The sequence below is a fragment of the Thalia democratica genome, chromosome 6 (genome assembly GCF_965202585.1).
Source record: "Thalia democratica chromosome 6, ktThaDemo2.hap1.1, whole genome shotgun sequence".
Taxonomy (NCBI): domain Eukaryota; kingdom Metazoa; phylum Chordata; class Thaliacea; order Salpida; family Salpidae; genus Thalia; species Thalia democratica.
The window spans coordinates 43,021,443-43,082,390 of record NC_139170.1 but is presented as its reverse complement, the minus strand read 5'-3'; the positions used below and the strand labels follow the sequence as shown (position 1 = coordinate 43,082,390).

Sequence of the window (60,948 nt, the reverse complement as noted above, 5' to 3'; positions counted from 1 at the left end):
AAAAAATTCTGAGATATGAGAAGATAAAGTCAGAAATTTAATTTGAATCATTATGGAAAGTAAATTAAAAAAGGCAAAAAAATGTATAATTAATTTAAAATTCTTTAATCTCCTACAGTTTTTAAGCAAATTTTCTCAAAGTTTTTAGTATAATAACTTTAACAAATAATTCTATTGTAGGAAACTTAAAAATTTGAATAAAAGTAATTTTTTTATGTAAAAAAAAAAGATTAATTTTATTCATTTTTATTATTATTTTTCTTTAATTTTTACATTAAGTTTATTTCATTTTCCAAGGAATATTTCCTTAAAACTAGATGTAAATAGACTAAAAAAAGGAAGAAGATATATTTTTAATAAATAGGCCATGAAAAAAATGTGTCAATATTTTCTTTTTAATAACTGTATCTCAAAAATTAAATAAAAGTTTTACATTTTATTAAAATAATTTTTAGTTTATTCTTTATGCTTTCATTTAAGATTAAAAGTCAATGTTGATTTTTGTTAAAAATTGTCCCACCCCCTATGCCTTTAACACTTTACGATCAACAATATTTAAAATAAATATGATTATCAATTGTGTTTTTAAAATCCAATTTGATGCATCATGTCATATTTAAAATAAGTTGATACGAATATTGTACAAAAGTTATAACAATAAAACTAGATCTGTAGACCTAGTGGACATAAAAAAAGTTCAACTTCAGCAATAACAGTTATATATTATAATCTAAAAAACTTTATTCATATGTAATTCTAAGTAAACATTTCTAATTGAATAAGAATTGTTTTAAATATAATATTTGTATTAATTCCCATGAACACAAGTTGAAAGTTCTTTTTTTATTAAACCAATAGTATACCTTACTTTTAAACTGATCTTACCAATTTTTAAATAGAGAGATGATTCAACAACAATGGTGTTCAGTGGCATAATAAAAAATCCAGTTCCTCACCAAGCCAAAATGCAAAGAAAATATGAGTTGTGTAAAAATAACCTGCTCATTCTGTTTAATATAAACAATAGCTTTGAAACCCATACTGAATATACTGACAATTGCATTAACTGTGCAAACGTTAGTTATTTTTAAATTTTACTGTAAAGGTTTATATTTATTAACTTGCACTGCATGAGTTTGCTTTTTTTTCTATAATGTTCAAAATAAAGTGCTTTTAAAATCTTAACATATTGAAATGTTTCAACTGTTGGAAACCATAGGTAAACTTTGTAAAATGCTTATCGTTATCTTAGACAATTTTCAAAAGTTTTAAACTACATGTAAAAATTTTCTTGGTACTAACCATGAATAAAAATTGCACGCAATTTGTATTAAGTAGTATTTATCCTAATTGAAGCAAGTAGTTAAAATGTTTTGTTAAGCTCTTGTGCAATACTTTTATTTTCAAATTTCTAAATTACAACTCAGGTGTAAAAACAAAAGTTTTATAATTATAATAATGTTTTTTTTTCTTATATTAATGTTAAAACACTATTTTAAACAACAATTTCTGGTAACTTAATATTATTTCAACGTTTGATTTACTTTGTAAATAAAAGTTGAAACACAAACATGTGTTAAACTGTATCTAAAAACTTTAAGGGCATAGGGGGGGGTAAACACCCTTTTTTGGTTTTTGATCTTATTTTATTAAGTTTTTACTAAGCTACAACATGCTTTTTACAGATTTAAAAAATTCAAAATAATTTTTGAGATATAGCCGGTCAAAGTCAGAGGCAACAATAGGATCCTTATGGAAGGCGCAAACTAAAACGTCAAATAACTAGAAATCACTAAAAATCTATCTCCTCCTACGTTTTTTAAGATAACTACATCAAATTTTCAGGATATGTTCCTTGCAGTATTTAGAAAATTCTGTCGGAACAGAATTTAAAAAAAATAAAAAATAAAAATTTTATAACAAAAAAACAAAAAAAAAACTGTTTTTTTTGTTTATTTTTTTAATAAAATTTTTATTTTTTAATTTTTTAAAAATTCCTTCCGACAGAATTTTCTAAATATATCAAGGAACATTTCCTTAAAGTTTGAGGTAGTTATCTCAAAAAACGTAGGAGAAGATAGATTTTTAGTGAAATAGTCTATTTTTGCCGTTTTAGTTTGCGCCTCCCATAAGGATTCTATTGTCGGCTTTGACTTTGACCGACTATATCTCAAAAACTATTTTGATTTTTTTAAATCTGTAAAAAGCATCTTGTAGCTTAGTAAAAACTATATAAAATAAGATCAAAAACCAAAAAAGGGTGTTTACCCCCCCCTATGCCCTTAATTGCATAAGAGTTATAAATATATACTAAAAAACATACTGTCTAATTGTATATTATGTAGAAATATATGTACCATAAATATAAAAAACAACATACTTATATTTACTAAATCACCTTTTACAGAGCCCACTTGAAAGGGCTTTTAAATAGTTTATTTCAAAATTTTGAATTTATAAAGAAAAGAACATATGTATAGTACAATATATTAAGAAAGTAAGATAAGAACGTAACACTAAACAAGAAAAGCGAAAGACAAAACATATGCATCCATTATATAAAATACTTTTTTAACAAAACTAAAACCAACTAAATATTAAAATAAAATAAAATCGAAGCGGCAAACACGAGTATTTTATAACATTTTTCCCAACAGTCTAAAAAAAATTTTCTAATAGCTTAAAACATTTTTCCAAAATAACCTTTTTAAACTTTTCTAAAAAGCATAAAATAACATTCACAGCGTATTTCAAATTCAGCTAATCGTACAATAAACTGTACCATTACTACGTCACAATTATTATAAAAATTTTAAAATCGAAATTTCTGTTCACTATTATAATAAACTGTAAAATTCTGGCGATCAAATGAAATTTTACATTTCAATGTGTGAAACAGCTGTTTAAATTATAGTTTTTATATAATTAGATAAATATAGTACAATATATGTATGTATCTATTTGATTATCTATAGCACAATAGGTTTATACAACCGTTTTGTATATGAGATATATTACCTCATATACTCATCAGTAAAGCTAAAGTTTATTAACAGTGTTAAACAAAAATTTAATTTGAAAATTTTATAATTATTATGACACAGTAATAATAAAGGTTTTTTGTACAGTAAGTTAAGTTTGAAAAAATATGCTGATCTTGTTAGTTTAAGAATTTATGCATTTTGAAAAGTTTGGAAAGGTTGTATTAGAAAAACGTTTTAAATTGTATTAGAAAAATGTTTTTCAACTATCTGTGTTCCCAGCTTAATTTTACTTTGATTTAATATTTAATTAGTTTTAATTTTTCTAAAAAAGTATTTTCGGTAATGAATGCATATATTTTGTCTTTTGCTTATTTTATTATATATTTGTTTCTATATATATTTTGTAACAAACTGACTGTATATAAAGATGCAAATGTTAAATACATAACTATAATTCTGCAAACAACAAAATGGTTTATAGCTAACTTAAATTGAAACACTTTGAGAACATGCTTAAATACTTTTGTTGCTTATTATTGGAAAATGAATCTCTTTACAATTTGATGTTATAAATCTAAAACATTTGAGTTGTTTGTTTATATTTTGCTTGTATATATTTTTATTGAAATTTAAAAAATGGTTAACAATTTTACTTAAGAAATCTAAAAAATTATTTAAAATGCTAAGAAAAATAGTTTACAACTTAGTTTGGTGTTTATTTTCTTTAAAAACTATTTTATTGAAATAAGCTAACAAAAATTGCAGTTATTTGTCAGTTTCAATTTAGTTTCCACTTTTTTAAATACTTGGTTATAGTAATTTATTATTTTCTCTAGGTTATTGTTCAAATGTTGCATAAAGAGAGGTCTAACAGAAAAGTCAGATTTATATTTGATTTATTAGAATACCTCATGGTTAAAGAAGTCATTCCATACAAGTAGAAATTGTGCTTTTATTAAAAAAAAAAAAAATTAAGTTACTTTTATTAAAAAAATTGTTTAAAAAAATAAAAACTAGTATAACTAAGATAATGCTTTGAAACATTACATTTAAAACATACAATTTTATTTTCTTAAACATTTAATAATTAACAAATGATGAAATCTTTTGATTATGTAATAATTTGGTAAGCATATACATTATTTAAAATTAATAATCATAAAGTGTTCTGTCCTAAATTGTAAATTATTAATTTTATATTCATATTAGGTAATACTTAAAATTTCAACAGAATAATTATCGATCAATTACAATGTCCAGATTTAACAATGAAAAGGAAATTCATTTGGTGCCAAACATACAAAATTATCAAAAAACACATTGACAAGCTAGACTATAAGGTTTTGAAAATATTTATATTATTAAAGCCTTTAAATAAAGATTTAGCTATATACATCGTTATTATATACAAAAAGGGCGCTCAAATTTTGTCCAAAGACCTGGTGTACAAAGGAACCTTTCGGTTATTGAGTTGTACACCATTTGGATGCAGTTTAACGTCAATGTTCAGGACTTTTTTACATTATTATGTTTTTGAACTATAAATTTATTTACTTCAACTTCCAATTGACTACTGGACTGATTTTTGTTTTGATAATAATTTAAATTAGAACAATGTTAAGCGAAAGAAAAGTGGCCACAAGAAAAAAAAGATACTAAATATTGTAAACTAGTACAAAAAGTAAAGTTATCTTGTGCTAGTTTATAAAGATTATAAAAAAATTAAGCTTGACATTTAAGTTAAGGTGGTAAACACTTTTATTTAAATTTAGTCTTATTTTTTACATATTTATGTAAGTTACTTGTTATATTTAACCACTTGATAAAATTCAAAGAAACTTTTGAGAAATAAGCAATCAATAGGTCATTTATGAGAGGCACAAACTAAAAGGGCAAGAATAGACTTTTTCACTAAAAATATATTTCCTCCTTTAGCTTTTGAGCAATTGTTTTAAAATTAATTCAGAGTAATCTTAAACAAGTTTTGAACAATTTGTACGAAACATATTTTCGAATTTTTGTAAAAAAAAGGTTTTAAAAGATAAACAAAAAAATTTTGATCATTAGTATTTTATGGCCTTTTTTGAAAATCCGTTTCCTACAACTTTTATTATATTGAGAAGTACATTAGATAAAATTTTTATTTAAATTGCTTTATAAAATGAAGTAGGAGATAGTAATGTTTTTGAAGTTTAGAGAAAATAGGCCATGGAAATTTTTGATTTCATACAGTTTTATTAGAATTTTTTTACAAAAGTTGTTATATCTCAGAAATTAATTGAATTATTTTTGTATAACAAAAAGTATCTTATATAGTTTTTACTCTAAACTATAGACGTAGCAAATCTGCAAAATAAAAAAAAACAATAGGGACGACGCATGATGATGTAATAGGGGTACAGGGAAATTTAATGTTTTTTAATAGGTATAACTTCTTTTTATCAAAAAAAACTATTATGGTCCTGCTCGAGTTGACCTTGCTTGAGTTACTCCTGCTCAAGTTGTCCTTGCTTGAGTTACTCATGCTCAAGTTGTCCTTGCTTGAGTTACTCATGCTCAAGTTGTCCTTGCTTGAGTTACTCATGCTCAAGTTGTCCTTGCTTGAGTTGTCCCTGCTTAAGTTGCTTCTGCTTGAGTTGTTCCTGCTTGAGTTATCTTTGCTCGAGTTGCCCCTGCTCAAGTGGTCCCTACTCGAGTTGCCCTTGCTCAACTTGTCTTTGGTCGAGTTGTCCCTGCTCGAGTTGATTCTGCTTGATATGCCCCTTCTATAGTTGTCTCTACTTGAGTGACCCCTACTTGAGCTCAACTTGTCACTACCTTTCATGTTGTTCTTGCGTTGTAGTGAATTTTTTACAATGCAAGATAATGATTTTTAATTCAAATTCTTTCACATTAAAAATGTAGCTTTTAAAAAGATCTGTTTACAATGCATTTTTGATAAAGAGAATCTAAGCTGAGTTAAATATATATAATTTAAATATGTTTAATTTGTTCAGTTTCTTAGACGCTAAAAGTGCTAAAGAGTGTTTATAATTCAAGATTTATCAAGAGGGTAAACTAAATTAAAAATAAAAATATTTAAAGCCAAGAAAGCAGGGTCTATTTTAAGCTAATGAATTAAAACAAAAGTGCGTTTTTTTTTTTTGGAAAGGTTAATACGTTTCTGCAGATTTGCAGAAACGTGCCTGCTTTAAATTTTAAAGTAAGAGCCAATGTTAGTTCTGTAAAAAAGAATGTTAGACCTCCTTATACCTTTAAATATTGATCTATAAAAACGTGACATAATAGTAAAGATTAATTAAGCCAGTTGAGGCATACTGTGAAGAAAAACTTATATGTATAGATTCAGGTAAACTATACATTCAAATTTAAATAAAACTATATTATTGCATCCCCAGAGATAAATTTAGCATACTTGTCCAAATTTAGGATAAAGAAAATGAACAAGTCTTTATACAAATTTACGAAAAATGTGGAGTTAATATTACTCTTTTTGATTTTGTAATATTTAAACACCTGTTTTTGAAAAAAATCTGTTTCCTGTAAAACCTGTACATTTTATTTGTATGTAATTTTGTTTTGCTGTACAGTAACTTTTATGAATTATTTTACTAAATATATTTTTATCCTACCGAATAGAATAATCAAGACATTAAACATCATACTTTCTAAACCATATGTCAACTCAAAAAATTTTTGATTTGTTTTTGTCTATGTACTTTTCACCATACTACTAAGTGCTATCACACATAACTAAAGATATTCCCCAATAAATTAACTTAATGTATCTTTTTTTGTAGTTTTGAGATAGTTGAACAAAAATGGTTATTTATCAAATGTTATGCAATGATATTTAGTTGCCTAAAATATTCTAAAAATCAATGTTTATCAATTACAAGGGTTGCAGAGACGTACTTCGCAGCATGATAGTGAAGACAGCAGAAATGCCGGCTAATGAATGGGTGCTTTACGATGAGCAGGTTTTCAAATTGTTATGTTCAATTTTTCAAAGTTTGCTCAAACTATGTAGATGTTAACGCAAACTTTGTAATAAACTTTAAACGTTATTTTAGCTTTAAAAGATCAATTCACAAAAATAAACATTGAAAAGTAAACTTGAATTAAGGCCATAGGGGGGGGGGGGTCCGACATTTTTTTTTACAAAAATTAACTTTGGCTTTTATATGAAAGCTTTAAATACAAACTACAAGCCTGTTTTTATAGAATTTAAAAATATCATTTAACTTTTGAGATATTTTATTTTATGTAAAAAGTTTCCAATACAAACGTATGGACCGCAAATTTTTTGGGGTCAATTTTCTCGGAAATTTAAAAATTCACTAAAATTCTATCTTCTCTTACATTTTTCAATCAATCTTCTTCAAACTTTCACAGTCTAATCCAGGGTTTCCCAAAGTAGGCGATATCGCCCCCCTGGGGGCGATTTCAGTAATTCGGGGGGCGATAATTAGTAAGGGGGCGAAAGGGTGGGCGATAACTAGTAAGGGGGCGAAAAGGGGGCGATTTTAAAATTTTGGGCTGTCATAAGATTTTTACTTTTTTTCTTGCTATTTTACTAATTTTAGCTTGCTATTAATTATTTGACCCTGAGGTAAAACTTAAACAAAAAAGATAATTCTATTTATGTAAAAAATAGAAAAAAAAAATCAAGTGCTTATGACTCCTACTTTCAAGTAAATACTATATTTTCATTCATATATTTCCTTATTTAAAAATCACATAGATCATAGACGATTGGAATCCCTCTCACTATTTTATAACCTGACAGATATGTTATTTGGGATCATAAATGGTAAAAATTTATGTTATTTATTTTTAACTATAACCTCATGATATTTCCAGTCATTTTTGAAAAGTCACTAAGTTAGACTGAGAAATAAAACTATACAGGGTTGCCAATTTACCTAGAAACCTGGAAAAACATGGAATTTGACAATTTAGCCAAAAACAAACCTGGAAAAAATCTGGAATTTTTAACAATTTTAACATATTAAGTAGTAAAATTTAGATTTGACACAAAAAAGCTATCATATAGATAAAAATATGGATTCCTTCGAGGCAGATACTTTTGAAGTAAACGACTAACAGGAAACCTTCTCAGACTTACAAACTGACCTTGAACTTAAAGTAAATTCTTCCAAAGAACGATATGAAAGCTTTTGGACTCAACAAAAACTAAGGCAAAAGTATCCAATCATTTGAGATGAATTTCGATTGTTGTTTATAGATTTTTCTTCTAGCTATATTGTTGAGAAAGCTTTCAGTTCAGTTATCAACATCTTGAGCAAAAGATCTTATCTAGATATTTATAAAGGAGGTGACTTAAGGCTCTATTTTACTGATTAAGAATCATATTAGAAAAACTTGCAAGCAGTCATGAACCTCATCCTTCACATTATATTAGACTTTAGTAGCAGACTTTATTTTATGAAAGTTTTTTAATTTTATTTGATCTTTTAAAATATTTCTTATTTAACATGGTTAGTATTGTATTTAAGTAGTCTTTTTATGATAACAACTGTATTACACTATTTATTCTAAAACAGGTTTGCACAATGCCTAATAAATATTAATTACGGTAAACTTCCTCTTAAGTTCGAACTTTTTACCCAAAAAAAATTGCAAATTTATATTTTCTTAAATTTAACTAAAGTAAATCCTATTACTAACTAAATATTAATAAAACAAATTATATATAATATTTAATAGCTTATATAGATCTACTTATTTTAATTAAAGTTTGTTTTATGTTTTAGTGGATTTCATGTTTTTTCATAACATTATTGCATATAACACATTGAAATTTGTCATTTTGTAAAAAAAGTGTGGTAATAATTTTTTAAGTTTGCACTTTTTGATTTTTTTTAAAGTCCGAACTCAAGCGGAAGTCTACTATATTTATTAAATAGTTTATGTTTTAAAGTTGTTAATAGTTTTATTTTGACCTGGTTAATTTTGTAGTTCGTATTCGTTGTTTTACATAACACTAAAAGTCTTTATAGCATAGTGATTAAAATACTTGTTTGAAAGACCTTTATTTGACAGGTTTTCATTATTACTTGTTTAATCTGTATATCACTTATATCACTGTATAACTATTATCTGATTGTAAAATTTTGATAACCATTAAAGTTTTTATTTCTAAAAATAATTTTTTGGTTTTAAAAGAGTATAAATTTAAGGCCTCTATTTGAAATCACTTCTACGTTTTCATTTAAAAGTTTGTAAAACTCAATTTTATTTTCTAACTTGATCTACTATTGTTAAATTTTTTTTTATCATATAAAGAGTTTTAAACTGTTAATACAACTATTTTTTTGTTTTATCTTAATTCAATATATATTAGCAATTAGAATATACTTAAATTATTTAAATATTTTAACACTAGCTTTTAGTTTTTCACTTTTTTCCTCTGTTAAACTATCATAGGCTAATAGCTAGAAAAAAAAACTTTTTAATCAGAATAAAATAAGCCATCAAAAAGACTGCTACAATTACAAAACAAAATTTTAAGCTAGTGAAATGTTTTTTTTAATTGATTACTTTCTGTTCACAGAATTAACTGTCAAACATTGGATTTTTTTTTTAATTTAAATAAAGAAAAAAAAATGTTAGAATTAAGGTTTAGTTCCCTAGAGATTATTCCAAGGCAAATACTATTTCATGGTATTCTACTACGAAACAAATAGTTTAAAAAGTTTAAAACTAAAGTTTTAACTTTACAACTAACTTGCTTACAATATATCTTAGCATTGAAATTAATAAATTTACTTCATTAACTTGATGAAACCACTTTTCATGTGAGATAATCAACCAGTCGGTCAAACTTCCTCAAACTAGATTAGAAATTATTTTTCAATTTTTATTTTATTATGTGTAAAATAAACTGTTCATTTTTTTATGGTTTTTAATCTCTGGTATAGTTATTTTAGAATATGCCTATCTATAAAGTAATTTAAGTATTTTGTGCGGCTTAAATAATTTACTTAGTATTAACTTCTAAATGTCCAAAATTCGTTATATGAGATATTATTATAATGTCAGGTTTCATTTAAGATTTCAGATAGGTAACGTACTGCTCAGATCCAGTTGAATTTCGACCCGCTAAGTAAATTGAAAACTACTTGTACAAAATAAATAAAATTTAGTTTTTTGATACTTACTATTTTGAAATACACTTTCATTTCGTTTTCAGTTCACAATAGTATTTCCTAGATCACAATAATACTAAATAATTTTATTACAATTTTGCTCGAGTTTTTTAATTTTCTTATTTGTTATTTTTTTAAATCATGCAGCCCGCAATTACATATTTTAAAGAGTTGAAACTAGAAAAGATTTTTTAGTAAACATGAGTTGCTCACTACAAAAGTTGTCCACCACTGACCTAAAAGTTTCATTAGTTTCAAAACAGTTCATATTTAAACAGGATTGATTACAGATTACACAAGGCTTTTTAATATTTAAGTATTTTAATACACTTTACTGGGCTTCTAAGAAAATAACTGTAAATTATTTTCTAAAGCCCTGTAAACTACTTTGAACACAATAGTGCGTGCATAAGAAGTACTAGACTAAATTACATTTCGAACACAAATTTTTTTTATCTCAACAGTTTGTACTAAAAAGAAAAACTACTTTGTAAAATCTTGGGGGGCGATTTTTTTTCAAATTACTGAAAAGGGGGCGATTTAGTAAATGAGTTTGGGAAACCCTGGTCTAATCTTTATACAATAACAAAAAAACGTTACTTTGGAATTAAAATTTTTTTTTTGTAAAAGTATTATTTTTTGAAAAAAAAACACTTTTTTTTTTAATTTTTGTTATAAAAGTTTTATTTTTTAAAATTACTATAATTCTAAAGTAACGTTTTTTCCTTTTAATATAAGGAAAGTTTCATAAAAATTTGAAAAAGATTGCTTGAAAAATGAAGGAGGAGATAGAATTTTAGTGAATTTTTAAATTTCCAAGAAAATTGACCCCAAAAAATTTGCGGTCCATACGTTTGTATTGGAAACTTTTTGCATAAAATAAAATATCTCAAAAGTTAAATGATATTTTTAAATTCTATAAAAACAGGCTTGTAGTTTGTATTTAAAGCTTTCATATAAAAGCCAAAGTTAATTTTTGTAAAAAAAAAATGTCGGACCCCCCTATGGCCTTAATTATATTAAATATTATACTCAAACAGATAAGAGTCTATTCGGAACTGCTGAAGCGTATTTTAGATCAGAACTCTCTGCTGATCCCAGGATATCTGGCCATCAGTGAGATTAGAAGGCAAATGACTGATGAATCTAAAGTTCCATGGGTATTTTTAACATTATTAAATTTTAAATACCGAATTTGAAAAGTAAATATTTAAATGTCTTATAACTTAAAAACACAGATTTTTATTTACTCTTAGTTTCTTTTACACATAAAATAGTTTTTTTTATCTGGTTTGAGCGTACACTAGTACTAAGATAGCACATACAAAAATATTTTTATCAACTATCTAGTTTTCCCGAGCTTTTACCTAGTAATAGTAGACCAAAAATTGTTCTCAAACCGCATCAAATTCACCAAAGCTTGTGAACAACAAGTTTGTACTCTTTAAACAAAATTAAAACAAACACCTACTACTAATTTCAACTTTTTTTTCCCATCTAACTCGTCACACCAGCGTATTACTTCAACAACCGACAATTTATTATTTGGCAAATGTTTTTTTCACTCAACACACAGGTGGTGCAGGGGGTGCTGAGCAAGTTCATCGACAGGTTCCGGGCGCTGACGGTGATCGCGCACATGGCGGAGAAGTGGCGGATCGTGCCCGTCGTCCACCACGCCTCCTCCCTGCAGACTTCCACGTGGCGCCTCGACCCCGAGCTCAAGATCGTCAACCTGAACAAGCAGCTTCCCTACTCGAAGGTCGGTTTATAAGTGTTATGTCGCCAAGTGTTCAAGTTTTTGTTTTTTGCTGGTATTTAGACTTCTTGACTAATTTGAATTTGAAGTATGGTTTAAAATGATCGTTTTGTTTGCTTCAGTTTAGTTTTTACTTTAATTTTACTTTTTACTGTCTAGTGGAATTATAATGTTTATAAGTTTGGAAGTATTTACTTATTTTTAAAATACTTAATTTTTTATAACGGGATTAAAAATATGCGTAAAGAATATACAGAACATAATAACACCAAAAAAAGTTTATTTTCTTACTGTTGAAAACCAACAAATTTTTTTGAAATATTATGTTTTAAAAAAGAATAGCTGGTTGGTATTTGAACATTTTTTTAGTGTAAAATTTGTTATAAAATATTTGTTTTTAGTTGTAGCTGTAAGAATAAATGTGTGAATTTATATAAAACTGTTTTAAAAAAGTTAGTCATAGTTCTGAGTAGTGTTTGAACTTTATTAGTGCTAAAGTTGTTTTTGAACAAAAAATATAGTAAGTTGCAAATGAAATATGTTGAAAAGATTTTATAAGTTATCATACTATTATCAAAGTAAGCCATGCAATAATTTAAAAGTATATTTTTCAATAACTATTTAAACATCTTGAAGTTTTACAATTGTTTCAATCTAGTAATGAAATTTCAAATATTATCGAGTTATGACAATTTTTAATTAATTATTACCACAGGAAATGACGGGCAGACAGTCGAAACTGTTCCAACACTTGTTGAAGCAAGGCTACTCGCAAGAATTCACCGTGAAAGTTACCAACTTGGTCCAGAACAAAGCCAAGAAAAACTTTGACACTCTGCCGATAGAACAAGTAGTAATACTTTTATTGTTATTTAGAAAATTTAAACTAACATCTCTTATTTAAGTTTTTAAAACCTTATTACAAAATCGAACTAAATAATTTTTAGCATTTAAGGTTGAAGAGGGGTCTAACATTCTTATTACAAAAAGTTACATTGCTTCTTATTTTAATACTTAAAGTTTATAAAATTAAATATTTTTAAAAAGTACAAATATTTTTGAAAAAATTGAGATATGGATAGTTTTGTGTAAAGGATTTAAATCCAAACTTATGGAAAACATTTTTTTTAGCCAGTCTTTTCAAAATTTTGAATAGTTTACTTAAAATTTATCTTCAACGTATCAAAAGTAATATATATCAAACTATTAAGAAATATTGTTTGCAATAATAACAAAACATTTTCTCGTAGCATTTTGAAAAATAATGAAAAATATTATTTTTATGACACAGAAAAATTTAGTCGGAATTTTAATAATTCCATCCTAAATTTTATTTTTTTTAAAGAGATTATACTAAAAAATTAAAATATAAGTTAAAAGGTGATAACTTTTTAATTTAATGTCAATTTTAGCCTTTTATAGACAACCTACTTAGACTTTGAAAGTTTATATAATAAATTTAATTTTAAATTTTTTAAAGCAGTAAAATACATCTTAAGCTTGTTTATTATTATAAGAAACATTGACCTTTACTGCCTTAGTTAGACTTTGAAATTTTTTATGAAAATTTATATTGGGTTTTGAAATTGCATCTTGAAAATTTGTTAAAAATTATTTAAAAATGTTGTAGATACTATGCTTACATTTTCCATTTAAATAAAAATAGATTTTTTGATACTTATTTATTTATTTATTTATTTATTTATTTATAGTATTTAATATTAAGTTTAAATTGATGTATAGCTAATAAGTTTCAAAATATAGTAATGTATCTTTACGAAGTTTTAAAACCCTAGTAATTTTTTTTTCAAATTTTTTTTTGAATATCATAATCTTATTATTTAGACCTACATACGCATTTTTAATTTTAAAAATTACAAATCACTTTAATAGTTGTGGTCCTTTAAACATTTTTGTTAGAGTTTCAGTTGTCATGTAACCTAAATAAAAAGTTTACTTTTGTATGCCTTGCGAGCTGACTTATGACTTGACACAGGAGCTGTCGGACGTTCTGGTGGACTTTCTGCTCAACAAGGACGCCTTCGACAACTGGCACCACCTTTCGGCCCAGCTCATCTACTTCATTTCCATCGAAATTTCAAGCTTCGGCTCCATCGTTCAGCTTCTGTGCGAAAAAGTTGTTTGTTCAGTAGTAGTTGATGTAATTATTGATAAAAAGTTGGTTTTCTTTAAAGTATGCGTGATTTTTTAGTTCAAATAAATTGTTGCATTAAAAAAAATGATTAATCAATTTCAGTACATTCTAAAATTTTCGCAGCAAAAGTTAATAAAACTAATAAATCTTTTTTTGTGAACTGTCTTCCAAGACACCTATACTTCTGTCTAAGACTAAACTTATGAAGTTTATAAAAAATTGGTATAATAATATAACTCATTGAAAACAAAGATACTCAAAATAATATGCACAGTTTCAACATTCAAACTGTAAATCAAACAATTTGTAATTAAAAGTTTTTGTCAAACTGCAGCATTGATAAACGAAAACTCGAAGCAAAACTAGCGTGCAAAGTTCGCCGCCAAAATTTACTGGAACCAAAAATCAATGGTTATCAAATTAACAGGTGGGCAGGGCGGATAAGAGGAGGGTGGAGGTGAACAGGGACAAGCTGGTGTGGATAATACTGCAGTACGTGAGTGCCGGCATCGAGAAAACCAACCTCGGCGAGCTTGTAAGCGTCATCAGGCTCGTACACCTGCTCTACAAAGAAAACTACGTTCGTTCAGTTTTTGTTTCGGGGATTTTATTTGAAAGCCTTTCAGTTGTTGTTCTGCTTGCTGACGAACAACTTAAAAGTACTTCAAGCAATAATAATGAGATTAGAATTAAAAGCTTTGTTAATTTTTTTGAAATATAGAAATTTTTATATATAACAAATGAAATTTTTCAGAAATTTTAGTACTCTCTTTTAAAAGTTTTATAGACAAAGAAATAATAAAAAAATGTTTAAGGTTGCATTGTTCATACCAAGTTAGTGTTTCGCTTTTTTTAAAATTTATTTTATAACAAAGATCATATAAAAGATATTGAATTGAAACAAATACAGTTTGCTTTGTGATCAAAGTTTTATATTTTTAAAACTTCAAGTTATGTGTGTAAGTGTGCAATAAATATTTAATAAATAAATTTCCTAAAGCCACTGCGAGTGCCAGAATTGAAACGTGCTTCGGATGCCGTCAAATTTTCAGCTGTGACCGTTCTGCATCACTTGAAGAAAAAACTGCAGGACTTGCAAAACAAAAACCAGGGTTTTTAAATTTGATTTTGTTTTAAATTAAAACAAAAATAGTTTAATAACTATTTAAAATTTATACGTTTATGCATACAGGAGTTTTTGTAGCTTTGAGAAAATTTGTATTGCTTTTGTAAAGTTATTGTTTTGAGTGTTTATTTAAACAATTACAGTGAAAACAAATTTTTTTAAATAACACAAACTTGAAAAAAAAGTTATATTCATAGTTATCAACAAAATAAGAAAACACCAATTCTTTTGTTAAATAAAATAAAGTAACTATTTTTAAATTGAAGTTTTGATTTTATTGTTATACAAAGTGTGCACCTATATACTCACTGTGAGATTTAATTACACGTTAATACATTGTAAAAAAAGTATTTACAATAAATGAGTAAACTTGAGAATCTAGAAAATAGTTACTAGTTCATAGGTGTAAAAATGCACAATGTTTGTAAAAAGCACGAGACAATAAATATTTTATTTAAAAAAATCTGATGATTTTGTTCAATCTTTTTATTTTTTCATTAATTCAGATTCGTTTTTTTGTAAAAATCTCTGAAATAACTAGAAAATTTAAATTATATACAAATGTTTTATATCTTTAATTTGATGTAAGCGAATAGTTAAAAAATCAAAATTATATTTTAATTACACTTCTGTTAACATTTTTTTATTTTAGTCATTTTTTACATTTTGTTTTACATTATAAAGTATATAATTTTGAAAAAAGCTGTAATTAATTTAAAAATACTCATGCAAAAGTTGACATCACATTTCTTACAGAGTATTATATTTTGAATGTAAATGAATCCGACATTTTTAATTGTAGTTTCTTATAGATATATTCCAAGATGAAATTGTACCCAAGTCGCTGAGACATCAATACCAATATTTGAACAAGCTTTTGAAAGTAATATATTTAGTTTACAATATGTTAATATTTCTAATCTTTTAAGCTGAATTTAAAGTATAAACCAGAATGTTTGAGTCGTTGTTTTGTTAATTTTTTAAAAGGTAAATTAATTTTGAAAAATTTAAATTTTTTAATAAATAACATTTTCAGTTTTCTAGTACCCTATAGTTATTTTAAAGTTTAGAAAGCTATCTTTATTTCAAGTTTTTTATTTTTATTTCTATAAAAGATACTACTTATAATATTTAACATAATCGATTTTAAGTTGTACTAGGTTTAAAAACCTTTAAAATAAAATAAATGAAAATTAGTTTGAACTTTTATATTATTTTTGTTATTTGAAAAAATAATTTAATTAGAAAATACAACTTGTTTGTGAACATAATATTTTTAAACAGACTTTCAAGAGTGGTAATTTTACTGAAAATGGAATTCAATTCATTGCTTTACTGTGCAATGCCAGCAGCAATACCCCTGGTTGGAAAAAAAAACTTAATATTTTTGTTTTATTATTGTTAATGATACATATTTTAGATTTTGTTAAAGCTTTATAAGTAAAACAAACTATTTTTAATTAGAATAATTCTTTAAATACCCTTATGTTTTAATTTCTCTTAAAAGTATTTTTTGAAACTTTTATTAGTATTCTGTGTTTACAGTTTTTATGTTATTTATCATAAAAGAGTTAACATTTTTCAGCTATACCTAAAATTTTCACAGCTCTTTTTGATATGTTGACATTTAATATGTCCAATAATTCTTTATATGTGATACACTGTAATTATATTTTCAAAAATTATTTTATACTATTTGCATCGCTTGAACCAGTTACACAGTTTGAAAATATAAATGTCTATTTTGTAGCGTCTTTGTAAATACTGTTTTTTACAAAGTTAATTATAGTAATTTTTCGTAAAAACAAAGTTTAAAGAACGATAGCTTTAATTAAGCAACTTTCTATAAAACAAGTCAGACAGCTATTTACTAATGTGACTTTTTGAAAACGGACCATACAAACCAAAAAACATTTTTACACAAAAGCCACACAACCTGCACAGATTTTTTAAATATTCATAAAATTATAGCTTTCATATTTTAATTTTTGTTTTTACGAAAAATTACAACAAATTAACTTTGTTAAAAACAGTAATTACAAAGACGCTTTAAAATAAACATTTATACTTCAATTTGTGTAACTGGTTCAAGCGATGCGAATAATATAAAATAGTTTGTGAAAACATAATTACATTTGAAAATTGCCACAGAGCTGTTCAAGTGTTCGATCGACCAGCTGATGGCGACGGTGTGCAGCAACGAGCAAGCGTCCGTCCCCCTTCCGGGCACCGGTTGCCATGCCCACGACAAGCTGCGCCCCTTCACCGTGGAACTGCTCGACTCGCTCACCGTTCACACCAAGTGCAGGTGGAAAGTTGTTTTTTTTTTTTCAAAGTTCGACCGTGTTGCTTTTTGGTTGTTGAAACATTGTTTCATGTTAAGAGTCTAAAAAACAATAAAGTGTTTAAAATACGCTTAATGATACAAGTAAAGATTTTAACCAAATCGAGCTGGAACAAAAGTTTGTTAAAGTGTTTATTTAATTGAAAATGAAATTGATTATTTAGGAGTAACATAACCTGCTGTAGCTGTTAAATTTCTAGTAATGAGTTTAGTTGGGTTTTCTTGTGCGATAAAAGTACAAATTTTTTAAGCAAAAATAAAATTTTTTGTACATTTTCAAGTATCAAATAAAGCAGTATCGTTTTGATAAGTGCAAAACTAAAAAAAAATATGTTAAAAAACATTTTAAGAGTATTGTTGAAATTTATGTTTAGTTTTTAGCTAAAACAAGCTTTAGTTCAAAAAAAAGTTGACCTTATTTTATACAACTTGAAAGCTGAGCTTTTTACTTACTGCGTCCTCATTCCGGACCAAGATGCGTTTTTCGACTCCGCACAAATATATTCACAGCATGCTGCAGTCGATAGTGTCGATCATAACGAGCGAACAGCGGGTGACGGAGATAAACTGCTCGCCGGCGCTGGTGGAAAGCTACAGCAGGCTGCTCGTCTACACCGAAATCGACAACCTGGGCATAGAGGGCCTCGTATGTGAGTTGATCGCGTTTGAGCAGTTCGTGTAAAATTTCTTCAATGTAAATAAAAATACTTTTTTGCAACAAACTCAGTACTATTTTTGCTTTTTAAACTTTGATAGTGTGCTGCATGAAAATCGGCTTAAAAGTTTTAAGTATAAATACCAATAAAAGTTTCACAGTTTGTATAAACACATAAAAAGTCGCTTAACCCGTTGAAAGCAAAATGAAGCTGAAACATGAACCTCATTCAACACAACATTACTCCCTCAAACAGGCAAAGTGATACCGAAGCTGGCGGAGACGCAGTCGTGGCAGCTGCTCCACACCACGCTGGAAGTGGTCTCGCACCGGCTGCACCACATCAGGCCCAACTACCGCCTCAACCTGCTCGCCTGCCTCCACCAGCTCTCCTCCGACACCACCCTCCGCAACAACCTCAACCAGCTGCAGCAGACGTTCGTGACGTCATAATAAATAAACTGTTTACTAACTAAAAATGTTTTCAAAGTTTATTCAACATTTATTGCTTGAAAATGGAACTAGTATAGTTTTGAAAAGCTTAGTGAAATAAAATATAAAACAAAATGATTAATCTGTTAATAACAAGTTGCAAATGGTATGTAATACGACTAAAACCCTTCATTTAATAGTGCTGACAAAATAAAAGCTTTGAGTTTTTCAAGCGAAATTTTGAACTCGTGTGAACCTGTGTTTTATGTTTAAAATAGAACAAATGTTTAGGTATTAGTTGTTTTTTATACTTTCTTAGTTAGGCAATGTTGTATTTTATTTTAATTATTTAATTTTAAAAACATTACAGTTAAAATATGTATAAATATTAACACAAAGTTGATTTTTAAGCACAGTATCGCTTATAACCTGTAAAAAGGGTTAATAATTCCTTAACCATGTGTACAATAATCCTACTTTAAATAAAAGCTTTTAGTTAAAAAGATGTGTGTACTCATACACTTATTTAAATATTATTTTTATGATAGATTATTATTTTTTGATAGATTATTATTTGAAAAAATCTAACAGAGCAAGCACAGTTTTATTTGAAAAGACTTAATTAACACTTGAACACATTTCTCTTGACCATGAACTGTAAAAAATTAACTTCTAAGAACTTTCACACTTAAAAAGTTTTAGCATTTGTTATTTGTAAAGTATCACGGGTACTCTTTAGCTAACAACTTTCACTGACAAATTTTAGCAATGAGTTAAAAAAGTATATATTTAAATAGATCAAACCCAGTTCAGTCCAGCATTTGCGTATCTAATTTAAGTAAAAGTTTTAGTTACAGAATTGCCAAAAAATCTGGAAAAATCTGCAATTTGACAATTCAGGCTAAAAAACCTGGAATTTTGAACAGAAATCATAAAAAAAACCTGGAATTTTTAACATTTTAAGTAGAGAAATTTCGATGTGACACAAAAATCTATTTAATACATAAATTTTTTCTGTCATCATCAAATTTTTTTATTATTAAAAAACATATTTAAAGTAGGTTAACAGTACCTGTTCAATATTTTTATACTATTTAACATAGTTTCTTACCTTACACTTAAGTTGAAACTAAAAATAGACCAAAAATGTATACTTTTATAAACCTGGAGGAAATTTGCCAAAAACGTTTGGCAACCCTGTAATTAATAGACATTTTTACAATAAAATAAAAATTTACCTTTTTTGAATAAAATGTGCACTACAGCATCGAGGGCACGGCGCTGAGGCTGATAAGCGGCCTGGACAGCACGGACATGAAGCCGCAGATGGAGCAGTGGATAAGCGAGAAGAGGGAGATACTGGTGTTCCAGGACAACGAGGAGCTCAACAGGGTCTTCATGCTCACCATCGCCAGGTGGATACACAGAACCGGTACGAATCGTGTTGAATGATGTTCTCGAAAACATTTTTGATTTTTATTTCCGTCCAATGGAACATTGTCTTGATTGAAAAAGACTCAAGTTGCTAATAGACTGGAAAAATATTTTGTAAAAATCATTCGATGAGTTTTTTCGGACGTTTTTGACAAACCAACAGCATCATCGTGTTTTTAATAATTTTTACTTTTAAGTGTGAAGTGAAAATAAATTTTACATGCTTATTAGGAGTCGAATCAACGACGGGGAGTTGGAGCACGCAGATGATCGGCGCCATCATGCTCGCCACCCCCCACCAGTGGCCAAAAACAACGTTGCACTGTTTTCCCGCCACCATACAGGAGTGCCTCCTCTCGCAAGAAGGTATCAAGTTATTCGAGTTGTACGCACCGTTTAGTGTGTGCAATTCTTTCTATTCTCTTTTTGTTCTTTATTTACCTTTTTGCACATGATTTTAGTTTTAAGAGAATATTTTCAGTAATGCTAAAAAAGTAAGTAAAGTACAACGTTTTACTTACAACGAGTTGTTACGAGTTTTACTTAGTCTTTTAAGGTGTATCCAAGCTACAAGGTACTTTAAAATTATTCAAGCTTTACGTGTTACCAACAATAAATTGAACAGTCAAGGTGCTGTCGAAATCGGCGTTGAAGCTGCACGTGGAGGAGCAGTTTGCGAAGTGGAGCGGGGTGCTGCTGCAGTCCGCGGAAGCGTCGAGCTGCACTCAGCAGGAAATCGAAAGCTACTTCTACGCGCCCGACTCCGACTGCTTCCTCCTCTGCTTCATATGGAAAATACTGTACGAGGGCAAGAGGCCGTCGGAAAAAGCGTTCAGGTGAATCGCCATTTGTTTTCGACGCAAATTTAGCTTTCGGTCGGCGCTTTTCAAATAAGCTGGTAATTTTAAATAGTGTTCCTTGTTTTATAAAAATCAACTGTAAATTTTGATAGGTTTATTTCATAAACAAAGTAGCTCTTCTACTATCCATTTGTTTGTATGATAGCAGTTTAAACTTTCATCGTTTAAGTAAAAACCAACTCTGCTCAAGTCTCGCACGTACTAACTTGTTTGTTTGTAGGCTGCTGTACCACTTGCAAGCGAACGTGATGAGCAAGCATGTGCGGGTGTTGTCGGATCTGCTGGTGCACGAGCTGAACGTCATCACCACCAACAACCTCGAACCCAACAACAACCAGCGCGTCGAACAGTCAGTAGAATTATTAGTTGTTTTCTCCTATATTATTTTGATTACGTTTAGAATGCATGAGTTTATTATGCATGGGATATTTTATTATCAGTTTTTATCAGTTAACGTAAAAAAATCAAAGAATAGTCTCATTTAACGTTGAATTAAGGAGAATATGTTTGTAACAGTTTTTCTGATGTTTTGCGTGACATGGTGTGGAAGTTCAACCTGATAAGCTTAGATCGATTCATTTTGTGTCTCGCACTCAGATCTTACGATCTTAAAGAAGTTCAGGTTAAAAATAATTGTAATCACGTTTTTTATGTTTAATAAGAATAAAAATAATAGTTGAAAAAAGAAAGTATAGTCATAAAAGATAATTTTTTTCAATACTGAACACTAGTTATTAAAGCTAAATAAATGTGAATCTTTAAAAAAGTAGTAAAGATAAACTTTGTTTTTGAAATTAGCTGCATAATTTTTTGTTTTATTTAGTCACAGTGTTTTGTTTCTCAGATGGCATTTTTCATAATCAACTACCTGCTTATCAAGCCGGATGATTTCCGCTGTAGAGTTGACTATTTTGTAAAACATGTCAAAGACCTGGACCATTGGAAAAAAGAAAACTGGTATAAGGACCACATAGATTTTCATAAGGTACTTTTTGCTTTGCGACTTAATTTTGAAACCAATTTCATAAGTATAACTTGTAATAACTGAGAATAATTTTGGTAATAAAGTTTATTATGCTGATACAATAGTTTAGTTCACTGTAAAATTCGACACTATCTTAAGAAATTGATAGAACCTAAATGCATCACAATCAGGTCAGGCGTGTTTTCTGTAGTAAAGATATCTCAACAACGTTTTTCAGAAATTTCCTGAAAACTTCTTTTTTGAGGGACTGCTCGAACACTGTTCTCTCCTGAAAGGTTTGATCCAAGTTGTTTTATTTTGTTGAATTACATACGGGCATTTTGTCTTAACAAATTGTCTTAACAGAAACGCAAGCGAAACCCCTCTACCTGCCCTCCTACTTCAGCAACATCTGCCTGCGCTTCCTGCCCGTCCTCGACATCGTCATCCACCGGTGCATCGAGATGTGCCCCAAGTCGCAGACCTCCCTGTTCATACTCATCGACCACCTCAGCATACTCTACAAGTTTCACGGTTCGTTGCACACGCGCGCTATTGAGTTGCTTTTAATTCGATTCGCTTAAACATGGAGTTTTGTGTAGCAAGTTTTGTAAAGTTAAATAGCTTATGGACAAGTTAGTATTAAAACAAACAAAAAGGACACAAAAGTTTGTATTAAATTTTAAAATTTTTCGAGCACAGTGCTTAAATGACGTTGTTCGTTCTTACTCGTGCTGACTTTAAACTTATTTTGAAGCGCAACCGATGACATACCTGTACACGACTCTGCACTATTACGAAGAGAAGTTCAGAGATCAACCGAAAATAAAAAAGAAGCTGGTCACGTCCATATTCAACGCAGTAAACGTGAGCGTGTTTTCCCATTTTGTTTATTTTTTTATTTTAGTACAATTGTGATAGTCACTTAAAGTTTTTTTCTATTGCAAACAAAGTAGGTAACTTTTTATTCTCACAGCAAAACAAGCCTCAGGGGTGGGCTTTTTCGCAGCCCTTCATCGACAACTTCATCGCGTCAAACTTGGATGACGTCAGCTGGAAACCGGATCACAGTTACTATTTTGACGTCATAAAAAGATTTGTGGACACGATTGAAAGTTAGTGAAAAAAGCAGCTGATCAATATATAATTATATTAATGCACAAAAATAAAATATTCATACAAAATGAAGTATACTATAAATGTCTAGGGTAAAACATTGTATTGATTTTTATATTATTAGTGTTATTATAATTATCATTATTGTTATATAACTAAGAAAATACAACTTCAATTTCAAGATGCAAACATAAATTGAAAACTTTTTATTGAACTCTTAAGTCAACTATTATACAAAAATTATATCATACAATAAAGCAGGCAGTCAATTTTACTAACAAAACGTTTATCATGCATTTTACGCACGAAACAAACTTTCACAGCAGGTGACGTCACGCCTTCAGACGAGGGGTTTCCCCTGAACAGCTCGGTAATCGATTGGCGGTTCAACGAGTTCGCCAACTTGCCCTCACACTCGCTCCACGTCACGTGCGTGGAGCTGATGTCGCTTCCGGTTGAGTGCGCGCAAGTCGGAAAGCGCTTGATCGACCAAGTTCTCAGCAGGTTGTTGTGTTTGACTGGCGTTTGGTTGAAAAATGTGTTTTCAATTTGATTTTTATTATCAATCAACTGCTTTGAAGGTTTGATTGTGAAGAAAAAATTTTAGTAAGATAAAGACTGGTTTTTTAATGCTGGTATGTTTTAAGCGAACCGCTGAGTTCCAATCTGCGATCAATTCCCAACCGCGCACAATTCCGATCAGATCCGAGAACCGCTTACCAACCAAGGGTTAGAGGTGACAATGATAGTAAAAATAAATCGAAAATAGATTAAAAAAAAAAGAAAGAAAATTACGAAAAAAAAATGGTTGGGAATTGTGTGCGGGTGGGAATTGTTAGTATACCGTTTAAAGACAAATATACGTAACAATTATGTTTTAATTTGATTAAATTTAAAATTTGTTTTCAATTTTGATATTTTGTTTTCACATAGTTTCATTGTGTTATTTAACTGAAGTTTATTTTCTTAATATTAAAAAGAGACATTTAATATACTTTTATAAGTTGTCTTTTTCGTATTAAAAACAAGTTTATTAGAAATTCGAGAATACCCGTCGAAGACTTAGTTTTGTGGTTGAATGCCGTTGGCCTCATACTGACATCTTTGCCTGTGAGTTTTTTAATTCTAATTAGTAAAATTATTTAATAACTAAAAGTGTTAACTGTTCCAATTTATTTTTTTTGTAGTAACTCAAAAGTATACAAGTAAGAAAAGGTTAGTAAAATTTGTATGTTAAGTGAAATATTTTTACACAAAAACAATTTAGAAACCGTACTGGGAGCCTCTTTATAGCATCATCGTCGAAATTTTTCATTCGCCAGAACTATGTACTGAAATAAAAGGTTTGTTTCGTGTACCTTTAACATATTAAGCAACTTAACCTGGATAATATGTAAATTGTGTTTATTTTTGATTCCATACTGTGTAATTTAAAAGTAAAGTCATCTGTATATCTTTAAAAGCTTAATATTTTTCAAGTAAACCTTTGAAACCACTATGCTGTTATAAGTGTTATTGTTTGACAAAGTAACAAGTTTTAAAAACTGACAATCAGACACGTCGGAATTCCCCGCATGGATGTTCACGACGAGCAGCAGGGTGGTGAGGAACGACTCGTACATATCGAGGGTGGTGGGACTGACGCACGTCGTTTGGAACCACATGCGCATCGGCTACATTTCCCAAGTTCCCACGTGAGCATTGTTGCGTCATACATTCATGCTTCCTCGAAACACTGAAAAATATTTGTCTACTTTAAAAATTTTTGTACTTTTTTAATGTGCTTGTATTGTTAATTTATTTAGTAGGTTGCTAAAAACTGTATATTCACTCGAGTATTTGTTTTATTTCTCAACCATTTTTAAAATCAATTTGATTTCTTTTAATAAGTAAAAACGGTTTCAGTTTAGTGAAGTTTTTGTTTCAGTTTTTTGAGGAGCCAAATGGAGGGAAAAGTGAGGTTCGAGCTGCAGTTCATTTACGTTTTGTTTTTGGTCGGACCTTCCTTCGCCAGGTTCCATCACGAAAGATCGCGGCTGCTGACCGACGTTCGGACATTTCCGATATTAATTTGAAATAATTGCTAGCATTTTGAATTTTATACTGTTCAAAGTTGTGAAAAAAAAGTGAAAAACAATGTATTTTTACAGTTTAATGAGATTATTTTTACAGGTGACATTGTTTTTGTACGACATTTTGCTAGAAGTCAGCGACAATGTTCAGAAAATTTGCTTTCCAGATGAGATAACGGATTACTTGTAAGTTTTTTTTTACTGTCGAAAATGTCAACAGGTATCTAAAAGTTTTAAGGTTGCTCTATCGAGTTGTTAATATCGAATTTAACATGGCCTAATAAAGTTTGTTAAGCCTTAATAAATTATTTGAATTTTGTTGCATGAAAATTTCGTTTAAAAAACATTTAGAACAAAACTTTTTGACAACCCGTAAGCTTATAACAACGTTGCGAAAACTAAGAAAACAATAAGTAGAACAAAACGCTTGTTTAAAATCAACCTGTTGAAAAAATCAAACCAGCGTTTTCGTTTCCAGGTACCACATCAAGTACATGCACGTTGGCAGCTCGCTAACCAATCAGATCGAAGCAAAGATCCGCATGTACCAGGTGGCGCTGAAGAGCAGGTTGCAGTTTATTCCGACGCCCCAGCAGCCCACCCACGCCAGAGCGTGATGTTTTTCAATTTTCAAATTTAATCACTTTTTGATGGAAACCACCTGATCATGTTTATTTGAAATCAAAATTATTTTTTACATCAAAATTTTTTTTCAAATTAAGTTTTAGGTAAATTATCGGTTTTAACATCAGTTTGAAATATTGTTACGTATGAGTTTCTGTATATTTTGCAATTTTAGTAACATTTTAAACAAATAACAAGTTATTACACTTAAAAATCACAATTTTAATAGCTATTTTAAATGGGGTTGAAAAGACAATTGATTTTGGAAGATAAATTTATCAACATTCAGGGTTGCCACTCGGTCAGGAAAAGTCAGGAAATCAGGAAAAGTCAGGAAAAATTTGAAAAAATTACAAAAGTCAGGAAAAGTCAGGAAAAAATGGGGGGTTTTGAAAAAAAGTCAGGAAAAGTCAGGAAATTTGATAAAAAAAAAAGTCAGATTTTGTCAGTTTAAATTTACAAAATTCCTTGTTATCCAAAGCCTTTAAGTGGTAAAAGTTAATTGAAAGTCCTTTAAAGTCAGAAAAAAATTCCAAAATTTTCCTAGAAATTTACAAAAATATTTAATTTTATTTCCAATGCTCTCAGCTGGTATAAATTAGTAAAATATCCTTTAATAAACTGCAAAATGTTCCTTATATGTCGTTTGTTTATCTAGATACATTTATGCTAGGATTTGCTAAAAAAATGTTTCTTTTTTCAGACAAGCTGTGTTTATAAGGTAATAATACAAGTATTTTGCTGATAGGGCTGTTTATTACAAACATCAATCATACACAGATGGTTGAAGTGATGTACTGGAAGTTTGATGATAGAATTCAGCAAAAAACTATTGTTTATAACCTGTATTAAAGTTAGATTGGAAGCTTTATATAGTTTAAAGTGTTAGATTATGTATTTTAGAAAAAATTTAAGAGCTTGATTTAGAAAAGTCAGGAAAATTTTGGTAAAAAGTCAGGAAAAAGTCAGGAAAAGTCAGGAAAATTTTCTTAGCTTGATGAGTGGCAACCATGAACATTTTGAATCATATATTGTTGTAATCTTTTATTTTATTGTCTGTAAATTTCTTAGTTTGTTTTATATCTTCGTGTAAAACTTTTAGGATTGAGTTTGTAAAATTAATGTAATAAAAATGATGACTTTATTCGTTTGCTAAATAGTTAAAAAAAACATGTTAGTTTTTGAATTTTTAAAAATAGTAAGTATTTATCTTTATATCCTGTTTAATTTTTTGTTCAATATAATTGTAATCACAAAAACAAGTAAATTAAAACACTGAAAAAATATTTATACTAATTATCACTAGAATCAATAATTAGCATAACACATTTAAAATCTACTAAATTAAATATACTACTTTGTTTTTCAATTAAATTATAAACACAGATGTTATTCGTTTCTGAAAACTTCCTGTACCTAAAAACTTTTTTAACAAAAATAATCTTTTTTAAATATTTAAAACAATATTCTTATGAAACTTAACCTTCAAAACGGTCATTATGTACAAAACTCTGCAGTAACAACTTACATTTGTCTCAGATTATTCATAACATTTTAAATATTTTCTTAATAGTCGTTTATTTTTACAAGGTAGTTTTAATTCTAATATTTTATTTATTTTTTAGCAAAATTTTATTTTTCAGAATAAATAAAAAAAATATTTCTATAAAAACTTTATCATCACAAATCTAAAAAGCCACATTTGATAAAAATTATAATTCTCATTTTATTATTTATTGTAACATACGTATACATTTTAATCGTCTGAATTAAAAAATTCAAATGTCGTATTTTGAATTGTCCGAATTCGAGTTGTCCTAGTTTGAATTGTTAGAATTTGAGTTGTCATAGCTTGAATTTGAATTGTCGTAGTTTGAATTGTCCGAATTTGAGTTGTCGTAGTTTGAGTAGTCCGAATTTGAGTTGTCGTTGTTTGAGTAGTCCGAATTCGAGTTGTCATAGTTTGAATTGTCTGAATTTGAGTTTTCGTCGTTCGAATTGTCCGAATTTGAGTTGTCATAGTTTGAATTGTCCGAATTTGAGTTGTCGTAATTTGAATTGTCCGAATTTGAGTTGTCCTTGTTTGAATTGTCCGAATTTGAGTTGTCGTAGTTTGAGTAGTCTGAATTTGAGTTGTCGGAATTTGAATTGTCGGAATTTGAATTGTCCGAATTTGAATTGACCGAATTTAAATAGTCGTGCACCCATTTATTATAATATAATTAAAGGTGTGTTTCATTGACAGGTAAATATTTGGATTACTATCCATAAAATGATGGTGCTTTAATAAATATAAACCTGGGTTGCGACTCTTTGAAACCAAAAACTGCCCTGAGTGACCTTAAAAAGGTCTGAGTCATCCTGGGTTTTTAGCACCTTAAAATATTTTTAATTTAACTTAAAAAAAAAGTCAGGTCTTCAACAACATATTTTTAGAATAACAAAACATTGATAGTAAATTACAGTAACCTCTCGCATCTTTACGCACTCTCGTTTAGTTACGCATTTTAGAATTCTAAAAAATTCAAAAGATTTTTTTTTAATATTACAAAAAATATATTTTAGATTTGTTGTATACTTTAAATTTAAAATATGTTTTTAAATGTTAACTCTTTGACTTTAACTTTTATAGCTTAGGTGCCTTAACACCCCTCCTTTTATACCTTTAAATAAATAAAAATTTTCTACTTCTCAAATTCTTATGTCATGAAATTTCATTCCTACACAAAAAATCCATTAATATATCTTTAATTTAATGCAAGACAAGTTTATCCTTATGTGGGCAAAGGCCAAATTAAAAAAAGTTGTAGTAAAGTAGTAATTTTTATCAAACATTTTTCTAACATTTTATATATTTTTGTTCAAAAGAAGCAATCTATTACAGCACCAAATGCATACTTTTGTAAAAGGCTTTAGAAACAAATTTCAATATAGACACCACACATTTCTTAATTGTAAACAAATGCTTGACTAAAAATTGAGTTTGCTAAGTAGAATAGAGTATAAATGTTAGGTGTCAAATAAGTTACATATAAATAAACATTAGTATATAATCTACTTATTATTAAAATAAGTAAAATTTTTCTTAAAGTATTATTATTTTATATAAGTTTAAATCTATTTTTTAATATATGTTTAGTTTTATCTTTTGTTTTCTATTTAAAAATAAACTAAACAAATTGTTAAAAGTAGAATCTGCTTCAACTTTGAGCAATATCAAAAATAATACCATTATGGTAAATATATTTAGTACCTCTCGTATCTTTACAATATCTCGTATCTTTACGCATTTTTTCTGTAGACACAATGTGCGAAAATAAGCGAGATGTTACTGTAACTGAAATTAATTCAAAAAAAAGTAGCCTGAGATTTTCAGAACTCTTACTACTATCTTGATCTTTATGAAAAACCTCAACAATCTAGCTAGAGTCATCCTGCGCTTTTTTAACTCATAATATTCTGATATTTCTATAACTTTCAAAATATCCTGAGTGTCCTGAAATATTCTGACTGTAGCAACCATGATAAACTTAATATATTTTACTGACAACTTAATAATGGAGACAACAGCTATTGTCGTTAAAATTTTTAGATTTTAATTTAGATTTGTTTGACAAAAACTTTGTTTAAGTAAAATAATGAATTTTATTTTTTTTGATGTGCACAAATAGTTTCATTATTTTTATCTAAATTTTATTAATGTATTAAGAATATTCTATTACTTGAGTCTCTTAGTATTAGGGGGTATGTTATTATGGATTTTTTAAAAACATTTCTTGGCATTTATACAAAGGTTCAATTTTGTGTTTAAAAAGTCACAAAAAATTGGTTGAGTAGGCACCCTCTAAAGCTTACCTACCAAACTTTTTAGCGAAAACAAAACAATGTTAACTGTGTGAAAACAAAAATGTGATCTTTGAATTGGTAGCTTTTTTTAGCCTTTGGAAAATTTAACAGAGCTTGAAGCAGGGTTGTGACTGGGTTTTGAGATATTTCTTCGATGTTTTCTGAAGTTCTTATAGGTTTTTGAAAGTTTCGAATTTTAGGGTCTATTTTTAGTTTTAAGTTAAGTTTATCTATGGTTAAAAACAGTGTTTAGCAGTATAATAACATTAAAAAATACTGTTAAGCAACTTTAATTGTGTTTTAATAAAAAGATTTTTGATGATGACAAACTTTTTTTATCTATACAATAGATTTTTCATGTCAAATCAAAATTTTACTACTTAAATAGATAAAAATTGTTTAAAATTTCAGGTTTGTTAGTGATTAAAGTTCGAAATTACAGATTTTTTAGTTGATAGAGTTCAAAAAATTTCAGGTTTTATTTCATAACTTCTCAAACTCAAGAATTTCAGGTTTTGTAGTAACCCTGTTGAAGAGAAAGTTTTAAAGAGTCACTTTCTTATTTCCTAAAAACAAAACTGTTATTTACAAAAAAAAAGTTACTGAAAATCAAAAAAGCCCCTGTGGAACTTTCTTCAAACATGAAAAAAAATAGCTTAGCTTTAAATGAGCTTGTTTTCAAAAGGATCTTGGAGGCAAGCTTTAAAGGTCGGCCAACTCAACGAAAACATATTTTTTATAACATACCCATCTTTATATATGTTAAGCCTTCGCCAACTTAAAGTAAGGTAAGAGTAATTAATGATGTTCACGTACATGTGTCAGCCATGGGTTTTAATCTTGCAAAATTTAACTTAAAGAGTTTTCACAGCTGTCATCTGCCACCAGGCTACACATCTTTCCACTTTTTAATAGAAAAACAAGAACAATAAGCGTTTTTTGAAAAAAAATTTACTAATGAAATATACTAAGCAGTGAGTAGTTTTTTCAATGCTATCAAGAAAAAATTCAACTTGGTTTATAAGATGTATCAACTTGGTTTTATAATTTAAATCGTAATTTTTATCATATGGGTAAATGAAGGCTATGTAATAAAAACAATAGTTTATAAATTTAACAAAATTTTGGAATTTTTAACGACTTTAATTTGAAGTTCCTATGTTAACTATCTACTTTAAGATTATTCTCTTATTTACATGGTACTTATAAAATAGTTAACACTAAAAGTCCTGGACTTGCAAGACGTTAAAAGGTATCCATGGACGCATCGATAACCGATAGTTCTTCGTGCACCAGGTTTAAAGACTATAAATTTTGATTACTTTTTGTCGTTCTATAAACAATAAATAGATAAATAAAAAATATTGTCAAATACATTTCCATTTTATTAAGTAATAAAGTTTTAAAACACATTTTTTAACTACTGTTGTGTTTAACTAAGCTATAGAATTTAATATTAACATGTAATTTAGCTTGATATTAGATACGTCATGCTCAGTTTAAATAAAAATGTGAAATAAATACTGTTTAGATAAGAATTTTGTAAAATTAATAAACAAAAATTTCAAGCATAAATAACTAAATAGAAACTTAAGATGGTTAAATCATATTTCAATATAGTAAATACATAGAAGTTTCGCAATTATACAAGCGTAAATAATAAAGATTAAAAGAATATGAATTTTAATAACTTTTTACCATCTTAAGTTTCTGTTTACTTATCTATGCTTAAAATTATTTTAGTTTAACTTGTCAGATTGTGATAACATCTTTTAATTTATATTAAAGTTATCAATGATTAAATGACAATACAACTAATCTTAATAATTTTAGTTGTTTTTTATGTACCGAATATTTTTAAAATTTAAAGGAGACCATACATTGGCTTTGTTTCAAACTGTTTATAAAAAAAAATTTGAATTCAAAGTGCAGTAAAAAAAACATATAGCAATTTTTTAATGTAATCTATAAACTTTTGTAGACTTTTTCTTTTAATAAATAACAATTATTGACTTTAAGTTGACTTTAGGGCTCATACAAGCATAACAAGTTTTTAATGCTTGATTGATTTATTGACTAAGAAGGTGCAAAAATTGTATTTTTCCTTTATACTTGCAATTAGAAAAGTGTTTAAAATAGTTTAAATTTAGTAATAAGTAAAATATAAAAACAAAGTGATCTTTTATATTGTAAAATCTCAAAATTACAATTTATTTGTACATAGGTCTTTTTAAATCAGCTGGATTTATTGGAAGAGCTTAAGTTCAAAAATTTAACTGAATTTTTATACTGCTACAATATTCTAAGTGTTATACTAATTCTGAAACATTTAGACCAGAGCGTATAAACTAATTTCGATAAAAATAATACATTGATCATAGATAAGACTTGAAATAGTAGTAGAGTATATAAAATTGCTTCAGTCAAATTTATAAGAGATGCGTTTAAGTTTCTGTTTTGTTTATATCATTTATTAAAAATCTCTTTTGTAGGTATGGTTTACTCAAACCTAAAAAAATTAGGTTTTTGAATGTTCTATAAACTATTTTTGTTTAAAATGAAATATACATGATATTTTTAAGTACTTATTACTGACCTTATTTTTTTTTTTAAAGTACTAGATACTCCTGTAAAAAAATTTTAATATGAATTAAAAAAGACTTCAAGCTGTGATAGTATACTTTCATAAATTTTTATTTACAGAACCACACTGGACGTTTCAGTGCAAAATTACTTTAGCATGTTTGGTTAGTCTGATACAATTATTCATCGTAATTTAGTCTAACTAATAAGTCCTAATGAGAAGAAATCAAAATCATGTTATTCAACAATCTAACAATTTTCGTATGGTTTATTTTATGTAATGGTGCACGTTACACTAATTTAAACGTTAATTTAAAAATGATATTACTTTTATTAAATCTAAACAGATGAATAGTAAAATTAAAATTGTGATTACGAAATATCAAATCTTTCAATAAAAAAATGTTTTTTGTTGTTTTTCTAACAACAATCATTCTAAAAAATGATAAATTTGAGTTTTTTTTACTCAAAATTTCAAAACACAATAATTTTTTTGGTTTTTTGGTTTAGAAGTACATTTTTTACAGTATTTAATAGCTGAATTATAGAGCTAAAATGGAACAGTTCTATTCGAGTTTTAGTTTATTTGGTTGGTGCTAGAGCCAATAGAATAATTGGGACATTTTGGCTTTTTTTTTTTTTTTGGGCTTCAGAATATGTTTTGTAAATACATAAATTTCTAATCAATTTTTTAAAACCATTGTTCTGTATATTAACCAAATTGCTCAGTGTCTTCTTTATTTATATAACCTTAATATTTTTTTGAGATGAAAGCCATTTTTGTAATTTTTTACAGTTTTGATCTATAATTATAGTCTTGCTGATTATTCAAAAATAGAATTATTAAAAAAATCTATATTTGTTGAGTAATGAAGATTTTTTTTTTTAAAGAAGCTTTTATTAATTTTTTTAGAAAAAAAAGTTGGTGAGAACTAAGCAGCATAAAGTAAATGTTTTTTAGTTAAACTTGAAAGATTTGTATTTTTTGCAATATATTTTTGATATATAAATTGAATATGTGTTATTTTCAACTAACTTAAACATTAAGGCTAACTCAGGCTTGCTTGTAAATTTTTGAAAAGCTTATGATAGTTTTTTTTTAATTTTACACTAGTTATTACGATTTGACAGTTTATTTAGACTGTGTATAAAGTAACTTCTTTAATTAATAATTTATTTTAAATATACTATAAGTTATTAAAATTTAGTTTGCAATTATTTACAACTTTTTATGGTCTTACTTTTTTTTTTTTATTAATTTAGTCTCGATCAGGCTATTTTGATTAAGCTTAGGCTATTCTTTGGCCACTGATCTTTGTTTTTTAACTTTAAAGATCAGAAAATAATATAACATAATTTTTATGCACATATTTGTCAAGGTTCCTCTAATCCTAAAAATCTGAAAATATCTGCTTAAGAAAAGGAAAAAAAAAAGTAAAAAGCTATTAAAATTATAGGGTAACTATACATTTAACATTTTTTTCTTTTTATGGGCGGGCTATTTTCTGTTATAGATACTACCATAGATCAAAAGACACAAAGAGACAGAAAAACTTCAAGTGCCATTTAAAACTAAGTATAATGGCACTTTTTGTGAATGGATATTCTAAAGATGAAATAAAAATAGTTGAAAAGAAGCATGTAAAAAAAACTAATTAGAAATTTTATAATCCTGTTTTAAAATGAAAAATCTTTAGTTAGAAGTAAAAATATAAAAAACCACTTGCATTGTTGATTATTTTTACCAACTACATATTTGATCTTGTTAATATTAGTAAAAATTTATGAAACAAAGATGCTTTTAAACTTAAGTTTTGGATATAAGTTTAATGTGTGTAATTTTTAGATAAAAATATGCCTGAATCATGATTTTCTTAGTCTTTTGTAAAGTTATCTGTTATCTTCATAACTTATTTTAATATTTTTTAGATATCATGGTTTTTATATTATAATGTTAGTTTTTTTAGTTGTTCAAGCTTAGATAAGAGTATTTTTTATTTATACTGCTTATATTTTAATTCTATCATAAACTCGGCTAATTGTTTTTTGTTCATTTAATTGCAACTTTTGAAACAAAAAAAAAAGTGTTATCTGATTTGTTATGCAAATTTTTATAATAGTAAAAACATAGTATTCAACGTCTTAAGTAAAACTCTAAAAAATACTAGTTTAGGTTGCGATATATTGTCTTTTCAAATTTATTTTCTAACTTTTATTCCTTGTTTAAAAACTTATCACGGAATTTCGTCTAATAAAAGTTCATATGAATTCCTCAATACTTATTTAAACTTAAAATTTAACTTCCTTTACATTTAGATATTTATATTTAATGAAGTTGTTTAGTTTAAGTTTAAGTGTTAGTTTAATTTACAAAAGTTAAAAGGTCACCATAATATAATTTATAATTTTAATGTTGCTAGTACTATAATAAGTTTAAAACATAAAGCAACATGAACTTTCATTTATTTTCTGGTCTAAAATCAATTTTGTGTCAAAACATTAATGAAAAGTAAACCTAAATAATTAATAAAGTAACCATGTTAGCTTTGAAATCTGTTTTTAATTTTTCTATACCCTTGTCTCTAACCCACCTTACCCAAACATATTTAAAATTGGTCAAAAAACTAAATTTTTAATAGTTGAAATTAAAAGTAACAACAAAAAAAAGATTTTATTTTTGCTGACTCAGCAAATATGAGTTACTATTATGGTCACGACTGAGCTTTAAGTTTAACAGCCTATATTAATAACGAAGTCGAGAAGTTAAAGTCATTTTGTAAGTTTGTGGCGAACTATGAAAATAAAGTCCTAAAATTACTGTTCATTTAAAACAAAAGTTAAATTGTAAAAAACGACTGACACAATTTTCTTTAACATAATCACTTTTAAAATGCTATACATAACAGGTGTAATTATAGCTAAACAAGTGTAATTAAAAAATATTAACGTAACGTTCAAACAAACAGACTTCTTTGTTTAGAAGTAGATTTTTATAATGTTCAAAAATATACTACCGTATTCAATTCAGAAATTTATACAAGTTTGTGAAAACTTTCCCTTATCAACTACACTTTCATTGACTGAAACTTTTTGAAGGTTTCGTTATGAATTTGTATTTAAATACTCATTACATTTGTTTTAAACGTGTTCCTACCATTCTAGTAATAATTGTTATATAAAGTTTGCCCCGTTTAAGTTTATCAATAAATATTTGAAAAATAAGTTGGAAAGCAATAGCTAACATGATACAATAGCTAACATATTTAAAGTATTTGATTGCAAACGATTTCAGCAAGTAATGTAAACTTTTTTTTTATTATGTATTTTATTTTATAGTGATTTAGCGGGTGCAGAAAATTCTTCAAGTTAAATTAAAATGAACCTGATCTCTTTCCAAATTACGGTTCGGCCAGATACGGATCTATTTTTATAACCAAGATCCAGCTTGAATTGGATCAATACTTTTTTCTTAAGTTAGTATCTAGTTATTTTAAATATTCAAAACTTTCAACATGCTAAACCAGTGGTCTTCACGGTAATTGAAATATGTGCACCCTAAGCTAGAACAAAATATCTGTAAAACCCAAACTTAAAATTACCTACAAAATTGTAGACGACTTTTTTTTTGTTCTACATCTTGAAATCTTCAATGTCTAACGTGTTAAATTCAAAATAAATTTCCCAAACTTTAAACTTTGTTCTTAGTAGTTTGCTTAGATGCTCTTTTCGTCTAAGTGTATGTTAAATATGCCATGATTTATGATCTACCGGATCCATAAAACAATCCATTAAAATTGAAGATCCGATGGATCCGGATCTAAGAGAAAAAAGGCTGGATCTATTGCAGTACGGATTCGGATCGTTAATCCGGTTAATCAATAATTTCGGGAGTAACACAGGTTCATGGAACCCAGTCTAAAGCTGCATATGATTGAAAGTATAAAGATAATTTATGGTAAAAAAACACCAATCTCAAACTCTACCCCTTGCAACGATAAACTTTTTCTTAGGAAAAGTGAATTTGTTATATCAAGTGTAGGTTTACCTGCCCCATTAATATTTAACTTTAATTATTTAAAAATAAAACGAATAATAAACTATATTTTAAACTAATAAAAAACCCTTTTTGACACGCCATTTCGAGTCTAATATACGCTCACAAGGCTGAAATCTCAACATTAAAAACCACAAAGTGTAGGAAATCATGAAGCTTAAATCCCCAAGCAAGTGTTTACCGCTACAAAAAAAATATCCCACCAACATTCCAATCATGTGATCACTGCCACCAGAGTGAACTCACAATCACATGTAGAAGAAATACATTAAACTAGTATTATAATGAATACATTAACATTAAATAACTATTTTAATCCTATTAAGAAATTATTTTACTGAATTGTTATTCAGAAAAAAAAAATCAAATAAAATGTAGTTTCTGAAACTTGTATTAGTAGAATTGTTTTTAGTCTAATAAAAGCAAGAAAAATTAATTAAGTTGTGGAAAATTGGTTAATATATACAGCTAACAAATAAAATACAACAAAACTGGAAAACAGCAAATAAACAATCATGCATACCCATAAAAATATTTTTTTCTTATCAACAGACCAAAACTAGCTAACCACAAATTAAAACAAACATACACGAAACTGACCAAACATATATTAAGATAAACAGATAACAAATACTAACTAAAACCAATTGAGCAATATCTGCATGTGATACAAATTACTTAATCAAAGCGTTCTAAACTTACTCAGTGTACTGACTCAACAATAATTTTAGTAACTGTATCTAAACTGACCCTGTTTTAGGCTTTAAAAGCTTCTGGAACACTATAACATAGTGGCAATATTCTGGTCAACAACTTATGGCCCAAATAACTGAAATAGTTTAGGCCAAGCCCTATTAATGTTGATACTGTTTGTTGAACGACAAAAAAGAAAGCGCTTAAAATATTTGGTCCAAGAACCTGGTATGCAAAAAAACCTTTCGGTTATCGGATCGCACACCACGGGTTTAAAGTCTTGTTCTACGTCTTTCAACTACAAAATTATTATTTTTGAGTGTCTTGTATTGTGTGTATGAACCATACTTACTGAACTGAAACAAGTGTGGTCAACCTCAAATCTACTCACAAACTTGCAAATTAAGCATCTAATTAGGTTTCAGAATACTAGAAACTAGTTTTAACAAACAATGAACTTGTTGGATTCAGTGCAGATACGCGATAGACAGATATTACAATTCTTTTTTACATACTAACAATTGGAATTAAATGACAACTAGCGACACCGCCCGAACGGGTAGGTGTCAAATATGCATGAAGGGGCACTTTTGCACTGGTTAAACTTTTTATTAATTAACTAATTTTTTTACTTTTATGATCACTGTTAACCCTAACCCTTAAATTTGATCGGTAAATTTTTTCTATTTTTCTTTTATTAATTTATTTTTTTTTAAACTTTTTACTGTTTTTTTTTAATAAAAGTTGTTATTACTATTACCACTATGCCCTAAATTTTACCCTCTGTCGGTAACCTTTTCTTTATTTTTTTTTCAAACTAATTCATATTTTATTCATTTTTTATTTTTAAATTTAAATAACAATAAATAGTTATTTTTCCTTTTGATTTTTACTATCATTCTTACCCTTAACCCTAACCCTCAGTCATCAATTTTTTTTGTTAATTTATCTATTTATATTATTTTGTGTTGGCTTTTTTTAAAATTTTAACTATTTTTTACTCTCTTGCAAAATGTCTTCGTGCATATTTGACGCGTTTCCATCCAGATAACTAGCGTTAACTTAGCTCGATTAGCATTTTTTTTGCAATTTAAAAACAAATGTCCAAACTTTAGATCCATTTATTTACCTTATGTTTGAAGCTAACTACGTTTTGTTTAATTCTAGAGAACTTTAATTAGAGAAATTTCATTGGATTAGGGCTTGACTTTTGAGTTGGGCCCCTTAGAAAAAATTTTTTTGAACATTTTTACTCCAACCGATGTTTTAGCCAGAAAATTTTGGTCTATTTTGTTTCTTTTACAAAGTCGCCAATTGTAAATTTCGAAAACCCTAAAATTTTCAACAAAAACTGTAGCAAATTTTCAACAAAAACAAGAACATGCAACAAAAAAAAAGTTCTTAATTTTTTAATACACTAAATTGTGACTATTTTAAATGATCAACGCTTTTTCTTTTATCTAAACTGTTTTTATGTAAGACATGACCCATTCACGTTTAACTAAAACTATCATCATTTGAACATGAAATTCCTCATATTTATTTTCCTCATCCTTCAATTCCCTCATAAGTTCCGAAAGACCTCCCAGACCATGTTAAGCATTTTAGACTGATAAAAGTAAAAGTTTTAAGACTTTGAATTTAAAGTATATGTTCATTGCGCATAAAAATTATAACGACTAAAAAGTTTGTAAAAACCTTTTACAAATTTAAAATTAAGTGAAAACTACTTAGTAATAGTCTTTTTTTCTGTTTAATGTTATTTCTTTATGTGTATATCAACTTTTTAAAAAACTGTGATACTGTTTACATAGCTTTAGCCTAAAAAAAGTCTATATATATAGCTTTAATATTTTAAAGGATATACTTGGTTATAATACTTGTGTCATAATATTAAGCTTTTAGATATTATATTTCTCAGCATATTTGTGTTGTTTACCTAATGTTCACTTTTACCAGAAATTTTTATTTAAAACTGCTCTTGACATTTTAACACTTTCCGTCTAAAAATCTTTGACAATACTTTTTAACAATAAATTTTAAACTTTATTTATATAAGTTAAATAATTTTTCAGTTAAAAATAGAAACTATAATAAACAAAATGAGTGCAAAAAAATCAGAAAATCTTTATTCTGAAAATGAAATAACGAGCTGGTTCAAGAAGAAAAGTTTTTTAGAGATAGCAAAAGACTTGAAATGTTGTCTGAAACTTATACTGGAGCAAAAAGATACGAAATCTGCTGATGTTTTCAGTTCTTTTCTTTCTTCAAAGCTGGCTGAAAGTAGAGTTGACTCTGACTTTGAAAAAATTAAATGTTATTGCAGTTTTATTATGTGCGTTTCTTTTGCTGTTTTGGATGTTTTTCCGTTCAATAAAATGATAGAAAAAAACTTAGACAACATGATAGTTTTAGCCTTCAACAAAAATTTAGGATTTGCATTTCAAGTTTTGTCTTTGAGATTACTACAAAAAGGTTCTAAAAACCTAAATGAGTTGTCAGAGGAAAATTTCAAGAAATTTTTGTTGAACGACATCGTGGAACTACATAACAAAGTAAACTTAACAAGTTTTTGGAAAAACAAAACAGAAAGTTTAGCCAGCTTTAAAACTGGACTTACTCATTTTAATGGCAGACTGAAACTTCTTTCTAAAGGAAAATGTTCTGTTGAAAAATCCAAAAGTACACAGAAGCTCATCTACTACACTTCCGACTTGTATAGAGAATTTCAGTTGAAAACTTGGATTGAGCACAAGACTGAACGTGAAGTTTTTTCACTTCTTTTAGAAGTTCTTGAGTCTTTGTTTTATCTTTTAAAGTTCCAACGATCTGAAATTGTTTCAAAGTTAATAAAATATTGGCCTACATGTTTTCAATATCAATCCCCTGTAATAAAAGTTTTCATGAAATTTTGTAAACAACTTAACACTGATGAACAAAAGTCTATTGAAAAAATATTAATTCAAAAATTTGATGAGTTATTTCTTTATTCTCAGTCTAAGGTATTTGAAAGGGCTTATGATAAATCTAAGAACTTAGGCACAAAATTTATTGGATTTACTTACCGCTTGGGGAAAAGCAAAAGCATTTATGAAAACAATATGTTTATGACTGCTTTGAATGAAAAGAGCTATGTGGGAAAGAAATCACGTAAAGAAAGTATTTTAAAAGCAGCAAATGAAGAACAGAAGAAGAGAAAAAGAAAAGCTTCTGAAACAAATGGTCCTGTTCGAAAAGAAAGCAAGATTTCCAAATCAGACTTGAGCTTAATACTAAATGAAGTTTTACAACAGCGCAACATTAAATTTCTTAGTTCTACATCTGAAGAAAAGAACCTGCAGACTGTACCAAGTACAGCAATTAGTCCAACACCAAAGGAAAAAGACAGTACACAAGAAAGTAAACCGGTAGAAGAAAGCGAGAAAAATGAAACACCAAAGCAGAAAGACACGTCTGAAACTCCTGAAAAACATTGAAGTTTATATAATTTATAAAGTTGCTAAAGTCGATTTCCGATCCACTACGAAACAATTTTTCACTCCTATACTTGCATAAAGGAGATCCTCAGTTGTTGTAAATAGGTCTGAAAATTTTTTTTTGAACAAAATAAATGGAAGTAAAATAAAAACAAAAACTAATGGTTTAGAAACAAAAATAAATCTTAAATATACTAAGCTTGAGTAAAAATTTTTAAATGCTTATGTTACGCTTTTAAGAATTTTGTTGGTAATATAGACTAGAAAAAAAAAACTTATAATGTTATATACGTTAAAATAGTAAAACATTACTCACATTGAAGTTAGTTGCCAAAAAAAAAAACAGAAATAGAATAATAAACACAACATTTGCAATTGATATTGTTATTAACAGACTGTTGAAATTTAAAGATCAAATTTTCTAACATAGGTTTATGACGTAACTATACTGTTGTTTAAATTAGTGCACCATTTGAATTAATATATTTTAACTAGAAATTTAGAATTTTTTTTTTAAACTGCCTTATTGGATAAAGATTATGTAATCAAAAGCTTTAATTTGGTATCGTGTTTTGATGTAAAGGATCTTTTTTTCTAGGGGCGATAAAAACTCTTTACAATTGTACAAATAATTTAACTTACTAATTAACGGGTGCTAGTCTAAGTCTTAAAGCAGAGCTTTTGAAAATGTTGACAGTTAGCAAACAGTTCGTGCCTCTTATTTAAGTTGATTTTTTTCTTAGCATTGGCTATCTCTAAATTTTTTAAAATACAGGTTTTGCAGATGCCATGTATGCTTTTATTTTCCCCGATGATTTCCAATAAGGCAACTTAAAAAGAGTTTTCTAAATTTGTAGTTAAAATATATTAATTCAAATTAGGCACTAATTTAAACAACAATACAGTTACGTCATAAATATATGTCAGAAAATTTGATCTTTAAATTTCAACAGTCTGTTTATAACAATATCAATTGCAAATGTTGTGTTTATTATTCTATTTCTGTTTTTTTTTTGGCAACTAACTTCAATGTGAGTAATGTTTTACTATTTTAACGTATATAACATTATAATTTTTTTTCTAGTCTATACTACCAACAAAATTCTTAAAAGCGTAACATAAGCATTTAAAAATTTTTACTCAAGCTTAGTATATTTAAGGTTTATTTTTGTTGTCAAACCATTAGTTTTTATTTTTGTTTTACTTCCATTTATTTTGTTCGAAATTTTTTTTTTCAGACCTATTTACAACAACTGAGGATCTCCTTTATGAAAGTATAGGAGTGAAACATTGTTTTGTTAGTAATAAACTGTTAAAATATATAGTGGATAAAAATCTCCTTAAAGACATTTAAGTCGAGAACTTCAAATTGTTTAATTTAAAACAAGTTACAATATTATCTATTTCCTATGTTTATTTATAACAAATTTAGTTATTATTTTTAAAGTTTTTGATTGTTTACAAATGAATTTGCCGTTTTGTTTGAGTAATGAGCTTTATTTTGTTTTTCATCGTTGATTATTTGTTAGCAACAAAATTAAATGCTTAAGTGCTAAAAAACAATTTATGTCTACAAATCTACAAACTTTAAAAAATATGTAATTTTTCGTACTTTTAGCAAGATAACTGATTATTTTACTATTTTTGTCAAGTTATCGTAGAAAATTTAATAAAAACATATAGATATTGAAGAAAATATGTTTTATTATTATGTAAAATTAAGTTGTTAAACGTGTTTATTCAAATTAGTTTTAATTATTTTGATTAATTCTGGATTATTAGACTGATAATGTTAAGAGTAGGTAATTATCCGATAAGTCCTAAGTCTTAACCTAAAAGTTTCATGTACCGTAAGTGTAAAACTATTAGTAGTTCACACCTATAACACATGGGTTGATGTCAAAACTGCACGAGGGGACAAAATTGCACGAAGACATTTTTGCACGGAGTGTCAGTTTTGCACAGGTTAAAAAAATATCTATTAGTTTTAAATTTTTTTTGGATAATTCCTTTTTTTTTCTATTAATCTTTATTTATTTTTTTTTACTTTAACTGTAACCACTAACCCTAACTCTCGGTCGGTAATTATATATTTAACTGTTCAAAATATAGTTTTAATTGTTTGCTATCAAAAGATCCTAGTAAAGTAACTTCACTGGAATATAAATAAAAACAAATTATACAGTAATCTTCCTTTATTCTACCAACATATGTTTCTGTGTGTCAATGAATCAACACACTTCAACTGGGTTCTGTAAAAAAATAATTACTGTAATGAGAGAATAGAAGCATAGAATAAAGTAGGTGTATATATGTTTTCATTAAAATAAGATATATTCTACAGATAATAGTTATTAATAGGTGAAATACTTAGTATTAAATCCGACTGTTATAAAACTATATGGTATTTGTAATTATTAAGTCTAAAATAAATAAGTAAGCTAAATTACACAACAAAACATAATATAAACAAACAACTTACGTTAATAGGAAAGATAACTAAATCAAAATTTACTGTTGTTAACTAACGAAAAAAATACATTCGTTACAACTAATAATTACGTCACAATGTAAATGAGGTTATTTAAACTATTTAATTTGTATTGTAAGAACATTAATTTTGTTTTTATGTAATCTATTTTGAACAAAAATAAAACATTAACCATTAGTTAATAAATGAATAAAATTTAATAAAACTTAACGACGTTGAAGGCAATAAAAGTCACAGAAACTCGGTGTAACATGTATATTATATATTGAATGTTAGTAATGATTGAATCAAAGTTATATAGAATTAGGAAGCAGATTTAGTACAAATTTAAAAATCAAAAAGTGAAAAAATGAAAAAATTAAATAAATAAAATTAAAATTAAAAATAAAGGTGTAATATATAGTTTTATTCATTTATTATTTATATCTATTTCACACAAGTCACTTTCTATTCTCTGAAATTTCATATATTCACTTTACCCTCCGACTATAATTCTTCACACCTTTATATGTTAAGTTCCAAGTTTAATTAGAAGCCTGTATTCAAATCACAGATAAACCGTGCTTTTTTACCTACTACGCCCAAGAGAGCTAGTAGGTTTTTTACTGCAGGTTTATACTTAGCATATGACTACCTTGTTGTTTTACATTTTAACTTTCACATATAACACAATTTACTTATTAAACATATAAAATATCTGTATGGGATATTTAAATTAAACAGCCGACTTCTACTTTACCAATTAATTATTTTATTAATTATAAATTACAATATATATTTAATTCAGGTCATTATGATTATATGTATGTCGCTGTAAATTAATTATCGGTCAGTACATTGTAAGCCTAGTAATAATTATGTTTTTTTGTGTTTTGTTTTTCCTTAAAGTTTAATTTTTTTCCTTAAAGTTTAATTTTTTAATTTTTTCACTTTTTGATTTTTAAATTTGAACTAAATGTGCTTCCTAATTCTATATAACTTTGATTCAACCATTACTAACATTTAATATATAATATACATGTTACACCGAGTTTCTGTGACTTTTATTGCCTTCAGCGTCGTTAAGTTTTATTAAATTTTATTCATTTACTAACTAATGGTTAATGTTTTATTTTTGTTCAAAATAGATTACATAAAAACAAAATTAATGTTCTTACAATACAAATTAAATAGTTTAAATAACCTCATTTACATTGTGACGTAATTATTAGTTGTAACGAATGTATTTTTTTCGTTAGTTAACAACAGTAAATTTTGATTTAGTTATCTTTCCTATTAACGTAAGTTGTTTGTTTATATTATGTTTTGTTGTGTAATTTAGCTTACTTATTTATTTTAGACTTAATAATTACAAATACCATATAGTTTTATAACATTCGGATTTAATATTAAGTATTTCACCTATTAATAACTATTATCTGTAGAATATATCTTATTTTAATGAAAACATATATACACCTACTTTATTCTATGCTTCTATTCTCTCATTACAGTAATTATTTATTTACAGAACCCAGTTGAAGTGTGTTGATTCATTGACACACAGAAACATATGTTGGTAGAATAAAGGAAGATTAGTTTATAATTTGTATTTATTTAATTATATATTTATTTATTTTTTTTTTGAATCTACATAATAATATTAGTTATTATTTGTTTTATATTTTATTCATACTATCACTGTATTAATTTTTGTGCTTAAATTCTTAGATTCATCATAAGTCCTTTCAAATTCCTTAGACTGAGAATAAAGAAATAACTCATCAAATTTTTGAATTAATATTTTTTCAATAGACTTTTGTTCATCAGTGTTAAGTTGTTAATAAAATTTCATGAAAACTGTTATTACAGGGGATTGATACTGAAAACATGTAGGCCAATACTTTATAACTTTAGAACAACTTCAGGTCGCTGAAACTTTAAAAGATAAAACAAAGACTCAAGAACTTATATAAGAAGTGAAAAAACTTCACGCTCATTCTTGTGCTCAATCCAAATTTATTGCAACACAAATCGTCTCATTATATTTTGCTGAATTTTGCAGGGAAGGTTTTAGTTTTAGTTGCTGGAAAGAAGCTGGAAGTTGGTTCTAATATGAAATATTGTGCAACTGTGTTTAGCGTAGGACTGCAAACTTTAAATGTAAGAAAATATCTACAAATATATTTATTTAAATTTAATCGTAGCACAATTTTGTTAAGATAAGTAAGCTTTAAAACAAAGCTTTATTTCTAAAATATAAAAAAATAGAAATATATACAGATCGAGCCAAAAATGATTAAGTTATAAATGGTCAGGTTATAAATGACCAAATTAGAAATTATCGTGTTAGATATGATCGGGTTAGAAATGATCGGGTAAAAGTGAACGGGTTAGAAGTGATTGGGTTGGAAGTGAACGGGTTAGAAGTGATCGGGTTAGAAGTGCACCGGTTATAAGTGATTGGCTCAGAAGTGATCGGGTTAAAAATGATTAAGTTAAAAGTGATAGGGTTAGAAATGATCGAGTTAGAAAATTTTTTGTTAAAAATGACCGCGGGTTAGAAATGATAGTAAACCACCTAACAGTTCCAGTAAAAATAATTTAACTTAATATTAAGTTTAGTTTATATGTTTTTGAAAATAAACTAATAGCTGACGTTGAAAATTATTTTACAACTTGATAAATAAAAAAGTAGTAAAACTACGGCTTTTACTTAAGTTGTAAATACAAAAACAATATGTATTGTCGTCAAAAGTTTCAAAAGTTAAAAATGAAACCCTTCAAGTTTTAAAGAATTCTAAAAAAAGATTTTTTGAACACTTTATAGTCGCTAATTTCAAATGAAAAGTTTCTCTTGTCAAAATGTGCAACTTTCATAAACATAAAATTTCATACAGTTTACATATTTTTTTTTTACAAAATAAAGTTTATAAAACTATGTCATTTTATTAAACTTTATGATGTAGTTCTTTGAAAATATGAACTAAACTTAACCTGACATTAAAAACTTGTTATGTAGATATAAATTTTTAGTAAAGTACTTTAAAAGAAAACCAGATTCAATCACTTTCGTATTAGGTTTATTCCAGTTTTTTCAAGGGATTCACATTAAAAATGAAACCAGTTAAATACGTTTCACTGTCTAATTTTTTCTTAAAATCATTAGTTTGATTTATAAAAAATAAGACTTCCCCTACGAATAGTAAAACCTTTTCAGTATCCTTAATTTATATGTTTTATTTTGTCTATTTTTAATGTGCTTGATGCTTTCGGTTATAAATTTTATTTCTGATTAAGGAAAAATTACTTTTAATAAATGTTTATAATACTTACCGTAGTACAATCTAAATGTTATTTTTGATAATGTAATTACTTTTGTTATTTTTTCAATTTCTGCTCAGTAAATTTTATTGTACAAAATGAATTTTTGACATTTCAAATTGAGTGTATTACACTTTAACTATTCTTTATTCTTGCATTTTGTTAAAAGTTTGTTCTTTGATCAACTTGATAAAAGTCAAACTTGTTCCTTATTTAGAGAATATAATTTGTTTTACATTAGCTATTGTATAAAACTATAAAGTACAGACCGTATACCGTATTGAAAATTATTAAAAACGTGTCTGTATATAAACTTTGTATTTTTTTTCTAATATTTTATAGAAAAATTAATAAATATTTTTATTTTATTTTATTTAAAGGTTGTCGTAAAAGTTCATTAGATTAAAAATAAAAAAAACGTTTTGAATAAGTAGACTTTCTGAAAAAGTGAAAATTTAATGATATAAAAAAAATATTTTAGAGAAATAAAAAACACTTCAAAATCAACAAATAAAATTTATAGAAGGGGATAATGGTTTTTAAGCTGATCTTTTTATTTCTTGGTTTTTAATTTTTTTTTAAAAAGAACAATATAAAAAAGTAAGTAGATTTATTTATTTTCTCAAGTTTTTTGTTTTAGTTAAGATATTTATACTGTTTTAAACATTTATATATTTTATTGTTATATAATTTAATTTTCTATTTATTTAGTCGTTCTTACAAAGTTTTGTTTATATACTTCTATTAAATTCTCTTATGACGTATCATTTATCTAGTTTTTAAATAAAAACATTGTCATATTGTTTATTAAAGCACAACATAAAAAGCGCTCAAAGTAATTAGTCCTAGGACCTGGTGTACAAAAAAATCTTTCGGTTATCGATTCGTACACCACTTGGATACAGTTTAACGTCTTGACTACTTAAAGTTTGTTTGTATTCAGTAGTAGATGATAAGTTTATACTGAAGAAATTCTACTAAAGTCAAATAAAGATGCAAGAAAGTAGTTGACGTGATTTGTTATATAGAATTTTAGCAAAAAGATATTTAACTATAAAGTTGTTATCCTATAAATATTAAAATCGACTGTATATTAGCAAAAGTTAGTTTAGCTTTTTTTTGTAACGTTTTTATTATCCAATCAAATTCTTTATAATTAAAAAAAAGAGCAGATAAAAAACACTTATATGAGCACAAATATTAAGTAAAAACTTACTTGAACAAATATAATTATAATTAAAGAGTAAACCTCTATAACCTAGTATACAACAGTACTATAAGAACTAAAAATAAACTTAGCACTTTAAAATATTAATAAATAAGCTATTCGTTTACTGAAACAAAATTTTAATTAGTAAACAGTAAGTAAGATTAAAAAAAGATTTTTAAAGTGGGCCTAATTTCTTAAAGTATAAAGTACAAAAGATTATACTTAAGTAAGACTACAAAAATGTTTAAGTGTATCTAATCCATTTTAGTATTTATACTAGTAAAAATCATTAATGTATACAAAATTTCATACAATAGAATAGAGGTTAACTATACTTCAAAGAATTTTTTTTTTAAGATTTAGTACAGCTAAAAACCTTCTAAGTACAAAATAAAATTTTGCTATTAGCTTTGGTTTAGTATAAATATCAGTTATGTTAATATTTTATATTAGTTATATTAAGGACTTGGAAATAATTTTTTAAGACTACAACAAATATGCTTATATGAATTTACTAAAGAAAGTATTGGTATACATATAAATTATAGAAAAAGTGTTATAATAAAACATATTACCTGTAATTTTAGTTAAAAATGTTTACCGTTTCAACACACTAATTTAGATAGTTCTTCTGTGGTTTTGATTTTATTTAAACTGTATGTTGAATAATAGTATTATATTTATTTCGGTGGGAAATTCCCACCTCGTCAAATACAACAAAATAGTAAACTGCACTGAACAACGTTGCTTGTCGTTTAAGTTTAAGTTAGTTGAAAAAAAAAAAAAACTGAAAAAAAAAAAAATAGTTGCTGTAATTTTAGTTAAAAATGTTTACTGGTTCAACAAGATTAAAAAAAATAGTTCTTCTGCGGTTTTTTTATTAACTGTATCTTGTTCGTTATATTTATTTCAGTGGGAAATTACGACCTTGTCAAATAAAATATAATAGTAAACTGCACTAAACAACGTTGCTTGTCTATAATAAATTTAATGAAAAAACACAAACTGTCTATGTAAATTAAAAACATGTTTTACTTTGACGTAGAAGAATGTTACTTATCAAGTTAATAATTGAGTTTGTATTTACTAAGTCTACTTATTCTAAACTATTTATTTAAAAAAGCAACAATCTTTGTACTGTTTAGCTTATTTAACTTTAAAAGAATAAAAATCAGTTGCAAAATAAATTGTTTAGTTACAATTAAAGTTTAGTCTTAGTTAGCTTAGAAAATTTGTAGCTTTAGTTTGTTTAAAGCAGATTAAGTTATTTTTAGATTTTTATAAAGCACTCTAGGCAACAAGTTTTGAAAAAAGAATGTTTACCAAGTAAAAAGTTACAACGCAGTAACTCAACTTTTATTTTAAAACTGTAATATTAAAAATAATTACCTTTAAAACTCTAAGTTCAACAAGTTATACCTTTTTTAAGTAAATGTAAATAAACAAACTAGTTTAAAACTATAGTAAGTATTTTTACTTATAGAATATAAAAAAAAATGCTAAACAGTTTAAATTTTATCTTAATGACAATTGAAAATAAGTTTTGTGTAGGTTAGCTGAAATATATTTTTTTAATGATAAAGGCTTCAGTGGATGACAATATGAAAATTGTTTAAGTTATAATCGTATTAGTTTTATTATTGAAATTTACAGTTTTCATATTACTTTATAGTAGAAATTTAACACTTATATAATAGCTAATTTTAAGTATTAGTTAATTGTTAGTATACTACTAAAAACTCTATATAAACATATATAGTTTATTGAACTACATAAAATACGCTTAAAATATTTAGTCATATGACCTTGCTTGCACGAAAAATATTTTGCTTATCGAGTCGATCACCACTGATTCTTTTTAATGTTTTGTCTAGGACATACACAAATTAGGCTATATATTATGGGAACGGGTCAATTTTGCATGAGGGGACACTTTTGCACGAGCGTCACTTTTGCACGAAGGGTCACTTTTGCACGAGGGGACACTTTTGCACGTCCTCACTTTTTCACGCAGGGTCACTTTTGCACGGCGTCACTTTTGCACGTCGTCATTTATGCATGAGGAGACAATTTTGCACAGTAGTCACTTTTGCACGCAGGGTCATTTTTGCACGAGTCACGTTTGCACGGCGACATTTCACACGTCAAAACTTTTGCACGACGTTACATTTGTATGGCGACATTTTTGCAAAGCGTTACTTTCGCATGGCGTTATAACAACACGGATATACTTATAAGCTGCGAAAATTTTAAACAATCTGTTAATTATGAACGGAACTTCACTTTTGCACGCTTCTAATTTTTGTTTTCTTAAATAAAAACCTAAATAAATTCTTTTTTTTTTTGTCAACTCAAATAATACTCGCTTTTAAACGCAAGTTGTTTTGAATTACTAAAATATGATATTTTTGTAATGAAATTTTAATGCAAAGTTTTTATAAACTTATTCTTTCAAGAATTTATTCTACAAACTAAGTTTCGGTCAAAGACTTCATCAGTGCTTAAATATTAGTTTTTAAATAAAAGTTTCTATTTGAAGTTTTACGTAGAACAATATGTTAACTTACTACAATTCATTAATTCATATTTATAATCTTATTTTAATTAAAGTAGATGAATACACATTTCCTAATTTTAAATAAAAACAGTTTTGAATATTTTAAATAAAAATAATTTTGAATCTCGTTGATTTTTAAACAAAAAGCTAAACTTTATTTAGTAAGGACTTAAAACACGAATCTTGAGTATTATTTTTATTTATATTCTGTTGATGTTAAAATTAGCATTATATAGTTGTTAAACAAATATTTTAATTTTTTTTTCTAATTTAAATAATTGTTAAATAAAAAAAAATTTAGTTAGTTTATGAAGTGTAAAGGTATTTAAGATTCTACTTGATGTTTTTTATTATTTTTTTTTAAACTTAAGCATGAGATAAAAATAGCAATAAAATAGCGCATTTTTCATGATTCAAACTTGGATTATTTCTTTAATATAATGTTGCATGATCATGATAAACCAAGAAAGAGTAACATTTGGAAGTTTGAACTTATGTTCAAAGAAAATATACCATATTAGTCTTCAACCGCTGCAACATTTCAATAACGAGGCTTGGCAGAATTCTTTTTTTTATCGGTCAGTTGAAACATGGAACAAACTACCAAATTATTTAGTTTCTTGCAAAATTTTTAAAGAATTTCGACTAAAGATAAAAAAAAATTATCTGAATTATATTTGTGTTAGTAAAATTAAAAAGTATTTTTTATCAACAGTTGATTTAATTTTAAGATTTAGCTTAGTTTATAGTTCAATTTTATTAGCAGACCTTTACTCTATTAATAATTAGTCATTTTTCAATGTATTTAATGATTATATATCTAGCCAGTTTATTGTTAATTTCCTTGGAGCGTTAGGTTTTTATTTTTGTTGTTAGTCAATGCATTTAAATATTTTATGGTGATTGTTCTACATAAAAACGTAAATAAATATAAGTTTCTGGTTAAAACTTTGCTTTTTATGTCAACCTATAAATTTTATATCAAGTTATGTTTTTATGTTTGTTTTGTTAAATAAACTATTTGTGTTAATTTTATTTTTTCTTTATGTGTCTTTCAGTTTAAGTGGTCTAAGTTTTGGTGTCTAGGTCAATCATATGGACAATAAACTTGTAACCGTAAAGTAAAATATATAAAAAGACGTTGTTGTTGATTAATATATTAAAGCTCAAAAAAAACTAAAACAATTTACTAAACTTAAAGTTTTTTTTTTCCTAGTTTCTAAATAAATTAAATTGTTTTCCCTGGTATGAATGTTTTATAAATAATTTTATTTAATCTTTTCGTTAGTTGGTTTATAACATTAAGTTTTACTGTTTCAAATTTTAAATATTTCATATTTTGCCTTTAATAGAAGTATGTTATAAAATCTTAGTTTTCAGTTTCTTTTTATGTTACAGATTTGGTTGTAGCTAAAAAATTTTTTACCAAAATGCCAAATTGATGTTCCGTGCAAAAATACCACTGTGCAAAAACTTCATCGTAAAAATGTGTCGTTGTGCAAAAGTATCTTTGTGCAAAGATGCTGCCGTAAAAAGTTGTCATCGTGAAAAAAATTCGCCGTGCAGAAGTGTCTCCTCGCGCAAAAATGACCCTGCGTGCAAACGTGACGACCGTGCGAAAGTGTCCCCTCGTTCTAAAGTGACTCTCCGTGCAAAAGTGACGCCGTTCAAATGTGTCCTCTCGTGCAAAAGTAATGCCGTGCAAAAGTGTCCCTTCGTGCTAAAGTGACGCTTGTGCAAAAGAGTCGCCGTGCAAAAGTGTCCACTCTTGCAAATGTGACCGTTCGTGCAAAAGTTACGCTCGTGCAAAAAATTTCCCTTCATGCAAAATTGACGCTCGTGCAAAATTGACACCTACCCAAATATTATGACTGTTTAACTAAATATGAGCTGAACGGTAAAATTTAAGACACTTGTTTAATTCTTTTAGTTGTAAAAAGCAGGGTAGACAGTTTTGTACTAGTAACATGTCATTTTATCTGTAAAAAATTGCGCGCAAGCTGGCTTGTATATTAAAAGTTTTTCGTTTCCGTAGTTTTTAAAACTGTTGTAGCAATAACAAAAAATACTGTTTTATACCAAAAGTATGATAAAAAAAACATAAGAAAGCAATACTAATTACTAGTTATTGAGTTAAGAGCATTACTTTTCACTGAAAAGTATTTTTTTAGCTAAAAATAAAATCGTAGGCTGCAGTTTACAGAACCTTGTTTTGTAGTGTACTTCTTTGTATTTCAATGAAAATTTTTGTAGTTTTTTAATATGTGGCGTAAATAAGAAACTATAAAATTTTATCTTTAACATTTTATGTCATCAAAACTAAATAAGTTTATAAATACTTGTTTTTAGTAAAAAAAGAATTAAATATAAAATGTTATTAAGTTTATATAAATTAAAACATTTTTCAACAAAAAAGTAATATTTTGAAATACGTGAAAATATATAGTTCTTTAAGGTTTAAATTGTTTAAATAACTTATAAAATTTTTAAATTTAAACAAACAGTATTATAAAGATGAAGTATCCTGTTAAAAGTACTTAATTTTAATGACAAAAAAAAAAGTTTATAGCTAAAAGAAAAATATATTGATTTCACTTAGTAACTTTTATTTGAATTGATAAAAAATCGAAAAATAATTAAAAGTTTTGCCGTTTTGTAAATTTGTAAAAAAGTTAAGATTAAATTTACTACTTGTTTCATTTAATTGAAACTATCTAAAATTAAGAAGTAGAGCATCTAAATTTTCAGATATAATAGTTTCAGAATTAAAATAAAAAAGTTCACAAAATTGGGCCTTAAAATAACAAAGTTTTATCATTTATAACTTTATCAAATATGAAAACAAACAAAGAAAAATTTGATTTTGTTAAACTGTGCAAAAAAAGTGCTATACAACGCTGTGATAATATAAAACTGGGTAAGTGTTAAAAATAGTAAGACTAATTATATGTAAGTTATAAATTATTAAATATTCTCTAGTTATATTTGAAAACATACATGCAATTTTGTTCTATAACATGTAGTTTTTGGTTATTATTTAACCAGTAGTAAACATATTTACTCTGTACAAGTATTAAAAGTAGAGTTCATATTAAAGTATAAAACAACGTAATACATACAAATATTAAGTTACTTTTCTTATTAAAATTAATAAAAATATATATATACATATATTAATTTAGAATTGTATACTAAATTTGTATATTCAAATTTTTTTAATAAGATCTTTACAAAAGCTGTTAACTTTACTACTAGTTATGTTTCAACTTAATTTTCAACTACAAAAGTACTTTAACTACAAAAGTTTTTATATAGAAATGTAAACAATATCAAAAGTATACATGTATTTTTAAGTGATTAACCTGTATGAAAGCATAACTAGAATTAACGTTTAAAATAGTTTTCTAAAAATTGTTCACAGCTATCTTGTCTAAATGATATTATAATTCCTGAAAAAATTAAAACTTTTATATTTATAATTTACAGAAAGTACGAATGACGAGAACAAAATCGTGCAAAGCTTGAAAACAAACAAGATTTTTTCAAATGAAGATAAAGAAAAAGAAATTTCTAAGCACTTTGAGAAGAAGATTGATGTTAACAATGCAGCACTGTTTTACCAGTTATCACGGCTTTTCAACCTTCCGACACTGTCAAAGTTTTGTCTGCTCTTCATCGAACGCTGCTTCCCAATGATCGTCGAGTCTGAAAATTTTCTAGAACTAGATTACGCTTGTGTGAAAAACATACTTCTGAGCTCCGAGTTACACATCGATTCAGAGCTGGAAGCGTTCAACGCGGCAGACGCATGGTTGCGTCACAAAGCCGTCGAACGCAGCAAACACGCCAAACCCATTTTACTGACGATCCGTCTTTCGTTGTTATCAGTTGCAACGCTGAACTTCATCTTGAGCAAAGACACCGTTCTTGCAACGGACGTTGAGTGCGTCGGTGTTATCAAGGAAGTTTTGAAAAACAAAAGCAGCAGCCAACCAAACAAGCCAGGTGTTAGGAGCAGATGCTGCAATCAAAGCAGCTTCGGTATACTGATGTGCGGAGGCAGAACTCTTTGGGGTTACAATGCAGTCAGACGCAATTATGGGGTTTTCGTTGCCAGAGAAGTGCGCATGATCAACCCAAACGACTCTTTTGCCGTCACCACTTTACCGCCGATGATCAGAGGGCGGAAACTGCTGAAGGCGGCGGTTTGCATAAAACGTCAAGTTTACGTTTTCGGCGGCGTCGATGACAAGCGCCACTACGTGACTTCCGTCGAAAAATACTCGTTCGCTGCTGGCACTTGGGAAAAAATAGCTAAAATGCATCAGAAGCGCCGCTACTTTTGCGTGGCTTCTTTCATGGACAGTGTCTACATTTTGGGAGGGTGCACCAAAAAGAAGCACGAAAGGCCGGAGGGCTACAACACTTGCTTTGTGTTCGACACGAAAAAGCTCACCTTCAAACGCGTCGCCGACATGAACGGGAAAAGGTTTCTTTCCGCGTGCTCGGTGCTCGAAGGCAGAGTGGTGGTGAGCGGGGGCTGGGAGGAGGATAAGAGCGCGGAGGCGTACGATCACGTGGAGGACGCGTGGCACCGCCTCCCCGACATGTGCGAACCGAGGTACTTTCACAGCTCGGTCACGGTGAGAAACAGGATGTTCGTGGTGGGCGGAGATTTGAGCGAATGCAGCGAAGTTTACGATCCCGTTTGCGGAAAGTTCGTTTTGCTCACGCATCCTCCGTTCGGAGCGAGGGAGCTCGTGAACAACAGGCTGGTGGAAGCGGTTTGGATCGGCAGCAAAATGGTCTTCATGTGCGAAAACGAAGAGGGCGCCGTTGTGGTGTTCGAGAATGGCGAATGGTCGGTTGAGTATTGCGGTCTGGTTAAAAGGCTCGAACGATTTTCTCTCGTTAAAGTGCCTTTGTTATGAAGAACTGTGTTAAACATGCACTCTGATAATGATACAAGCTTATATTTCTTTTGTAGTGTGTTTTTAACGGGATATCAAGTTGCATTTGATAAATCGTGTTTTATTTTAAAATATACCATAATGTTGAACCTTAAATATTTTTTCATCGTGTGAAGTCTTATACAACAAACTCAAAATACAGTTAAGAGAAAACTAAGGACTCTGACGCAACATATATATATTGATCAGTTTATATCAGCTAACATTCTAGCCACAATCTTTCATGCAGCAAGTGCTAGTAGTTTTCAAAACAAAATTTTTGTTGTTTCAATACTTTTTGCAAAGATTTTATATAAAAATCTTTGTTTTTTGTATAAATGATTTATTCCAAATAGTTTATTCTTAACTTCATTCAACAATTTAAAAAAATAGTTTTTTTAGTTAAGGTTTTAATTCTAGTTTAAACACATTCAAAAGTAAAGCTTTAATATTATTATTTAGAGCATGGACTTTTATATTGTTAGTAGTGTATGTTCTTTAATAATAACAAAACCGCTCATTTGTTGTGCCTAGTTTATATAGAGTAGCGTATAAAATAGTTTAAAGCATGATTAAGTTTTAATTAAGTTTAAAACTAGTTATGGCTTAAACTTTTGGTGTGAAGTATCCTACAACCACACAACTCACTTAGCTTAGGTAATCTCTATTTTTAAGCTAAGGTTTTATATTTACAAGTATAACATAACAAATAATATTAATGTATACTTATTTGACGAGATTTTTTTTATTGCAAAGCAACTAATCAGTTTACAATCTTAAGTGTGTACAAGTTAATAAACTGTTAACAGTTACCTTTATTAAAATTTTATTTTTACATATAAGTAACTGAAAGATAAATATCTTACATGCATAAAAACTAATTTTTCTGTCACTCTATAAATTTATTGAAAGTAAAACATTTTGTTTCGTACTTAAAAAGTTGTAGAGCGTATAAACTTATTTTAACACTCGACCTTTGGAAAAAAATTATAATATATTGCCCAAATTATTAGCTTTGCCCGTTCAATTGATGATTACCGGTTCACTTTTTTATCATCATACTAGTTATCTCCCATGATAACAATATCACCTAAGGAGGCAATATTACTCACTAAGGGAAAACCCTGCTGTAGGTTTTCAAAATCTTGCTTCGAGTTGTAAACCACCAACGCCACAACAATGATCACCAAGGCAGCTAAATACAAAACAGAGAACTTTTGACGAAACAACAAGCGCCCCGCGAAAACAGCAAACAAGTTCAGCGGTGAGAATTGAAATATTGACCACGGTGGCGCTGGACATTTATGAGCGGCATACAGCTGTAAAACGTGAACGTGCACGCCGCAAACATTCCCGCCACTTTCCTCGAAACAGCCGTCGCCAACATTTCGTCACGCTCCAACGCCGCCGCCTGCACGTCGCAAATCACCGGGCAAAAAAGCCCCAGCATCCCCAGCATGTGGAAGCTTCCCTGCTCGTTGAATGCGGTGACGTGTTCCATTGCGACGTTTGACGTAACAACAGGCAGCAAGCAGAACCAACACGTCACCTAGAATACACCAATAAAAATTATTCATATTGAATAAAAAACAGTCGTTTTTTGGCAAATAATTTTTTTTTTCAAATGTGTCTTTATAAACAGTTTTAATTTGGAACTAATTTGAAATTATATACATAAGATAAGGTTATGAGGATAATAAAAAGTTTAAAAAACAATAAAAGACATTATTCACAACAACTCAAAACTATTAGAATTTAAACTGTCGTACCCAGCAAAGCGTTCGGAGCTTCTTGTTTGCCATCAGCCAAAAGAACACCGGCAACCACCGTGCAAGCGACGCCTATTAGCAACAACACGATGAAGTGCACGGTAGTGTAGCAGACTCGCAGGAAACAGTACGATGGCAGCATGACGACGACTATGACGAAACAATCGAGTAATTGTACGCTGGTCAGCGTCGTGTATTGGTACACCTGAACGACCAAGTAGTTCGCTTCAACGTCCACGATTGAGATGAACAGGTAGTTGTGCCACGATTCTTTGATTATAGAACAGAGCAGTTGTTCCCCTTTCTCAGTTTTTTTTCATGAAGAGCGCTGAAGTGTAAACAAGAAAAAGCAAAACGTAATTGAGCAAGTTTTTAAAAACGGGAGTAAAAATATTTTCAGTTTCCATGTACTTGCTGCTTACTGATGTGCCGCAAATTAGCAGAGATAAAAGTTGGCCACCTAAAATAGGCTTCGGATAGAAAAGGTTTTCCATGTTTGTTGTCAAAAAATAAGTTAATCTGCTTTTTAGTTCAAACATTTCGTTTTTAGAGTTCAACAGATTTTCAGATGTAAACATAGTTTTTATTTTTGTTACAGTGTCAGCCATGAATGTTAAGTTAAGTTATATTCTGTATAATATTATAAAACTTGAAAAAAGAATTGTTTTAAAAATATTATCAAAAGTTTATAGTTGTAAGTGTATTTTTAAAAGGTTAAACTAATAAGTACTAATTGTAAATTGTTTATGTTTTTAAGTTTTATTTTACCTCTTAACCTTAAATATTGTGAACAACATATTTTCATTGTCAGTAATAAACTTAAAAATAATAACAATAATTGATTTATTTACTTTTATTTTCACATTATACTTTGATTGAAAACTAAAATATAAGTCTTTTTTCTGTAATATATATATATAACTAAGTTACTCAAGTAAATAAGATTGTTTTAATTTTGTTCATTACTAACAATGACCAACGAAACTAACAGAATAATATATAGTTTTGCGTCATGGTATGATTTTATATAACTTTAGCATTGTAATTATTACACAATTTAAAAAAAACCGCTTGCATTTAAAAAACTTGACTTGTATATCTTAAGTTAGTAATGTTGTTTTATTATTTTGTCTATTAGCAAGTAACAATTAAGTTTTGATAAATAATAAATAAAAATAAGTTTGCAAATTGTAGCAATTTAAATTTAAGTTGATTAATTTAAAAGTATTATCATGTTGTACAAAAGTTTAGTATAACAAATAGAACAAAGAACAACATTTTCTCGTACTTTTTTTGAGTAAAATACAAATATAAAAATGGTAAGATACTATTTTTTTAAATTGAAATCATGTTTTACACTTAAAATATTGAGATACTAAAAATTTTTTAGTGATATAAAAGTAGTAATTTGTGCATTTTTTCAAATTTTATACAGTTTCTGCTGTATTTAAATAACACTAAACTTAGTAATATTTGCTAAATTGAACTCATTTTACCAAAAAAAAAAATTTAATTAAATAATTCCAATTTTTTTTATACTATTAGTCTTTAAATAATTAAACTTAATATTTTCAACCTTCTTTGATTTAAGAAAAAAACTGAATTTTGAAAAAGTTGAAATGTTTGATCAAAACAAATATGTGTCAATTTTTCAGCTTTTTACGCATTAAAACGAAAAATGTGATACAAACGAATTTTTTTAGCTATCTTTTGTACTGAATATTATAATACCTAATATTATATAGTTTAGCAGCATTCTAAATTTTGCTAATACTTATTTAACTTTAAAGCTGGAGTACAGTTAGCTTAAAACTTAAATTAATAAAAGTGTTGAGCAGTTGCATTTTATATTCTGCTTATTAACTAACTTATACTTGTTGTAACGGTTAACAATTATTGTAACTGTAGATTAAAAATAGATATATAACTGTGCATTACATAGTTAAAATAAAAAAATTCTTAGTTAAGTATTAAAGTGTTTAAATATTAAACAAAAAGGTATTTATCTTAAATATTTTTAAACTGTTTTATTGATTTACTAAAGAAAAGTTTTACTTTTTATTCTTCTAAATGAAATTTTACTTAGTATGTTTACTTAAATATTTCGACAAGTTTACTTTTAAATAATTTTCTTAAAGTCGAACTTAAAGTATTAAAAAGACAAAAGCTAAAATTGAGTGTTATTAGTAATAAATATTTGAGTTTTGTGCAATAAGGTTTAAAAATCTCCAATTTAAATCGTAAGTTAGTTTTCTTTATTTTTTGTATTTATTGCTTGTACATATGGGTTAAGTTAAACATCAATTTAATGAATAATATAATGTTGTTAGATAACTAAAAATATCATATACTTAACTATTGCAAAAATTTGAGTTAGAGTGAAGCTTTCATACAGTACTACAACTGGATACAATATTTTTAATTCAAAAAAAATTAACAAGATATAAAACTAAAACTTTGCTGTTCAAAGTTTGAATATATATATGCCAACATCAAAATTAATTTAAAACTTAGTCCACTCTAAGTATGAACTGGTATTTAAACAAAATTAAAAAAAAAACAGGAATCGAACTTTATTTCAAGAATAAAATTAAAGCCAGAAAGTTAGTTTACAAACTTATTCACAATGAAAGTAATATTGAAGAAAAATTTAAGTAGTTGCTTTTTTTTATATACACGTTTTTTTGCTATTTTCTTTACATGAATTTTAATTATATTTATAAGGTTTATGTACCTATATACAATGCGTTAAACAAAGTTTGTATTGTAAGACTTGTGTATTTAATTACTCTAAATAGTTGGAGTCTAATTAAATCTAAGCTTCAACAAACAAGACTCTCCAAAAAAAGGCAACTACTTAAAAAAAAGTTTTTTTATCAAAATTTAAAATTTTAAAGCAATTTAATTTTGGTTTTTTGTTTAAAGTTTTTAATAATAGTTTGTCTAAATATTATTAACTAAGTACAGAAAGTTGAATTAAAAACTGTCAACACAAACTACTAAACAAGTAGTTAATACGTAGTTAATCTTAAAAGTAAATCTTCTAAAATCCAACGCCAAATACAGTGGCGGAATCTGGTTTAGGGGCTGAAGCTAGCAATAAAGTAGCTAATAAAATTAAACAATGTGACGTTGCGGCAACAGCTGATGGAGGAGCCGAAAGAGGTAGTTGCAGGATTCAAAGACTATGAAGAAGAAGTTAATCAAACATAACCAGGTCACTTCATCATGGTTTCAAATGAAAACAACTTTAAAAATTTCGTTTGAAACTTTTCTGCTGAAACAACGGCACTCTCCTTATAGAACATATAAGAAATTTTGTTACGAACAGAAATTTCTTTTTACACCTGCTGTTGACGGTTTGTGTATCCTTATAAATATGAATATAAATAAAAAGCATGCTCGCGGGCCGCAGATTTACACTTCGAGGGCCGCAGTTTGCCGACCCCTGTGTTAAAACTACGTAAACTTTCTACCTATCTATGACTTTAATGTTCAAGCAATTTTTAGAATGCTTTGAACATAGTTTTTTTTTCAATAATTTAAACTTGCTAACTTACATTGTGAGCTACTTACTCTAAGCTCAATATAAAAAAAGCTTAATTGAAAATATATAAAAACAGTCTTATTTGATGAAGCTAGGATTTAATTAGACTCTTACTGTTTAGAGTAATTAATTAAACAAGTCTTACATAAAAACTTGTTTAACGCATTGAAAATAGGTACACAAGTCTTATAAATATAGTTTAAAGTCATGTAAAGAAAATAATAAAAAACGTATATATAAAAATAAGTTCAACAAAAAAAAACATTTACAACCCAAAAAATATCTTCCCTAAACTTAGATTTCGAATTACTCTTTTTACTATTATAAATGTCAACATTTAATAAGTTCATAGCTTTTATGGCTTTTATTAAAAAAATTAAAATTGGGTAGCCTAAATATACCAGCAAATTTTTGAACTTAATCCACGAAAAAAGCATGAAAAATTTGATTGTAAATTTAACAAAAAAATCAACTTATCTACTGGTCCAGTCAGTAAATAAAAACAGATTGGTAAATATAAAACAAAAGTAAGCGTTGTTCGTAAAAGATCTTTACCAGGAACATAAAAATTCACAAAACTAATCAAAACACGATTGAAATGAATGAACTCTTTTAATACCGCAAAAATATTATTATTTAGTTAGTTTATTAACTAGAAGTACCATATTTAATTATTGGCTATAACATTTTCCTAACGACCAAAACTTTTCAATTGGAAAATACTTATTTCATAAACGTTATAAACGTGTACAAGCCTTTAGTAGCGTGAAAAG

The 60,948-nt window shown here is 27.5% G+C and overlaps 2 protein-coding genes across 2 annotated transcripts; both read left to right on the top strand.

Annotated features, from left to right (window-relative positions):
- The first annotated feature begins 925 nt into the window (after positions 1–925).
- LOC145837809 (mediator of RNA polymerase II transcription subunit 23-like) lies at positions 926–26,609 on the top strand. The gene is made up of 32 exons (XM_082945260.1): positions 926–1,076; positions 3,821–3,921; positions 4,216–4,324; positions 6,884–6,964; positions 11,197–11,316; positions 11,733–11,918; positions 12,631–12,765; positions 13,912–14,052; positions 14,498–14,650; positions 15,071–15,182; positions 16,009–16,079; positions 16,481–16,559; positions 17,348–17,504; positions 18,051–18,190; positions 18,452–18,632; positions 19,893–20,059; positions 20,293–20,427; positions 20,687–20,897; positions 21,142–21,270; positions 21,438–21,543; positions 21,766–21,906; positions 22,124–22,181; positions 22,252–22,419; positions 22,643–22,752; positions 22,862–23,000; positions 23,325–23,505; positions 24,039–24,111; positions 24,269–24,344; positions 24,557–24,695; positions 24,929–25,049; positions 25,174–25,259; positions 25,552–26,609. The coding sequence occupies exons 1-32, from the start codon at positions 966–968 to the stop codon at positions 25,688–25,690; spliced, it is 4,056 nt and encodes a 1,351-aa protein (XP_082801386.1). The 5' UTR covers positions 926–965; the 3' UTR covers positions 25,691–26,609.
- Positions 26,610–53,602: 26,993 nt separating this feature from the next.
- LOC145839100 (kelch repeat and BTB domain-containing protein 12-like) lies at positions 53,603–54,841 on the top strand. The gene has a single exon (XM_082946710.1). The coding sequence runs from the start codon at positions 53,603–53,605 to the stop codon at positions 54,839–54,841; it is 1,239 nt and encodes a 412-aa protein (XP_082802836.1).
- The last annotated feature ends 6,107 nt before the right edge of the window (positions 54,842–60,948 follow it).

Coding starts and splice junctions, on each gene's coding strand:
- LOC145837809 (XM_082945260.1), top strand. CDS start 966: ATGCAAAGAAAATATGAGTTGTGTAAAAATAACCTGCTCATTCTGTTT. Junction 12,766..13,911: donor ACACTCTGCCGATAGAACAA/GTAGTAATACTT, acceptor GACTTGACACAG/GAGCTGTCGGACGTTCTGGT. Junction 17,505..18,050: donor ACCGTTCACACCAAGTGCAG/GTGGAAAGTTGT, acceptor ATATATTCACAG/CATGCTGCAGTCGATAGTGT.
- LOC145839100 (XM_082946710.1), top strand. CDS start 53,603: ATGATCGTCGAGTCTGAAAATTTTCTAGAACTAGATTACGCTTGTGTG.